Source organism: Mixophyes fleayi, chromosome 6 (genome assembly GCF_038048845.1).
Source record: "Mixophyes fleayi isolate aMixFle1 chromosome 6, aMixFle1.hap1, whole genome shotgun sequence".
NCBI lineage: Eukaryota > Metazoa > Chordata > Amphibia > Anura > Limnodynastidae > Mixophyes > Mixophyes fleayi.
The window spans coordinates 153,569,997-153,642,085 of record NC_134407.1 but is presented as its reverse complement, the minus strand read 5'-3'; the positions used below and the strand labels follow the sequence as shown (position 1 = coordinate 153,642,085).

Below are 72,089 nucleotides of genomic sequence, written 5' to 3'. Positions count from 1 at the left end.
ACTGCATATGTATAGGGAGGGGGGGGAACTGCCCTGCATATCTATAGGGAAGGGGGGAACTGCCCTGCATATCTATAGGGAGGGGGGGAACTGCCCTGCATATCTATAGGGAGGGGGGAACTGCCCTGCATATCTATAGGGAGGGGGGGGGAACTGCCCTGCATATCTATAGGGAGGGGAGGGACTGCCCTGCATATCTATAGGGGGGGGAACTGCCCTGCATATCTATAGGGGGGGAACTGCCCTGCATATCTATAGGGAGGGGGGAAGGAACTGCCCTGCATATCTATAGGGAGGGGGGGGGGACTGCCCTGCATATCTATAGGGAGGGGGGAACTGCCCTGCATATCTATAGGGAGGGGGGGGGGGGAACTGCCCTGCATATCTATAGGGAGGGGGGGAACTGCCCTGCATATCTATAGGGAGGGGGGGGAACTGCCCTGCATATCTATAGGGAGGGGGGGGAACTGCCCTGCATATCTATAGGGAGGGGGGGGGAACTGCCCTGCATATCTATAGGGGGGGGGGGAACTGCCCTGCATATCTATAAGAAGGGGGGGAACTGCCCTGTATATCTATAGGGAGGGGGAGAACTGCCCTGCATATCTATAGGGAGGTGGAGAACTGCCCTGCATATCTATAGGGAGGGGGAACTGCCCTGCATATCTATAGGAAGGGGGGGGGACTACCCTGCATATCTATAGGGAGGGGGGAACTACCCTGCATATCTATAGGGGGGGGGAACTACACTGCATATCTATAGGGAGGGGGGGACTACCCTGCATATCTATAGGGAGGGAGAGGGGGGACTGTCATGCATATGTATAGGGAGGGAGAGGGGGACTGTCATACAAATCTATAGGGTGGGAGGGGGGAGGCTGCCATGAAAATCTATAGGGAGGGAGAGAGGTTGATATGTATGAAGGAGGGCAGAGGAGGGGGGCTGATATATGTGTCTGGGGGAGTTTTGATGTGACAGGGGGGGGGGGATAGCTACAGAGTGGAGGTAAGGAAAATAGCTGCAAGGGGGATGGATGCAGGGTGGGAGGTAAAGAAAATGGCTGCAGCAGGGGTTAAGGAAAATGGCTGTGGGGGGGTTGTGGTTAAGGAAAATGGCTGCAGGGGGTATTTAAAAAATAGAGCAGCTTTGGGGGGCAGAATCTCATGATTGTGTGGTGGTCACATGGGTGGTCTCAGCAATCACTAGAATACTAAATATTAGTGAGATGGGGCTGGTAGAGGTTTGTATTTGATTGACAACAAATATTCAGATATTGCTTATATATGCCTGTCCAATGGGGTACTTTTAGCTGGCCATAATGGAGTGTTTTGTTTTAACTAAAGGGCCTAATCATTCAGGGTTTGCATTATAATACATTTTTGCATTTTCAAAACAGGACGCCAACTTTCCAGAAGCCAGCGAGAGGATAACAAAGTTGCAAGAGAGAAGAGCAAGAACAGGTAAGAGACAATGGCACAATCTGTCTAAATTTGAATACTGGAGAATACACCTGAACATTCATATTTAATCAGGCCCTGGGTATATCTCAAAGATCAAATTAATATTTCTGGTGCAAGTCACGAAGGTTGGAAAATATGGTTGGAAAAAACATAAGTGTTTGCTTAATGTGACATTCACAAAGGTCTTCTGCATGTTCTATTGCTTTGATTGTATATATTTCAAGCTCATCTTAAAAAGTGAGCTTGGCTTCCTGCCTGCCAAAATTCTTAATTTTTTGTTTTCTGAGATTATGACATTTAAATTATTACTTTTTAATTGACACTTTATAAACAGACATATGTCAATGTCCAATTCTTCTTATGACAAGGTCACAAAGATTCTATAATAAAAATGAAACTTCATCCGTAAAAATCTGACAAATGCACTATGAATTTTTCTTTCATTTGTAAATTTGATTGCAATCAGTTCATTTCTTACTTTTTTTTTTTTTATCAATAAAACACTACTTTTTTGCATGTTGCCCTGTTAGACAAAATGTGGATTTATCCCTTAACCCAAATGTATGTTCTTCAGTTATGGGGAAGATGTTGCTGGGAACATGTCAGTTATGAAGAGAAAATGTTACTGGGAGTTGAAAGAGTCTAGGGGGTATATATATTAAGCGGCAGTTCCGATGAACCACTAATTCTCAGCGCTTTGTAGTCAATTTCTAAAAAAGGCAATTGCCGTTTTAAAAAAATGAATGGAAAGCGCCAAGAATCGTCAGTTCATCGGAACCGTCTAGTAAATATACCCCTAGGTGCACTAACAGGGAGTTCTATGCATAACACCTGTGTCAGACTGTGGCATGAAGGGCCCACTGGGGGAATACACTGGTAGTCTCCATGAAGTGGCGGCATGATGCTGAAGAGGTTTGGTCAGCCACCAGAGGGAGTGTGGCCAGCCATAAGAACAGGCATCTTCAGCCCCCATCTGTGGGAATCTATTATTGTGCAAACCAGGGGTATAACTAAACATTTGTGGGCCATGAATAAATAATTGTACAAAAAGATCCTCCAAGAGCAACTTCTCCCAACCATCTAAGAATAGTTTTGTGATGAACAATGCCTTTTCCAGCATGATGGAGCACCTTGCCATAAGGCAAAAGTGATAACAAAGTGGCTCGGGGACCAAAACATTGAAATTTTGGGACCATGGCCAGTAAAATCCCTAGACCTTAATCCCATTGAGAACTTATGGTCAATCCTCAAGAGGCGGGTGGACAAACAAAAATAAGGGTCACACTGCAAATATTGACTCTTTGCATAAACTTAATGTAATTGTCAATAAAAACCTTTGACAGTTATGAAATGCTTGTAATTTTATTTCAGTAAAACATAGCAATATCTGACAAAAAGGTCTAAAAGCACTGAAGCAACAAACTTTGTGAAAACCAATATTTGTGTCATTCTCAAAACTTTTGGCCATGACTGTATAGCTGATTGTTATTCACAGATATAAGAAATACAGGTTATGTAGAAATACACTGACACATTTACAAATATGTTTGGTACTGATACTTACATGATTTGTCTAAGTGGGAGATTAAAAAAAGAGAGAATATTTTGCATTGAAGTGTTTCCATAGACTGTTCTGGAGATACATAGGGCCTGAGACATTAAGGAGAGCAAAGAGCAAAAAAGGGAGTAACTTTGCACCTGGGCAAAACCATGTTGCATTTGAGGGGGAGGTGAATTTAACATGTGGGGGACAGGCTTATAGTTGGGGTAGGGCATATCCTAGATCAACTTTATATTTCAGTATAAAATAAAGCTTTCAAGTATTTGTGTGCTACATGAAAAAACAGCCAGCATTTAACTGAAGTGCAAAATAATAAAGTAGTTTGACCCCTAGCATTGTAACATAGTTTTTCAGGAGAAAATGTACTCCCTTTTTGCCTTACTTTCCTTAATGAATCAGGCCCTTCCTTTGGAGTACATGAAATTGGAGTTTCACATTTGACCTTTGTGAGCTATTTACCCTTATCTGTATGAATACATCTAATGTGTTCTCTTGCTCTCTTACTTACTCATTACCCCTACTTTCTTTTGTTGCCCTGCCCCTGTTGGATCCAAGGGTGGACCTAGACTTCATTTTTAGGGGGGGGGGGCGATTAAGCATAGGCATGAGAGTCTGATTAGGGGAAGACCAGTAAAGAGGGTATTGCAATAGTCAATGCATGAATTAAAGTTTTTGCAGTGCCTTGTGTGAGATATGTGCAGATTCTGGAAATGTTCACACCTAGGCGTTGGGGTTCTGATTTTGAAAGAAAGAGTTTGAGTTGGCAAGAGGACATCCAAGATGAAATGGCAGAAAGACAGTCAATAAGGCGGGACCACATAGATGGTGAGAGATACAGAAAGGATAGATACATTTGTGTATCATTCACATAGAGATGATACTGAAATCCAAAGGAGCTAATTCGTTTTCCAAGAGAAGTGGTAGAGATCGGGAACAGCAGAGGACCTAGGACTGAGCCTTATGGTACGCCAACTGATAAGGGAAGCAGAGCAGAGGTGGATATAGAGAAATTAACACTGAAAGAGCGATTATTTCGGTAGGATGAGAACCAGGATTGGAAAGTGTCTTGAAGACCTAGGGATTGCAGCGTTGATATAAGGAGAGTGGTCAACAGTGTCAAATGCAGCAAGGAGATCCTTGAGAATTTGAAAAGAGTAATGGCTTTTAGTTTTAGCAGTGATGAAATCATTGACAACCTTAGGCAATGCAGTCTCTGTAGAGTGTTGCGAACGAAAGTCTGACTGAAGAGGATCCAATAAGTTGTTAGCATAAAGAAAGCGTGTGAGGCGAGTGTAGGCAATTCTCTCTAGAAGCTTGGAGAGGCATGGGAGCTGGGAGATTGAACGGTAATTTGAGAGGGAGTTTGGGTCAGATTTTTTTTTTTCAGAATAGGAGTAATAACTGCTTGAATAATGAAGGAAAGTTACCAGTAGAGAGAGAGAGATTATATATTTTAATTAGAGAAGTAATGAGCACAGGAGACAGGGTACTACCGATTTGTGAGGGAATAGGATCAAGAGGACAGGAGGTAGAGTAGGAAGATATGAAGAGAGTAGATACTGCATCTTCATTTGTGTGATAAAATGAAAAGAGGGTGTCAAAGGGTGCTGGGAAGGAATTGAGCTGATTGCTAGCCGAGGACCATTTCTAGTCTAATCTTATCAATCTTGTCTTTAAAGTAGGAAGCAAAACCCTGGGCACTGATAGTAGTTGGAGGGTTTGGGGTGGGAGGGTTGAGAAGAGATTTAAAGCTTGAGTAGAGATGAGAGACTGGAAGTATGTTTGTTTAGCATTGTCTAGAGCATTTAGATAGGAGTGATATATATAGCAGTATATGTGAGGAAATCATTAGAGCTATGGGATTTACGCCAATGACGCTCTGCTTCACGAGAACATTTTTTAAGATTTCATTGAGCCACTTGATCAAGGGCTGTTGCTATGGTTTGTCCTCAGTAAATAGAAGTTGAAGTAGTTATTCAGCATGGGAGTTCTACCACTTTATATTTAATAATATTGTTGGAACATAAGCACACACACAGAATAGCACTGTGTTGATATCAATATTCCATATGGTAAAAATTACCACTTAAAGCAGAAATGCCACATAGAAGATTTTTTTTTTTCTTCCTTAAATAGCATGTTAAGTATCTTTTAAGCATGAATCTGATTTGCTTAGCTATCACCTACATATCAATATCTCCATTTGCAAAATATCTCTGTTTGGCAAACAAAAATGGCTGCCAAGCACAGTTAATCTGCTACACAGACACAGGCTCACAGCTCTCATGATGTCATGTTATGGCAGAGGGGCAAGAAGAAAAAGTTACAATGTAGACTGTTTTAAGTTATTGATTTATTGAATAAATACCTTCTACTATACCAGCGCTTCCATTATATATATTTCTTTGATGTAATAAGGGGCAATTACAGTAGATTGCCCATTGGGAGCAGCAGGTATAGATAGACGAACTGCTGAGATAAGGCATTGGTGGGATCTGATTCCTAGAGGTTTGAGAATTTTCAAGTCTGCCTCTTTTAGAGATGATGCAGAATTCACTCAAGAGTGGAATAGTGTTCTAGATGGCTGTTCGGTTTCATTAATGAGAATCTTGATTAAGTATAGAGCCACCAAAATAGATTCCATTCAGAAAGAAATAGAGAGGTTTCAGTCTGTTCTAAAATATATGAGAATACATTGGAATATGAGGAAAGAGATCATAGAATCAATAAGAAGGTAGAGGAGTTTGAGAGGACACTGATCAAAACCAAAAAAAGTAAAATGTCCCGAGATCGTGATGACTATAAGAATGATAGGGTGAGAACATACAATAAACATATAGTTAATACACCACATACTAGAATGAGACTGAGGGATTTGTGGTCTAAGAATAAAAATGAGAATAACTTTAATAGGAATCCCAATGAATCTGATTATGAACGACACAAAAGTTAGTGGGTGGAGAGATAGGAGAAAATATCCCCTGAATAAGAAGCGCTATCTCTCTGTGAGTGACTATGATTCCCCCTATAATACCCCATTCATACTGCACCAAAATCCGGGTTTTTCCCAGGGCGAGCTCAAACGACCCGGGTCTTGGTGCAGTATGAATGGTACAAGTGAAAAATCCCGGGTCTAAAAAAGACTCAGGATTTATCGAGGGGTAATTCCCGGGTCAGACCCGAGTTGCCTGCACTATGAATGGTGCAACCCGGGTTTTTGCATAGGGGAGGGAGGGATGGAGAGAGAGGAGAGAGGAGAGAGGAGAGAAAGAGAGAGAGAGAGATTTTCCATATTCCAGCTTTCAGCCAATGAAAACTGCTCTGGTGATGACTCCCACAAATTGCCAGGGCACAGACTTGAGCAGTACGAATGAGGTCAACCCGGGAAATTCCCGGGTCCGAGGTGCAGTATGAATGGCGCGCTCCGAGACCCTGCAAAAACTCGCCTTCAAATACCCGGGATATTGCAGGGGCGGCAGTATGAAAGTGGTATAAGAGAACTAGAAAGGATAGATAGAAATAAGGCCCTGCAGGTGGCAGAGAGATCTAAAGGAGATCAAGCACCTTATTAAGTTGGGGGAGCTAGACTGAAAATGAGGAGACCTGACAATGGAAGCTCATTAGTGTTGAATACCTCAAAGGATGCATCTTTTGATTTTTTTAGGAAGAGGCCAATCAGTCAAGACTTGCTAAAAGTATTCAGGGCCTAAATCGCCAGACAATAAAAATAAATTGGGATGGCAAGACAGAGGATGCAGAGGCGGGGTTGCCAAATTGATCCAAAAATGTAAAACTCCTGTAAGTGTTCTCCACGAGAACACTTACACAAAATGAGATGAGACTACTAGAGAGAGGCCTGAAATTTGCCCCGGTTACAAAGCCAAATCTTTTTGCCCTATTTGCCCTATTTGTGGACTTAAATAGATACATTAGGAATTTAAGTCGGTAGCATTATTTTACCCATAAGGCTCTCAAAAAATTACCAACTTATGAACTACCGATACTTCTAGATAAGGAGGATGATTTAACCTTCCAACATCTGGAATCACTGAGAGAGGAGTCGGGAGATTCTCATTTAGCATCAGATATGGAGATCTATGACATTAATGCCTCGGCCCCCCAGAGGCTGTTAAAGAATAAATCCAATTTCTATCTGCTACAATACAAGGGTCCATTTATAAAAAGTTTCTATAAAAAAAACGATGGAAGGTTTTTGAATTTTATGCGACAAAGCGAATAGGGAACCGCTCAAAGATAATTTAATTAAGAATGAGAAAGTTGCGCTAAAGAGCTTAATTTCGGACAAAACCCTCATTATTAAATCTGTGGACAAAGGTGGGGGCCTTATCATTGAAAATGTGGAAGATTACAAACGAGAAGCCCCTAGACAATTGAATGACACAGTTTTCTATTGTATGTTGAAGTCAGATCCTACCTCGTTATATCAGCAAAAATTGTTACATCTTCTGGATGATGCCCTTATAAAGAGTGTGATCACCAAATAAATTTATGACTTTCTGTACATAAAATACCCTATAAAATCAACTTTTTATCAGTTACCGAGGATACATAAGACGTTAGTGGCACCACCAGGGAGACCGATTATCTCTAGGGTTGGTTCCCTTACCAGCAATTTACCATTTTATGTTGATACCATTTCCAAAAATATGTTTTTGAATTGAAATCGCATATCAAAGATACTACCCTTTTTTTGCAACTTGTAGCTGGCATTCAAAGGAAGGAATCATATCGGTTCTTAACATGCGATATCGAGGCCCTATATTCAAACATCCCTCATGACCGAGGACTAGAGACGGTTAGACATTTTCTTGAAACTGACAATGCCCTCGATATGGTTCTGATTGATTTTATTTTACATTCAATCATAATCATTTTGGAATACAATTAATTTATATTTGATTCTCAATTCTACCTACAGGTCAAAGGGAAGGCCAAGGGAACCAGGTTTGCCCCCCGTGCTTTGTGAACCTGTACATGGGCCTCTTCGAGGACATGTACATATGGGGTTCACCACTCGGGGGAAACCTGGTTCTATATGGCCGATACATAGACGATCTGTTCTTCATCTGGGATGGGGATAGTGCTTTTGCCGACCAAGTATTGTATCGTAAAAATAAAGGTAAACGTTACAATAAATCTTGCATTCATGTGTCATTAACTCTTTGAAACCGAAAGAACCTCTTTCAAACTGGAACACAGGTAAACACAAAACAACAGAAAACAAAGAAAGAAACTCAGGCTATATCCATTTGTTGGCAACTGTTTCTTATGCAAAATAATTCCCTAGTAACTGTTATCTCTAGTCTTTTGCATTGTTCTAACTCTATAGCCTTATTGTAACCAGGGTCAATTAGCTAAAACCATTTGTCTCTACACAATGGATATCTCTCCCCTACTAATAGCACATACATGTGAAACCTTATTTTGTTCTTTTTTTTTTTTAGCATTACAGGGACACAACAAATTTATTTAATACTAATAATAATACAAGATAAACTTCTTTTCCCTGGCTGCACTTTAGTATTTATCCACATAAGGTGAGAAATGCCACTTTACATATTGAGCTTGCCAATGAATGGAATAGAAGCCTCTCTCCAGACTGAAAAACTGGTCTCACTATATTCAATTACATCCTTTCTTTCTTCTTGCCCTAACTGTACTAACTGTACTTACATTGCAGGGTTTTGACACAGACACATAAACAGAAACAAACACAAAAGAAACATACTGTACATTTAAGTTACTCATCTTCCTCTGAAGAGTAATGTGGAGGAGTGCCCCGTGGTGCAGCTACCCCTGAAGAGGGGAAGACAGAAGGCAGAGAAAGATACTCACCATCCCGACGTTCCAGCGGTGAGTATCTTATATAGGAACTACTGGCACCGCCGCAAATCAATCAGGGCTCGCGGCGATGGCTGATGATGTTGGCACCCGCTGCTTTATGAGCTTCCGGGCACCGCCATGTCGGAGACACCGGCGGCAGGGAGCCCTTGTAAGGGCTGTGAGCTACCCTGCCGCCCAAAGAAAGAGAAAAAGACGCCGGCGCAGAGAACGTTGGCAGGGAGCTTGTAAGGGCTAAGAGCGCCCCCGCCAATAAGACCCCAGGAGCGCCGAACTGGACAAGAGGCGACGGCGACTGGAGGGTCTGGAAGACCCGAAGACGGCGCGGCAAGCAGAGATTCCTGCGCGGAGCAGGTAAGTATATTTTCCTCATTTAGTTCGGGCACAAGGCCCGGGGCACCTTCCAGGCACTAGGCTTGTGGCACAGGTAGGAGCGACCATTGTAGGTATTCAGTGGGCACAAGGCCCTGAGAGAGGGCCAGGAGGGTGCAAGGCCCTGAAGGCGCAAGGCCCTGAGACAGGGCCCGAAAGGCGCAAGGCCCTGAGAGAGCCAGGAGGGCGGAAGGCACTGAGAGAGCCAGGAGGGCGCAAGGCCCTGAGAGCGCCAGGAGGGCACCAGGCCCTTTAGCGCAGAGAGGCACAGGCCTCTGGTCGAGGGGAGTGATAGGCTTCCGCTAGTGTAGCAGGATGGCTGCCCTGTAGCGTAGTAGGACTTTGGGTCCTTGCTGTTAGAGGGACATAAGGTCCCTGATGGTGAGCGGGCAGTAGGCCCTTATAGTTGGTAGTGGGCATTCGGCCCAAGTCTAGCAGGAAGCTAGGTCCTGAGGTAGTGTAGGGGACACTCGGTCCCTTGGCAGTTAAGAAGTAAAGTCTGGAGCGGTTTACAGAACCCTTCCATTTGTCCGGAAGAGCACCTAAGTCCTGAGCCCCAGGACAAGGCGGGCTTAACAGCCAGAGCCCGGGCCACGGGCAAAGGCCTGTGGGGTATAGCGTCTCAGGACGTGGGAGTGGTGTGAGGAGAAGCAAGGTACGGTGCAGTCCATAGCGTCCCTCGGGATTGAGTAAGTATCTGGGGTGTTGGGAAGGGATTGTCTTTGTGCTGTCTCTCTTTTTTTACAGGTGCTGGTCATAAGACAAGGTGCGCGAAGGGATAGAGGTAGTCACCATGGTAGACTCGCGCACGTGAGTATAGCCGCGGCAAGGGCTATTCTCTTGGTGCTCTCACCTTGTGGAGCCGTCCCTCCCGTTCTTTCCCTTTTCCCTTACAGCAAAACGAGTGCCCTGCACACGAAGTCAGGGGCCTTCTTCCCCTGTGGCGTTTGGGCGCTCAGATATCCCCACCCCTCCCCCAGTGGAACCCTCACAGTAACACACTTAATACAGATTATCAGTTCATTTGCTATTTTTTTATAGTTTTTATTTTATTGGTTTATACTTTCCCCGCTTGCGCTCGCTTCTCTTCGCTCAGCAACGCTAATTTTCGCTGCGCACGCACTATCTTGCCATATGCTCCGTGACTGTTACCACAGTTTTAAACAGTACGTTTCAGTTTTCACAAACATTTTTTATCTCTAACCGTACTTACTACCTCTTGATCAACATTACCATGGGAAAGGGTTTCACACATTCAACAGCCATCTTGACCCACTGATCACAGTATACCATTGCATACCTAACTTTACTGTATGCCATTACATACCTAACTTTACAGCATGCCACTGCATACTTATCTTGCACTTCTTGACCCTCAAACGTCCTAAGACAACCTGTACCTCAGTTATCTCTCAAGTATTTCACGCTACAATTTAAACGACCCTGCCAGGGCAACTTTGACCTGAGTCTCTGTCACGTAAGCCATCTCATGCATTTGATTTGGCGCCCAAACACCTCCTCAACACCTTTTAGCACCAAAACTCCCGCTAAATATTAATCAGCTGTGGATGTATTCTCCAACTTGCTGTGTCCACCACTTAACGGTGCGTAAGTGTACACAGCAAGCTCCCTACCACAGTGTCTAGGAGAACAAAAATATCAACCTTGCAATATCCTGCCTTTCCAGCACACCTGGCGAGTACTCTACCACTGGGAGCACTAATTATACATTAATTCCAGCCTTTCCAGTGTATTTCCTCTCCACCATCCACAATTTCACAATCACGTGCGTATGCCACACATGCGGTCCGATCGCACAGCCTGCAGGTACTAATTATCTGCAAACTTATGCAATTACAATTGGGATTATGATGAAAACCCTGTTTTCGTATCAACGTATACCACATATACTTACCTTGGTTATTTTTATACCGTTTCTTTCAAATGTAACCTGAATTCCCTCAGGTTATCTTTATACCGTTTCTTTCTACAGTAACCTGGATTCTCAAACGGCACTTTATCTTCATAATCACACAATTCACATACACATTTGTTTTCTGCGCATAAAAATACTTTCCCAAATGGCAGAATTAACTTCTCAGAGGTTTTAACAATTCATTTCCCTATAAAATAGGACAGGACTATCTATCAATACAACTGTTTAACACAGGGAAACATATGCGTTTAAATCGTGAAATGACATGAAAAAGAAACAATTTTTTCTTTATTGTCCCTAAGTTCTCACTAACACCTCATAGATTACACAGCGGATATTCGGTTTGTCAACACTGGATGATATAAAGGCATAGAACTATTTGCGTTCTCACCCATGTATGACGCGTCTCCCACCCTTTGTTGGAAAAGGGAAATCCGTAGGTTTTGCGAATCCTTGAGCAGTGTAGTACCTTTTCGAGCCCCCTAATTGTTATGTTCATTTCATCACTACCAATAAACATTGTCCAATGCGATTATTGTGGTTCCAACACACAAAGAGATTTAATTGCAAGATATAGCAGGATTTACAGCAAGCCATTATGATGCATAAAAATGTATACCAATAACACAGGAAAGTATAAAAATCTAATACATTACATTTTTGCTAGTGCTTCACCTGGGCCCTGGTCCATGTAGTTTGCAGTCAGGAAGGTAGAGAACAATGGCCCAGAGAAGCTTGCTTATATGCAGTTTGAATTAGCATAAACAGTGATGATGTCACAATTATGCACAGATAACACTAAGAGAGGTCTTCATTGGTCCAGAGTTAACAATGTTTCAGTTGTCTGCTGGTCATAGTTTAATTCATTTGATCTTCAACAAAGGGTAGGTACAACTTCCCCCAACTGTTGTCTACATGTCTTCCAGCCGAATAACCAGTTCAAACTGACCCACAAACAAAGTACTTTTGAGTATTAATCTCATATTGTTCATAACTTGGGACCGCTAGATGTGATCCCTACTCTGTCAAAACCAGGTTAATGTTGATGAAATAAGCTTTAATATGAGACCAAACTCTTTACCCTATTAGGGGACCTGAACCATTGATCCCTTTATTATAGTTTTATCTATGTATAAATAATCGCTAATACATTTTACTAATAAATAAATGTGGATTGGAACCTTAATAAAAGTGTACTATGTAAATGTGTATGTTGTTAATCCGTGTGATTGCATCATTACACGTGGCGTACCAATCACAATCGCACGGTAAAACAATATTAGTCAATCTAGTTTACTTCAGTCAATTATTTGACTTTCACAAGGTGAACAAAGTGGAATCAATAATCATAAGAAAAGCAAAGGAAAAAAGGCTATATCTATATGTATGTAACCTGTAGTATGTACACTGTGTCATAATTAAGGGCAATATGAAGTCTAAATGCTATTGCTCTCACCTGTGCCAAAGAAATAAAGTCTTTGGACATTTACTATATCGATATCCGTCATTATGTGTGATGCCACTTGTGTACAGTAAATATATTCTCAGAGGAAAACATATATCAAATTAAATTTGATACACAAATTCATTTTATTGTCTAAAAATCCAAATGTTTAAAATATCTGAGTTAGAAATACGGTATAATTAATGTCCAAAGTCTTTTTTTTTTCTTTGGCACAAGCAGACGTACATATGGGGAAGAAAAATAAACACAAAATTGTGCAACTCTGTGTGGTATAATATAATAATGAATCAATAACAATTCAGAAAACAAGAACTAAACTGATTTTGAAAGTGCCTCTCAATTCACAGAATGTTAACAATTTATTTTGCAGTTAATATCAGTTTAAAATAAATTAATCCGTGACCACAAAAAAGAATTATGTTGTACCCGTGTGTTGTAGTTGTTTCAAAGAATGAGTCTGAAAACATATTTTTAAATAGAATCAAATCTATTAAATCCCGTGTACATGGATTAATCTGGTCTAAGACAGATCGTAAGAGTAGCAAAAATACATTTGTACGTATGTTTTATAAGCAATAATCTTGGCACCCTAATGCAGAGGGGCGTTTAGCTTGATATTTACGCCAATTGGATAACTATTAATTACATGCACCTCTACTTAAAAAATGTGCCTCTTTAACCACAATGTGCTAAAATATGAGGCCTTGTCTCTGAGGTTTGGAAACACTAATTATCTTGTCAATATTTTTAAATAAGCACTAGTACAAGACAGTACGGCCTTGGAGAAAGGGTACATTCCATGAAGCAAAGTTATAAGCATTTTCATTTCTTGAAAAACTTACTTTCAATAAAGCTGTAGCATATAGTTACAATCATGGCTGTTAGACTCCATTTTGTAATCCAGTCTGAATATTCAAGCAATGCTATATCAAGAGTTAACATTAACTCAAAATAGTTAAAAAGTATTGAACATCATAGTGCATCCATTGGCTTATGGTTTTTTTTCTCTATAAAATGTTTTCCAAAGTTACTGAAATTAATACCCTGAGATGTGTTCTCCAAATGTTAGTCCGTTAGATCGACTTGCAGGATGCATTACTCCACATACCGATAATAGATTTGAAAGGAGATTCATTTAAGCTGTCAAATCCCTAAAATCCCTAGTGTGTAATATGAACATTACCTAAGCCCAGGGTCATCCAGTCAGAGCAAAGTTCAAGAGTTGACAAGTAAAACTACATTTCCCGTTCAATTTATTTGAGTTTATTTAATAAAACCACGCAAAACAAAATTGTTGAAATAATTTTAATTACCACTAAAATCATTCATGTAAAATTGTTCCATTTCATCACTGTTTTTTTTTTTTACTTTTTATTTTGAACTACATCAAATACATGATAGAACAAAAACTAAACAATTTAACAGACATAACAGCCATATTGTATCACATAACAGATAATCCCAGGTGAACAGGTAAAACATTAAGACTGTATGGCATAAAATAATTCGTAAACACATTAAACAATATAATATATCACTGTGAAAGAAACATAAAAAGAAAGTAAACTATGATAGATAATTTAATTATATTCAAGGGAGGATAGATGGAGGAATAAATGGGAAAGAAAAATGGTGGGGGGAAGGAAAGGGTAGGCTTTAACAAAGTTTTTTTAATTGAGAATAGCAATATTTTTAACAAACTGAATTGTTGTAAATCTACGACTTTCATTGAAAATATTGTAGGTCGGTGCACTATAGCAAATACGCATTCATTTTTGTAACAATTTTCTTGTGATTTTGCAGCAAAAAGTCTCATTAACTAAATTAAATCATTAAAAATTTGCTCTAATTAGGCTATGCCCCCTTTTGAGCTATTTGAATATAATGACTACCTTCATTACCGCTTGTGTTGCAAGTTGTCACAGAGCCAGCACACTGGTTAGCATTGCTAACTAATGTGCATGATTCAATATTCTATGTAATCTGGTGGCATATATGTAAATAATAATACATAAAGGTAAACTAATATTTTATTCAATAAGCTACCATGACACTACTTTCTACATCTTCAGAAAGCCTTGTTTTTCTGGATGGAAAAACTGGACATTTTGAAATTCCCTGTTACACAACCTCTAGAGAAGCCGACACATTGAGCTTGAGACACATCCAAAAAAATGATGTATTAACAGTACAATCAGCAGTGCATTCACTCACAAAACACCAATTACAAATTACACAGTGCGTCACAATATAAGTAATATTTAAAAACGTTGAAAATAAATTCATGCGGGAGAGATCAGTGTCACTGTCTTATATCTTTCCTGTAAAAGCTGACTTCATGTGGTAGAGACGTCCAGCCTCTTTCTGGTAACACAAACTGTGTTACACAGTCAGTCAGAGGGACTGACCACCCATGAGACGACACATGAATAAGTGACAGTTATACCGTGTATTGTTAGCGCGCCATCTACTGGCCACAACAACGACTTAGGAAGCCTTGAACGCACGCGTGTGCGCGCACGTTTGTTGACGTTTCGCTGAGCGCGCCTATGCCAGTGGCACTTCTCTTTCAGTACCTTGTGGTTGGAGCGCCGTACAGGTGGGTGGTAGTCGGGACTGTGGACACGTGATCAAGGGGAGCCTATCGAATGATCGCGCAGGTGAATGCCTGTGTAGGGAGACTCCGGGATGACCTGTACCGCCTGATGCTGCATTATTATAGCGCATTCCCAGAGACGCCTTCCCAGACCTACAGGTAAATATCATTATTCCTTCTTCAGCTGATTATCTTGCACAGGTATTCTGGGTACCATAGACCCTGCGTGTATCTATGTGTATCATCTTCACAAATCTATCTGTTATTAATTATTTGCTTAATCTATCTGTCATATATATCACCCTCTAGGAAATCTAATGAAAAATATCCTTTGAAAATCCCTTAAAATCCTCCAGATGTAGATATTAGACAGATCAGTTCTCTAATTCTACAATTTGTGTAGGATTTCCATTCCTTTGTAGATTCCATTGCATATGTGCTTCTGCCAAGGTGTACAGTCAGATAATGATCTATTAATAACTGCTGGAAAGTCTGGATAGATTAGTAGGCAGATACACTGATGGGTGTGAAGGGCACTGTTCTCTATAATTATTTTGAGTCTGTGTGTGCAAAACATTGTTTAGCATTATGCAGGTTCTCTTAACTATAACATAAATATGTACACTATGTTTGATGCAAATGCATAACAGTAACTATGATGCATGTACTAAAATATTAATAATAAACTATAACAAAGAGCAAAATTATAAGACAATGTCCCTTAAGTCCTGCAAGCCCATAGTAGCACCTGGCTATACAGCCAGTCTAGTATCATGAAGGAAAGTTGAGATCTGAGCCCAATGGTGTCGTCTTCCACCATGTTTTACACTGTACAGAGTACAAAAATATCATATATACACATATCAAGTGACCTGTCAGTGTAACCACTGTGTCGTTACAAAATCTAACAGCAAAGCACTACACCACATACATTATTCTGGATCCCAGTATCACATCAACTCTCATTCATTTTCCTATACTACATATGACATTACAGCAGCATTGGCTATGTAATAGGCTCCATCATAGTAAAGTAATATATATTTTAAAATGGTGATAATACAAACATGTACATTGTAACACCAATTATATATCGTTACTGTCAGGGATGAGCAATGAGGTAACAAAAAGTATGGAATGGATCACATGTTGTTGCTACACAATTGTATGTTGGTGATCTTTACCTTTCCAAATCTAATAATGGTTTATAATATTTGACATAATTTACATTACATCAGTAGATCTGTTTGTGTATGGGAGAAGATTCAATTTCATTGTCCACTTCACGCAGCAGAATGATTGGACCCAGCCTTGATCAGAGCCGAGGGGCGTAACTGCTGTCATAGCACACCATGTGACTGCTACTGAGCCCAGCTTCATAGTCAGCCAAGTAAGGAAAGCATAAACCTCTTAGGGCTCCCACTTAGTGACACTGATCTTTGGAATTTTGAATTTACATAATGTAAATATTAATGGATGAATGTAGGCTATATTAAAAAAAATGTTTTAATTTCTTTGACAGTGTTACATACCTTAGACCAGGGGTCAGTAACCTTTTTCTATCAGTGCGCCGGCAAGAAATCTTTTCGAGCCCATGTGTGCCAGTTGTGTGTGTGTGTGTGTGTATGTGTGTCGAAGAGTGCTGTTATACAATGGTATGCCATACGTCACTTCATTTACTGTTTTGAGTGACTATCAAATTCTATTCACTTACATTATCCATACCGCCACACTTATAAGTCTCCACTTCGACCACTGTGTGCATATATATTTATGTAATATTTATTTATTTCTTATTTTATAATGCTAATATCATTTTAATATTAATAGTAATGGGACCAACAAATAAACATTCATGTTATGCCACACAATAGTGCCCCCAGTTCATATTATGTCACACAGTTGTGCCCCAGATTGTTATCCCTCATAGTTGTGCCCCCAATCATATTATCCCTCATAGTGGTACCCCCAATCATATCCCTCATAGTTGTGCCCCCAGTCATATTGTGCCTCATACTTATCTTAGATGCCGATCTTCCGTTCCACAGGAGCTGCTTCACTCAGCTGCTGCCAAACTTAAACAGCTGAATTTGGCTGAAACAGAGCTGCTGCGCATGTGCAGCAGCTCCGTTTTAGACATCTTCAGCAGTTTTAGTTTGACAGCAGCAGAGCTCGGCGTGCCAGAAGGGGCACGCATCCCGGGGGTTGCTGACCCCGGTCTTAGACTATATGCGGTTTGAAAAGTGGAACAAATTAGAAAAAGCTTTCCCTTTGCCCAAACAATGTCAAATTCACCCATTTACAACAAGGCTACACCCCTTTTACAGTACACCCCTTCAAGCTACTGAAAATTTTGATTGACCTGGTAACATATGGTACATACGCCTCGCACCCCCGGATCCAAGAACAGTCGTCAATGCCGATGTCTGTTGGCAAAGAGCCATTCCTGTAACAGAGGCCTGTTTATATACTGTTTCATTTAGAAAAAAAACAGTGATGATGTCACAAAATATACACAGGTAACACTAAGAAAGTTCTTCATTGTTCCAGGGTTTACGATGTTCCAGTAGACAGCTGGTTATAGGTCAGTTCATTTGATCCTCTTTCCAAAGGTGGGGGCAACTCGCTCCAACTGTTGCCTATGTGTCTTCCTGACGTAAAACTAGTTTAAACTGACCCATAACCATAATAAAGTGCATTTGCTTATTAAATCTCATACTATTCATAACCTGTGATCGCTACTCGGTGTACATCGAGTTTCTGCTGGTAAAATATGAATGTATATGAGACCAAACTCCATACATTTCTGAGGACCTGAACCTTAATTACCTTTATTGTAATGTTATCTATGTTTGAATAGTCTCTAATTACTTTATTAATAAATGAATGTGGATTGGAACTTTAGTAAATGTGTACTATTTACAAATGTAAGTGTGTGCATTTACCTATGCGATTGTGTTATTAACCCTGGTATGACGTTGCTTACTAATCGCAATCGCACGATAAACCAAAATCATTTTAGCTGATTTCATCCACTTCGTTGACTTTGACAGGCCGCCCTTTGATAGTGCACAAAACTATCACCTAATTATACTTTCTATCTCAGGACCGTAATGCAATTCTTCATTTATTTCTTTATTATGCATTTGATGACAGCTACTGCCTTTGGTAATTGTATTGCTGTCAAAAGTCCTTTTATGTGCTGTGAGTGTGTTACTGGTGTGCCTGCCACTCTCATAAAGTTCCTAAGAGGGCCCCGAAGTCATGCACTACCCCAAGAGCGTACCTAGAGTCAGTATATATATTAGTTGATTTTTCCCTCTGTCAATCCACACGCTCTTCTCAATGCCACGAGTTCGGCCACTTGGGCTGAGTGAGGTTAACTAAGAGATTCAGCTTCTGTAGCGCCCTTGTCATCTACAACAGCATAACCGGTACATAGTTCACTGTGTCTGTCTGTCTATGACCTCTTCCATCCGTTTAAAACGTAAAATCTACATTTTCTAAGGGGGTGTCACGTATATCAGGTCTTGCAGTAAAAGTCTGGTTCAGATATTCCATACAATCATGCATATCTGTATACCTGCCAAATTCACCATCAGCTAGAGTCTCTTCTCCTTCCACCCTTTGTGCATCTTGAGGCACATATGATAGGTATGTAGCTGGATTTAAAGTATTGCACATTTTAATAGTGATATTGGCAGGTGCCATCAGTGCTAATTCCCATTTTGTGAATCTTGTCGAGGAGACATGCCTAGTTTGAGCAGAATTTAACAGGGCAGATACTGCATGTGGTGTATAGACAGTTGAATCGTGTCTGTGCACTGTAGTATGCTACCGGTCTGCTAGCATCACTATGTCTCTGTGTCAGGACACCTGCTGCACAACCATCAGCTTCTGTACAATATAACTCAAAAGGTTTTTCATAATTGGGTATTCCCAGAGCAAGTGCTTTAGTCAGACTCTTTAAGGTTAAAGAATGCTTGCTCTGACTCCTCTGTATGTGTATCAAGCTCAGGCTTTGAAGATGAGACTAACTCCTGCAGTGGCAAGCCCAGAATAGAGAAACCTGGGATCCATGATCTACAATACCCACACATCCCTAAGAAGGTACGGATCTGTTTTTGGTTCTGCGCAGTGTCCTGTCTTGTATGGCCTGAATCCTGTCCATTGTCAGGTGTCTTAGCCCCTGGGTGAGACAGTGCCCCAAGTATTTGAATTTGGTCTGACATGGCTGTAATTTATCCATTGCAACCTGTCTGCGAGAGATGAAGCAACAACAGTTTAATATCAGACACTGATGACAAACAAATCAGAACACAGCAACAAATTGTCAACATATTGAATTAGGACAGACCCATTGCTTGATTGGAAGGATTGCAAACAAGTCATGCAGGGCCTGGGAGAAAGTACTGGGGCTGTCGGTGAACCCCTGGGGAAATCTTGTCCATGTATATTGTACCCCCTTATAGGAGGAAGCATAGAGGTACTGACAGTCAGGATGGAGAAGAACAGAGAAGAAGGCAGAACGGAAATCAATTACCATGAAATGACTGGCAGATGGAGGATTCTGCATAAAGATGACAGCTGGATTGGGCACTACGGGGAATTGGTTCTCAACTACTTTATTTCCCCTTAAATCTTGGACTAATCTGTAGCCCCGAACCCCCCCCCCCCCCCCATTCTTCTTTACTGGGTAAATTGGACTGTTAGCTGTACTGGATGTACGAATTAAAAGTCCTTGTTACAACAGCCTTTGAATTACAGGATAACACTTTAATTCCACCTCCCGGTTTTAATGGGTACTGTGGTATTTTTGGAGCTTGCCTGACAGTTTTTATATGAGCCATTACGGGAGCTACATTTGCCATCAATCCAGTGTCTTGTCCATCTTTGGTCCATAAGGAACTTGCTATATGTGATAACATTTCCTGAGATGGACAATGATCTAGAACAGTAGAGTGCATCATTAAGCTTTGTGGGGCATCTAGTATATCCTGTACCTCATGTGCAAACCTTCCTGTAATATCCAGAAATACACTATCTGGAGTACAGTAAATAACACATCCCATTTTGCATAATAGACCTCGGCCCAGTAAGTTAGTAGGAGCTGCTGCAGCCAAGACAAATGAATGCTTGGTATGCAGGGGTCCAATAGCAACTTCCGCAGATTTAGTGAAAGGATAATGCTGCACTTTTCCCGTTACTCCCATAGCTGGAACAGTTTTGTTAGTGACCTGTAAACTTAAGGGAGAAGTTATCACTGGCCTGGCTGCCCCTGTATCTACAAGAAAGGTTTGTTTTACACCAGATACATCAACTGTCATTTTGGGTTCTTTTTTTAGATTTTCAGTTTATCTAACTGGTTGTAGGATACAGGTATGACCTAACCCCTATTGATGGTTATTGTTCTCCCGCAAAGCATTTGCTGCTATAATGTGTGCAGGCACCTGATGGGGAAACCTCAGAGACAGGTGTATCTCTCCTTTGTTTGTATCTATGGAACTCTCTTCTAGGTGGCCTAAATCTTCTATTGTCCCCGTTTTCCCCTCTATCTCTCTCCCTACAGTTCCTTGCCACATGTCCCTCTTTTAAGCATCTGAAGCACCTCGCTGTCTCATGCCATTTTCGTTCACCATAATATGTGTTGAGTCATGTATGTAGTCCTTCTAGTGCCGAGATACTTACAATCATTAATCTCTCACTCTGCATTTCCTTCCTTTTTACATATATGTTTGTCGTGTTCAACAGCAGACTCCCTAAGGGCATCCACCGTAATTCCCCTCCAATTCGGTAAAGAGGTTTGTACCCTGGTTTTTAGATTTTCCCTGAGGCCATCCATTAATACTGTAACAGCTACATCCCTGTGATGCACATTATCTTTTATGTCTGATAACCCAGTGTATTTGGTCATTGTTGTCAGGGCTCTGGAAAAATAATCTGATGCAGGTTCACCATCCTTTTGTTTAATTGGGAAAATTTTGCTCCAGTTCATTACTACTGGAAAGTATACATCCAATTGGAAGGTTATATGTTTTATATTGGTTTAATTATCTTCATCGGTTAAAGACTTGTCTTCCTCCAACATACAATCCTTAATAAACTTTTGTATGTCAGTATTAGAAGGAAGACAGCCCTTCAACACCACTCACCAATCTTTATTAGTTGCTTCATGAGCATTACCCAAATCTTTAACAAATTCCTGACATTTTCCCAAATCTTTCTTTGGGTCTTTAAAATCAGACGTAATTGAATGCAGCTCAGATCTAGTCCATGGACAATGCATTGCTACATGTTTTATGGGAACTGCACCATCTTTGTCCACTTTCCCGTTAGGAACTGCTAACGTACAGACTGGATGTAACGCTACCAAATCTTTGCATTCTGGACTAATTGCTGGAATCACTGTTTTAGTACAATGGATGTTTCCCCGCCTAATGACTTCTTCACCAATCTCATCAGTTTCAGCCACTGCCCCTGCTGGTGGGACCGCTCCCTTACTTTGTCTACGTTACACTTCATATACATTCATATTTTACCAGCAGAAACAATGTATATTAATTGCATGGACAATGGCTGAAACAGTGGGTTCATCATCATCTTCAGAATCATTACCTTGCATATCACTCAATATGGGATATAAGTTACTTATGTTACTTTTATTATTTTTGGTATTGGTTGTACTTTTCCTCCCATTCGCATATGGCGGCGGAGGCTTGCTTCTCTTTGCTTCGCAAAGGGTTTCACACTTCAGTTATTTTGACCCATTTATCATAGTACGAAGTTGCGTACACACCATGTTTTACACTCATAATATACTTTGCCGACCCTATAGGTTCTTGCTTAACCTGTACCTCGTTACATTGGCCATCTCACACTTTTGTTTAGCGCTATTTGGAAACGGAATCCTTTATGCTTCGCAGCACAAAACTCACGATAGAGATATAAACTGCGTCCACCCACTTTTTCCCCACTGCGTACCGCCAAAACAACACACACGATTGCCAGCATATACAGGAAGGTCCCTAACAGTAACTTTCAACTGGGAAACGGAAATATCAATGTTTAGTGCACGTGTGGAAGCGGACTCCTCAACGCTTCACAGCACTAAAGAATATGCCGCCTTTCCAGTGAAGTTCCTGCTCAGTACTTTACAACTGGAAGCTCTAAATATTGAACAATACCAGCATTTCCAGTGAATTTCGTCCCACCATTTACAATTTCACAATCACAGTCCATATGCAACACGTTCGGTCCGATCGCACAGCTTACAGGCACTAATTATCTGCACACTCCACGATTATAACTGGGATTATGACGAAAACTTCTGTTTTCAACGTATTCCTACCTAGTTGTCAAATTTTTATACCGTTTCTTCAACAGTAACTTTTGTCCTTAACCTGTACTTTCACAGTCGCACAATTCACATACACCTTTGTGTTCTGTACAGAAAAATACTTTCCCAAATGTTGGTAATAACATCTCAGAGGTTTTAAAAATTCCTTTCACTATAAAATACAGCAGCTATATCTGTCAGTACAACCGTTTAAACATGTGGAAAATGTATAGGGAAATATAAACGTATACTATGCAAACAAACCATGTATTAATCACAAAATTACATGAAAAGCAAACAATTTTTCTTTCTTGTCCCTAGGTTCTCACCAGCATCCCTTAGATCATACAAAGCGGATATTCGGTTTAGCAACACTGGATGACAAAAAGGCATAAAACTATTTGCGTTCTTACCTGTATATGACACATCTCCACCCTTTGTTTGTAAACCGAAATCCGTAGGTTTTACGAATCCTTGACTAATGCGGCATCGTTCATGAGCCCTCAAATTGTTATTTCCGTATTTATTAATTTTGTCCGATGCGATCAGTGTGGTTCCAAAGCACAAAAGCATAATAGCAACAAGGAACAAAATACAATAAGAATATTACAAAGTACAACCGATACATACGCAGCGCACTCCTGGATCCAGGAACAGTTGTCAATTCTGATGTCTGTTGGCAAAGAGACCATTCCTGTAACAGAGGCCTGTTTATATACTGTTTCGTTTAGAAAAAACAATGATGATGTCACAAAATATACACCGATAACACTAAAGAAGTTCTTCATTGGGCCAGGGTTCACGATGTTCCAGTAGATGGCTGGTTATGTCAGTTCATTTGATCCTCTTTCCAAAGCTGGGGGCAACTCGCTCCAACTGTTGTCTATGTGACTTCCCGCCGAAAAAACTGTTTAAACTGACCTATAACCAAAGTGCATTTGAGTATTAATCTCATACTATTCATAACTTGCAATTGATACTCTGTGAACACCGGGTTTCTGCTGGTAAAATATGAATGTATATGAGACCAAACTCCATACATTTCTGAGGACCTGAACCATAACTACCTTTTATTGTAATATTATCTATGTATGAATAGTCTCATTCATTTATTAATAAATGGATGTGGATTGGAACTTAAGTAAATGTGTACTATTTACAAATGTAAGTGTGCGTTGTTTACCTATGCAATTGCGTTAACTCTGGTATGACATAGCGTACTAATCGTAATTACACAGTAAACCAAGATTAAACATTTTAGCCGACTTCATCTAATTACTTGACTTCGACAGTATCTTGTTAGTACAATTTTTTTCAATAAAAAGTAATGTTAGTGAAAATTAAATATCCTCCAGGCAATACTAATAGTATATGTAATAGTGATACACCAATGATTTTGAAATGGTGTAGAGATACCAAAAAAAGTCCACAATACCTCATTTTCTGTACACACCATGTTTTTTTTGGGTTTTTTTATAAAAAAAAAAAAAAGAAAGGCTTGCTATATCGCCTTTATATCTATTACTGCCATGGCTGATTCATGTCCTTTTTGATTGTCTTTCTTATTCAGGTGGTTGTAGAGTCAGTACCTTGTGACTATTGTCTATTTTACATATATGCCATCTCTTATGCATATCTTATAATGTAGCCAACCATAATAAAAATATTTTGGGGGGAAAATTGTTTTCACACTTTTTCATAGTAATGTGTCAGTGAAAACTGACAATAGTTGTCAATCCTTGAGCAGATGCTTTAACAAGAAACATAAAAAGTGGACTTGCGTTTGCTGTACCACTAGTAATCTATAAAAACCGTGTACGATTTCAGGGTCTGGCATCTGTACACAATGTCCATCACATTTCTTTTTGTTTTGGGAAATGTTTGTCAGATAGGCTCCCATTTCCAGTAGGCACATGGTTTATGTCAAAGATTATTAACAGGAGATTTTGTCATTGGGGGCTGAGTCAGTCTCATTCTCACCTTTTAGTGATTTTAGAAATTTTCTCCACAATCGAAAAAGTCATTAAGCTGGAATATGGTGAGGGAGGAACTGTACTACAGACTGTGGAACTGGGAACTCTCAACTGCTGTTAATACAGTATACCTATATATTTACAGATAGCTTTAGTTGGTAAATAATTAACGGCTTCATGGTTTTCTTTTCTATTATAACCTGTTTGACTTAAAACATGAAGCTGTTTTAATTGAAGTTAATTTAAGTTGCATTGTGTATAACATCTAGTAATATTTATAAATAAATATGCAGAAAAGTCAGAATATTAGAGATTAAACTTTGTCTTGTGGGGTTATTTTCTTTTTTTATTTCTGCGATTAATTTAAGGCAGTAATGGGCAACAAGAGGCCCTAGGAACCTTCACATGTGACCCCTAGCTGCTTCGTGCTTTATTGTGAAATTTGTTTATTATAGTTTGTAACACTTGGTTAAAATGTCTGCTGATTTGCTATTACTGAGATTAAGGGTAATGTGCAACCCTTTTGAAGGTTAGAGGGCTGCACCATGCTGCCCCCAAAGTGTCACCATAAAGAAAAGAACCAATCTGCACAAGGACTATCTCCAACTCTGGTCTTTTTGCTCTAATGCCCCCAAAGTGTATTGGGTTGCTAATCACTGATTTAAGATGTCGGTCTATTTCATAGGGTCTAGCAGTGGGGACAGCTATTTTGTGGGCTTATCTAATATTCATGATAATTTGTGCCTCAGCGATGTCTTCAATTTGTAGTGAATTCATAGGTTGCTTCCTTTATTAATATTGGTAATCCGCTCACAAAATGGCTGCATTCACTGTGTATAGCTCACGTATACTCCTTTATTTTGTACAGTAATTCGGACTAAACTGAATTAGTGGCTGTGTGGGAAAACATATTGTTTTGATCATCATCGCCATTTATTTATATAGCGCCACTGATTCTGCAGCGCTGTACAGAGAACTCGCTCACATCAGTCTCTGCCCCATTTCAGCTTACAGTCTAAATTCCCTAACACACACAGAGACAGACAGAGAGAGATTAGGGTCAATTTTGATAGCAGCCAATTAACCTACTACTATGTTTTTGGAGTGTGGGAGGAAACCGGAGCACCCGGAGGAAACCCACACAAACACGGGGAGAACATACAAACTCCACACAGATAAGGCCATGGTCGGGAATTGAACTCATGACCGCAGCGCTGTGAGGCAGAAGTGCTAACCACTTAGCCACCGTGTTTTGATCTTCGTGTAGATTATATTTTTAAGGTTCTTGCTTTTCCCCACCTTGTTACTACCTATTCATCAATGAGAAATTAAAGTTTGTGACAAGTTGCCCATTTTTCTGTGAGTGGTTTTCAGGATAGTAGTGTGTATGTATCTGAACACTTGTATGCCCTTTCAAAACAGTTGAACAGTAGACTAGTAACTTGCTTTTACACTTTTTTTTTTATAGACATGCTGGCACTGTACAAGTATACAATAGGGGTTGTGTTAGCATGTACTGTCTACACCATGTGATCTTAGCGCAGATTTAAGGAATATTCCTTAAAGTAGAAATGAATAAATTTGTTGATTCCTAGCTGACTGCCTGTGTGCTGTTAAGCCATGTCTTTAGATCATCAGATAGAACTTTTAATTTTCATTGCCCTGGATGTGACACAAAGCTGTTTGAATCCAATGCAGACAGCACAGTGAAACCTGTAGCAATGAAAATAAACTGCACTGCTTTACAAAATGAATACATGACTGAAAGGCTTAGTAAACCAAAAAGATAATACATAAGTTTCAGGAGGAAGTGGACAAATCAATACATTCAGTAAGATTCCACTCAAATCTAACCTGGGGCAACTAGATAAAATGTTTACGTTTTGTTACTCAGCTAAATCTGTAAAATATTTTAAACAATTATACGTTATGTGCAATTCTTTTACATTATATAAGCTATTACAATAATGTTTTCATTGACAGCTGCCTCCTGTTCAATGGCACAAGAGAATGAGACATCGGTAGGAAGTTCTTCTGTGTCCTCTTTGCTGGAAGTAGACTCAACTCTCCAGGAGGGCTACGTCTGCACACTGAGTGCCGAGCTTGTCCTCAAGGCACGAGAGGAATTGCAAGAAAAGCCAGAATGGAGGTTACGTGATGTCCAGGCACTACGAGACATGATATGGAAAGAATACCCAAACCTAAAGACACGAGTTGATGACTCCTTCCTGCTCCGCTTTTTGAGGGCTCGCAAGTTTGACTATGACCGGGCTTTGCAGCTCCTGGTGAATTATTACAGTTGCCGGAAAGGCTGGCCAGAGGTATTTACAGATTTGAGACCTTCTGCGATTAAGCCAGTGCTGGACTCTGGGTTCTTGACTGTCCTGCCTCATACAGACACAGAGGGAAGGCGCATTGTCTGTATTCGCCCAGGTAGGAACCATGTCTCTAGCTTTGTGTCTAGCATTTCCAGATGTTATAATTGCAGAGGTTTTCCTACATATAAGTTTTAACAGAAGGTGAATTTCACAAATTAATGAAAAAGGAAGCTGCTTAGCTTCAGAACTCAACCTGTTGCCAGGAGATAAAATGTTTTATAAAGGAACCCTGCTTTATCTTTTTGTCCTTTGTCAAACAAGCTTGAAGTTGAGGGAAGATTACTAAATGTATAGTAAATATCTACTAATAACATTCACAATATACAATACTGTGCAAAAGTTTTAGGTATGTGTGGAAAAAAAATGCTGCAAAGAATGCTTTCAAAAATAGAAGTGTTTATTTTTATCAAAATGCAAAGTGAATGAAGAGAAATCTAAATCAAATCAATATTTGGTGTGACCACTCTTTGCCTTCAAAACAGCATCAATTCTTCTTGGTACACTTGCACAAAGTCAGGGATTTTGTAGGATTATAGTCAGGTGTATGATTAATCATTCCAAACAGGTGATGATAATCATCATGTTTATATGTAGGTTGAAACACAGTCATTAACTGAAACAGAAACAGTTGTGAAGGAGGCTTAAAACTGGGTGAGGAACAGCCAAAGTCTGTTACAAAGGTGATGTTGTGGAAGAATGTTTTATGTCACAGGTCATACACCATGGCAAGACTGAGCACAGCAACAAGTTATACTGCATCAGCAAGGTCTCTCCCAGGCAAAGATTTGAAAGCAGACTGGGGTTTCAAGATGTGCTGTTTAAGCTCTTTGGAAGAAGCGCAGAGAAACAGGCAATGTTCAGGACCCTAGGCGCAGTGGTCGGCCAAGGATGAAAGACACATCATACTTGCTTTCCTTCCATATCTAAAGATGTCCAGCAGTGCCATCGGCTCAGAACTGGAAAAAAACAGTGGGACCCAGGTACATCCATCTACTGTTCTGAGATTTCTGTCCAGGAGTGGTCTACAAGTGGTCGAAAGCCATACCTTCGACGTGGAAACAAGGCCTGGAGACTCAACTATGCATGAAAAGCTAGGAACTGGGGTGCAAAAAAATGGCAGCAGATGCTCTGGACTGATGAGTCAAAATGTGAAATATTTCGCTGTAACAGAAGGCAGTTTGTTTCCAAAGGCCTGGAGACCGATGCAATAATTAGTGTCTGCAGGCAACAGTGACGCATGGTAGAGGTTCCTTGCAAGTTTGGGGCTGCATTTTAGCAAATGGGAGTTGGGGATTTGGTTAGGCTTAATGGTGTCCTCAATGCTGAGAAATACAGGCAGGTACTTATCAATCCATCATGCAATATCATCAGGGAAGCGTCTGATTAGTTCCAACTTTATTCTGCAGCAGGACAATGACCCCAAACATACAGCCAATTTTATTAACTATCTTCAGTGTGAAGAAGAACAAGGAGTCCTGGAAGTGATGATATGGCCCCCACAGAGCCCTGATCTCAACATCCTCGAGTCTGTCTGGGATTACATGAAGAGACAGAAGGATTTGAGCAAGCCTACATCCACAGAAAATCTGTGGATAGTTCTACAAGCTGTTTGGAACAACCTGCCTGCCGAGTGCCTTCAGAAACTGTGTGCAAGTGTACCTAGAAGGATTGATGCTGTTTTGAAGGCAAAGGGTGGTCACAGCAAATATTGATTTGATTTAGATTTCTTTTCTGTTCATTCACCTTGCATTTTGTTAATTGATAAAAATAAACTATAAACACTTCTGTCTTAGAAAGCATTCTTACTTTGTGGCATTTTTCCACACCTACCTAAAGGTTTTGCACAGTATTGTATATGTCAATGTTTCAGCAACTTACCACTTAAGAGCTTCATGGCTTCTTATGAGACAGAAGGGAGTGTAAAGTTATCTATAGCGAATACATTGGAATGGAGATCATTGATCCCTGTGCTCTGCCATCTGTTGTCCAAGTTGACAGCAGTGATATACAAATAGGTGCTTGGGTTATTTTCTCACAGTAACACCAGAGTCCTGATTCTCACTGCTCCTTGTGCTGGTGGCCTAAGCAGCATGACCTAGAGATCAATGGATGACAGTGATGCAGCACGTCTCCTGTTATGTTCTGGCATTGCATTCCAATTCACTTGCAGTAAGATTGAACTTTCAAGTGGATATGCCGTAAGGTAAAGTAATGATAGTGGAGCAAGAACTTCCTCCCCGATATTGTCACCCATTTTAATAATGAGTCCATCAAACCTATTTAAGGCACATTTGGGTGTGGCTCACAAGCCAGCCTTTGCTAGATATACCTGGGAGGTGAGTGCATCTGATTTTAACTGCATTTTAATAGTGTTTAAAGCATATAGGTCAGTGTAGGACCTGCATATAATGAGGTGCCCTTGACGTGGGATGCAGGCTTAAGTCTTTTGATCAAAATATGAACTAATACCTCATGTTTTCATTTTGCTAGACACACACAGATATGCAGTTTAAAGGATAAGCACTGACAACTTTCTTTCTGTTTTGTACCCATTTTAATAATAGAGTGCCCATGATGTAAAATTCTTCAATTAAGCATACGCAGGAGGCAACCTTTCTGTAGGCTGAGTATTCATGAGAATGTAACCTTTGCGCTAGGAACTAGACATCAATTCACATTCAAAGTACTAGTGACATCACTGTGGTAACCGGCCTCACTGATGTCATTGGTTGCTGATAAATCAATAAACTGCTTTCTCATGATTATTGTTTCAGCCCACAAAATAGGTGTCTCCAATGTGTAGGGGACAGACATATTATGTTTTAGAATGTCAACATTCCATTCGTTCATTCACCTCATCATGGTAATATCCAAATCATATGTGCTGTGCAATCATTTATAGGGCACATTCTTAACCATTTATATTCCTATTGTTTTTCTTACATATAGGGCGATGGAATCCACAGAATTACCCAATTACTGAAAATCTACGTGTCATATATCTATCGCTGGAGAAAATTATTGAGTCTGAAGAAACGCAGGTGAATGGTATTGTGATCCTGGCAGATTACGAGGGGGTTGGCTTGTCGCAAGCGTCTCGTTTTGGCCCATTTGTTGCCAAAAAAATGGTTGGAATTCTTCAGGTAATAGAAAAAAAAAATCACAACTTGGAGCTCAAAAAATGTCTTGAAAATGTTTTGTATTTCTCATCTGCATTATGTTTGTTATGACAGTTTTGTGTGTTGGTGACATGGTGAGGCAATTAGTCTTCTGATTGTGCAGAATACAAGCTGGTATACCACATTGACATGCTATTATGTCACTTCCTGTGTGTGGTATTCAAGCGGACAATAAAAGGGAGTTTACACAAATTGTAAAATTCACATCCTGCAATTAAGATGATTCGTTAGCACATTTTCTGCTGTGTCATGTAGAAAAATAGGCATATATTAAAATTGTTTGTAAACTAATTTTGAAAAGATAGTATTCAGAGGTCTTAAATTACCTTCCCTATTTACTACAGTAGAACATGGTAGGTATACATAACTGCTGTTTCTTACTTTGAAACAATACTGTTGTACTGTGTAAAATAGTGTACTCTTAGTGCTGCAGCGATGCTTATACATTTTAAATGGTGCCTTTTCAACCATAAAGCAGTAAAAATTTTATAGAAATGTTCATACCAAAGACGTATTTGCAGACCCACTGTAATTCATAACTGAGGACAACTTGTGACCTTATGACATACACAGGGTGGAGGGTGGTGGGATGGGGTTTAGTTGACTTGCTTGCTTGGAAGACTAGTCAGACATTCTCCCTCTCATTCCGCACCAGATAGAAATATCTGTTTTATATGCTCTCTACTCTAATGCAATGTTTTGTTTTGTTTTTGTGTCTGTAAAATAGGATGGTTTTCCCATTAGAATAAAAGCTATCAATGTTATAAATGAACCGAGGATATTTAAAGGCATTTTCGCTATAATAAGGCCATTTTTGAAAGAAAAATTAGTAAAGAGGGTAAGTGTATTATATTTGTTTTTGTGGTTTTTTTTTCCTTTTGTTCAATTGTAATTATGTAATCTAAATATAAACACTAGACTCTCACACTCCCAAAAGTTAAGGACCAATACCTGATTTCAATCTTATGTAGTTGTTCATACATCATGAGTATTACTTGATATTATGCAGTTTATGCATTTATTTCTATTTATTGCTATTTCTGTTAGTCTATAAACATTGCAGGTGACATTTTCAACACATTAAAGCACATTATAAAAATGTATCCCCTCAAATTGCTAAAACGTAAAGGAACTTATGTGCATAACTCCATACAGTAATGTAAATGTCAGATTTTTAACACTTCGTTCCATAATATCTGAGGTTACACATGCCTGTGTACTTTAGTTATTCTGAGGACATTAATGGAAGGATGGAATTTGTTTGCTTCTACTGATTGTTGCAGCAGCAAATTCAAAAACATCTTTCTTCTGCTTGTTAATCCTGGAGAGTAAGTACACCTACTTAAAGGGGTTTTAAACCTCCCTTAAAATAACCTGCCCCTCGCCCTGGGATTTCTCTTACCTGAAGACAGGAGCCTGATCACGCCACTGCGTGCTGGAGGACTCAATTGGTTCAAACGCTTCAATAGTTCTCTTTTGAATTCTAGATATTCGCAGTGGGCTGCAGAAAAAAGAGAAGGGGCACTATATGGCATTAGATGGGGGATTCCTGAAGGGGGAGATTTAGTTTAGGGCTTTTGACTTAAACAACCTTTTTAACGCCGAACATAATAATTTTCTGCTACATTAACTTTTTTACATGTCCGTATGAACCTGGTCATCTTCTGGTTAGCTGTATTATTGAGAAAGTGAACAGCCTATGTTCTGTGACATCATCAGGTTACCAGCTTTCTCAGTACATTGGCTGTCAGAGATCACATGAGCACAGGAACACAGAAACCTCTGTCCTCACCAACAAATCATTTAAATAGGTTGACCCCTTTTTATAGCTGATTTTCCCAATAATTGTATGTGTAGTAACTGTACATTGCAATTGGGCTTTAACTCAGACTGTACTGTTAATGTTAGATTTTTCTAAACTACATGACCGGTCCACTTTAATACAAGTGGACCAGCCCTGTTTAGTAGATGTATTTATTACACTCATTGATGGAGCCTTATATTGGTAGGTACATCATTTTTCATGAGTATTAGTTGCCAAAGAAGATGGCATTTCTGGAGAGTAAGTTTAACGTAACCTTTAGCGCCTACATATTATTATGCAGCACTTTAATGAGAATATGTAATCATTCACTTCAGAGCCTTCTCAGTGGATCTAACAATCTATGTTCCCTACCACATGGACTTTCACGTATTTAGGTTAATTGGCTTCTGACTAAATTAACCTTACCAGTATAGTTTTGGCGTTTGACAGGAAACTATAGCACCCAGAGGAAACCCACACAAACACGGGGTGAACATACAGCCTCCACACAGATACTGCCCTGGTAGGAATCTAACCCATAGCCCTAGCACTGTGAGGCAACAGTGTTAACCACAGCTGTACCACCTTGCTGCACACAGATTCTTTTTTTTACAATAATACTATAGTTGTGAATAACTGTAACACAAGCTTTGTGAGCTCCAAAGAGCTATCTATGTGATGATCCAGTCCCTTAGCCCTATGATATGATTTATAGCCAATTTATCTACACATGTGAATGATTAGATTGGTTGCTGACCAGACAACCAGGTTGCAATGGCCCCTTTCAGTGTGGTTGAATAATCGCCATACAAGCCGGTATCTGCTTGCCAGATCTTCCAGATTTCTTTGTGTAGGTTGAAGCCACACATACACTGTTAGGTCAAAATGTTTAACAAAATCTACATATGGCAATTTAATTGTTTGTATTCAATTGGCCCAATATTGTCAAATACAGCCTCCAAAACAAGCACAGTGCTTGATAATCTGATCAGTTTAGATTAGATTGCTATTAGGTATTTTCACAATTACTATTGGTATATGACCATTGAACTGTTTGAGCTTACATTTTTCAATGGCGTTCAAATTCCTTCATGATCCAACCGCTCAGTGCATTCACCAATTGGCTGAGTCTCTTCAAATTTGGCTATTCACGTGTGTTGAAATTGGACAGCGATTCTGTTAGTAGAATTGGCCTCTATTAGTAACACTTACCGCATTCACTAATATAGACTTTACAGATATTAACAGCAGTTACTACATATAATGAAAATTTGGTATGCATGGATCATTTAGACAAAGACATGATCTCTACACATATACTACAAACAGGGCTTTAATTTGTATCCTCTTTACATTTAGTTTTTTCTCCACGGATCAGACCTACACTCTCTCCATAGCAATATACCCAAGGCCATCTTGCCAGAGGAATATGGAGGCACCTCCGGGAAACTGGATACATCAACATGGAACCAGATCCTCTTGGCATCTGAAAATGACTTTGCACAAGACTTTGACCAGGCCGTCCTCACCCGAGATGGGTCGCTGCAGGGGTTTGTAATTAATGATACTGACTCTGACTACTTGCAATGTGAGGAGCCTGTGCGTGGGGTTAAATCCCAGCTCTACTGTTACTGAATACTATTTTTGTGTTGGTACAGACTTATGGGAGAGTCTCTAAATAAATGTACACAATGTTCTATTTTAATTGCATTAATGTTTATTCTCAAAATGTGTATTATCCACAGAATTGCCAAATTTCTGAATAAACAAAAACCTCAAATTTCACAGCTTTACCGTAAAACAGGAATGTAAAAATCCCAAATATTCAAAGCACTTCAATTTTTTTTTAATATTTTTAATTATTGATTTACAATATATGAAATTGCAAAACTGAACCAGTCAAAGTACTTTACAGTATTCATTTTAGACTTTTGAACTTATGTTGAACTAATATTACTTGATATGATTTGTCCATTGTTGTTGATGTTAATGCTCAGGTCGGCTTGTATTATTAAATACCCCATATGAAATGATTGTCTGATATGCGCGGTATTGTTCAATGCTTTTCATGTGACTTCCCTCAAAAGTACGTCTTGGCAAGTAATGTGCCCCCTATGTGTATGCCAATTCTTATTGTGAACATAGATTCTGCCATAGTTCTAGATAGATTTTAGGTGAGACAAGACCAGCTGAGAGTAGTACACTAACAACAGCATTTGTGTCACAGGCCTAGGCTGCTGCATAAATTTGTACAACCACACACTTTTGAGAAATCTGTGGAAAACTGTTCTTGCACAAGTTCCTTGGCAGCTTGGTTCGTCTAACAAAAGCTGGAACATTTCAAAATTCAAAGCCGTCCACAGTTTCTAATCGTTGCAACAGTTCTGCATTTATATATATTTTTTTACGCGCTCGGAGCAGCTCTCCCACAGCACCCCTAGGTGTAGATTTACTAAAACATAAAAGGAAAAGTGGATGAGTTGCCCCTATATAATGCCAATAAATGAAAATAGAGATTCAATTAAACATTGGAACCTAAAGAAAACCTTATCTTTGGCCCAAAACAATAATATAAGATTGACTTAGATGGACAAGCGAGTTATTCCTGATGAAGCCAATGCAGCGCTAGATGGTCACGATGGGCCTTGCCTCCTGAATGAGTAGATCAAATTAAACCTCTGCTGCAGCAAGGAGTTAATAAAATATTGTTCCATCAGACTTAAGAACATTTTAAATTCCTCTACTTGTATAGAATAACCATCTGTGCTGTTTTCATACTGTGTCTAAGTTTGATAGTAAAATAGCCAAAGTATCAGTCTGTAACACAGACTGACGGATGTACAAAAAAGTGTGTGAAACATGGATATTAATCTAAAAAGGTAAGCGAGATTTTCTTATGTGAAGCATGGAGGTTAAATTCAGTGTATAGTCTCGCCCCACTTTTGCACTTCAGCTTTATTTATTTAAATTCTATACTTTATCACAAACTACAAAAAAAATCAAACACAAACTATAACACTGTCAGTTAAGAAATTGTTATACAAATAGCAAATTGGAATATGCCACTTCAAACTCTGGGTGATGACCTTGAAACATGTACAAAGCATATTACCTAGGAGACTTCAAGAAAAGACCTATAAGGCTTTATGCTTTCCCCAGCCCTTTTTTTGACCATTTAACTGGTACATGTGTAGAACTTCATGTTATAAACTATAATCAAATAAATATTTAAAGCACTTTGGTATGGTATGCAACATTTTCTTACCTCCTCAGACTCCATGGCAGCCCGAACAATAACAACTTGGTTAATCCTTAATTAACTTCTTGAGACAAGAGACATGAACGAAAGTTGACACAACCAAAAGGTATATAGTATGACTCCTCCTTTCTTCATTGTCTTTCTCTTGCCTCTTCAAAGCTGAGTAAGGCAGCAATAAGTGTAGCAAAGGTTTTTGTTTTTTTATGTATTTCTTATGTATGTGGGCTTTACTCTAGCTCCTGAGGTAGATTCAGAGGTTCCTGGTTTCGCTCCGTCTGGGCATGCCACAGGGACTGGGGTGGCTCCCTGGGTGGGCCGTTCTTTGCTACCATCGGGTATTGAATGCAGAAAATGCTGATACTCTGTCTAAAGAGAGGAAATTCAGAATACGTGTGCAGCCACTACATGAACGGGTAATGTGACCTGAGGTAGAGAATGTCACTTCCAGGTCATCGCATTCTTCATTTTGATTTATTGATTCGTTGGGGAAAGACACATCTCATGGTGAAGGAGAAACTAAAGAAGATGTTTATGCCAGTCCCAGCCCCCTTACAGGATGATGTTTTTGGAGATGAATAGAGTGTTTATAATATACCAGGTGATTAGAGAACTTCTGGATAAGGAGTGGGATCAGTTGGAGAAGCAGCAATCCAGTTTTAAATGACTCGATAGCATGTATTGCTTACAAGAATGTAAAACTGCTAACTGGGACTCGCTGCCTAAAGTTGATGCTGCTGTAGCCTGTCTTTTGGCAACAACTGCTAGTTCATTACAAGATGGAGGCCCATTAAGCAACAAACACTCATAGCGAAACAGGTAATCTCTCTAGAACCTGTTGATCAGAGAGGTCCCAGCTTCTATTCCAAACTCTCTGGTAGAAAGCAGTCAGGAGGTTTCCAGATCTGAGAAGACACAATCAATTTGTGCATGCAAGACCTTTCCGCATGGAGTTTGTAAACTCTATTCTTGATACAATAGAAAAAGATTTCCTTGCATCAATAGATTTACAGGATGTCTATCTTCAAATTTCAATTATACCGTTACACTATTTTTTCATTCTCTTATTCTACAGCCTAGTAACAATTTCCAGTTTACTTGTCTGTCACTTGGCCTCTCGACATCTCCCAGAACCTTTTGCTTAGTAGATCTTATATTTGTTCTCAGGAAACCGGGAATTGCATTGTGGCCTTATCTGGATGATAGTCTGGTGATAGAAAAATCGGAACACTGTGCTCGAACCAAAATGCTCAAAGTAATCCCTTTTCTACAAGTTCATGGTTGTATCACTGTGACGAACCGTAGTCCCACTGGACTGATGACTTTTTATTCATCACCAGTTTCTCACAGTTTATTGTAACTTTTAATCCTTGGCCCAGTCTAAGTATATACACCAGAGCATCTGATTATTGTTATTTCTTGTTATTAGGTACATTTTTCCCTTGCTATAACCTGCAATATTGTATATATTAGAAATATAGAGACTGTTGCCTTATGGTATGAAAATAGCAGGACAGCAGAAAGCCATATTGCATGACATCATTGGAAGTTGTTAGCTAAGGTAATTACCATTTGTCTCAAATGTCCTTTGTTATGAGGTGTGGCATAGATCTGGGTTGTTAGTAATCAGAACAATGTCTGAGTTACTGTTAATATAGCTAGCTGGCAGCCCAAGTTAGTTATCTAGGTCAAAAGGTAATCTAGGAGGTATTTAGGTTAGCATTTGCAGATTATGAGCAGTGTGTCTCCATAGTACTAATCCGTCTGAAATAACATTGAAAAATGTATTAATATGTATCAATATAATGTTGTATCAAAAGGTATCACAGACTCGTGTAACGCTGCTGTTAAAATGTGTGAAATGTCTTAATGTTTCACGCAAGCATGGAGTGTCATTCCCTGCTGTAATATTGTAACCCTTTATTAAGTGTATCCAGTCAAATAGGTAATTCAGTCAAGGCATTCCATTGTATAATCAAGGTAACAGACAGTATATCTAACAGTTAAATAATTTACATGTCCACTGATAGAACAATCCTGAAAGGTGGCAGATTGGGACATCTTGACCCTACTTTCTGTGTATACATCCAGGAATATAAGGAGAGCACTATATCAATGGATTCATATGATCTTTGAGGATCCTGGTGTATGTAACACCAGCACAAAGAACTTTAGGCCAGGCATTGTGGTGCTGCCCTGAGGAAAAACGGTACCTGGACAGGGTCTGTGTGAGCCAGTATCCCAGGCTGGGCGACATAGAAACTGTCTAGCTAAAGGGTAGCGATACTATGGGAGAATAAGACTGAAGGATACTGAAATTGTTACTTTAGAATGCTGACTACAAGAGAGTGCTGGAGGGTACACTCTACCATTTAACCTGTACCTTGTGAACATTTTATAGTGTTGTGCTTTTGTAATAAAGCCTTATTTTGGATATATTCAGGTCTGCAGAATATATCCAATCATCAATACACCAATCACTATCATAAATACAGTCAAGAATCACCTTGTGCCTTTTCAAAGGCTTCAATTTCTGGGAATACAGGTACACAGCGAAGCACAAAGCATCAGTGTCAGAAGAAAGACTTGTGAAAACTGAACTGCTGACTTATCAAATTCAGTGTCGGCAACAATCTTCAATAATGAATTATCTCAAGCTATTGGGCACGTTTTCCTTAACCATAGGGACACTTTCATGGACGAGATGGTACATGAAGAATCTTCAGCTAGATCTACTTGATCAGTGGGAAAGTGGTCCAGAATCTCTGGATCAGACTATAAAACTTACACACCGCAGAAGGGAATTTCTTGACTAGTGGTAGGATCCAGCATTACAGGAAAGTGTAGTGCTCCTCTCAGGACCAGAATGGACTGTGTTAACGACAAGTACAAGCTCCAAAGGATGCTCATTGGCACCACAAAGTAGTTCAAAGGGCACGGCTTCAAAAGGTAAAGAAACTGCATGCAAACATTCTGGAAGCTAAGACAGTGTGGCATGCAATACTTTATTTTCTGCCTTGGTTACAACCCAAACCCCTCAAGTTTTTTTTTTTTTGTTTTTTGTTTTCTCTCCGATAACTGGACAGTAGTGGCATTAATAAAATAGATAAGGAAAGACAAAGCGCTAAACCATAGTGAAAGAGCTATTGACAATCTGAGATCTTTCAGCTTTTCACACAGTGAGCAAGGACCATAAGATGGCAAATTATTTCAGTCTGTATCAGATCCACCTAGGAGAGTGGGCAATACACAAGGAGGTGTTTCAACAGTTGGACAAGTTTGTGATCCCTCGGATAAATCTAATGGCGACAAGTCAAAACGTCAAGGCAGAGCAATTCTACTACAGTCAAAAAGATTTTAGAGCAGAAGGGAATAGATGCTCTGAAAATAGATGAGATGCTCCATGAAATACCCTGGCCTTTATCATTTTGGCCAGATCTTCTGTATTGATTGTCTATTTTTTTCTCCTGAACCTGGAGACACTCTGCTGGATGGTGTGGAGATTGAGCAGTGGTTGCTCAAGAGCAAAGGAAGATCTGACAAGGTGATTGAGGTATTTTTGCAAGCAATAAAAAGACATTCTTCCTTAATATATTCCAGAGTTCATAAAATATTAATACTCTAGTGCGGCGGTTCCCAAACTGCGCCGCGGCTCCCAGGAGTGTTGCGGTGCTGTCACTGGGGTGCCGCGGGCCAGACAGAAAAAAGAAAGAAAACCGGAACTTGCCAATCCGCAGGGCGCCGGGACCCAGCAGAGAGGAGGCTGCTGGGTCCCGGCGGATTGGTAAGTTCCTGTTTTCTTTCTTTTTTCTATGGCTGGCTCCTGGGGCAGAGTGAGGGGGACAGATGGCAGAGTGAGGGGGACAGATGGCAGAGTGAGGGGGACAGATGGCAGAGTGAGGGGGACATCGTGAGAGAGGGCAGAGGAGGGGGACATCGTGAGAGAGGGCAGAGGAGGGGGACAGCGTGAGAGAGGGCAGAGGAGGGGGACAGCGTGAGAGAGGGCAGTGTGCCTGGATGCAGAGGGGGCAGTGTGCCTGGATGCAGAGGGGCATTTTTGCATACAACTAAATAAGTATTTCTGTCATGGCCTAAATACTTATTACAATTTTTTGACCCAACTACTTATAAAACAGGACTGCTCAGTAATTATTTTGGAGGGGTGGCTTAAAAAAGTTTGGAGACTCTAAGGGTGCCGCAAACTGAAAAAGTTTGGGAACCACTGCTCTAGTGCAAATCTAGATTGATCAATCCATTTGCAGATAACATACCTCAGGTGCTGGTTTTCCCTTAAGAAGGTTTACAAAAGGGCCTTGCCCTTAGTACATTAAATTTTATGGCTTAGAGGTTTAAGATACATATCTGATCAGTAGACAACTTGGGTTCGTACCACTGAGAGGGTTGATTTGATTTTTTTTGATTTTTATAATGTCATTTTTATTATTTTGTAATTCATACAATTTTATGCATTCAGATGCCCGCTTTAATAGGAATGTTTTTGTATTGATTTATTGGGAATATTAGGTTGGGTTCTTGTTTCAAGTGAGATGGTATTCATTGTGTGACACAGTGAGAACTTCCCCTTTGTCTCCAGTCACTCAGAATTAAGAATAATGATTCACTATTTTTATGTACCATATATATATATATATATATATATATATATATATATATATATATATATATATATATAATGTGTATGTTGTTTTGGCAGTGGTGGTTCTGCCACTGTTAACACAGGTGTTTGGGATAATGACCAGAACACAGTAATTGGAGGATCCTGTAAAAATGAAATTCCTGGGGGTAATTCTGCCGATTCACATGCTGTCAGTGGGATTGTAGACCCCTTTAAATATGAAATTGCTGTTGTATCGGAAGAGCCTCAAGGGTTGGCAGAGACACTTCTTGAGCTTCGATGCACGAAGCACGTATTGCATTTGAAAACAAAGCAGATCTGTCATATTTTTGGATGTCAGCAGCTACAAAGGCATCAAAATTGCACATGAGGAGTCAAAAAGTTGTTGCCTTTTTCAAGTATCTACCTTTGCGAACAAGGATTTTCCACTCTAACGAACATAAAAACAAAGCAGAGAAATCGATTGGACGCTGAAGATTGTATCCAAATTGCTCTGACATCAAAATACCCCAATATTGATGCTCTCGTATCAAAAATGAAGCAACATCATTTCTCCAAAACCTGAAGTTTTGAAGTTGAAGCTTTTAAAGAAATTTTGAATAGATTCAATAAAATTTTAAATTCCAATAATTAATAATATATGATTTCCTTCCTTTCAAATCAAGGGGGTAACATCGGCGTATCTAAATATATTTGGGGGTTAAAGGTAAAAAAATTCCCTGACCCCTAATATAGAGAGACATTTTTAATGGTCTACCTTTTGATAGTCATGACAAATGGCGAAACGTGTCAGTTGAGATTATATTTACTACATCACGATTGGGTCTACTAAACAGGATGTGATTTATATGATTTTTGCTTCATGACATCATTGCTGTATAATTAAAGGGACTCCTCATGATCGTTTGTGAACTGTGCTAAACAGACTGGATTTTCCATGGAGAAACCCTGACTAGGAACTTACTTTCTGAGCTGTGTGGATATCAACAGGGGAATATTTCTCCTAAACAGCTACCTCCACTGGATTGGTGAGATTGTTCCACACCTTTTGTTCCCTAATTGAGAAGAGTGCACATTTAACTATTGCTGATTGAGCTTTGCATTAACAGCATCTAATAACATTGGAATTGCAATATAAAGCATAGTTAATTCATCTCCACACACTGTTTTTACCAAATGAACCGGTCACTCACTTTGGGGAAACAAATGTAATTTCCTTGTCTACATGAACAACATATGATTTTGGATATAAGCATCTTTTTTTGAGTTTTTTTCTATCTGGTAGATATAATTATTTTTTATATTAACTCTTGTGTTATTGGAGACCCGTGATTCATTTATAATATTATGCTGAATATGTTTTTATGGTGGCTTTTAGCCTATTTCTTATTTGGTTCTGTATAACCTGTTGGTTCTTTATTTTAATAAGTTGTTTATATACAATCTCATATACTCCGCTTCTCTTTTGCTGGGTTTAATATATTATTAAATTTCAATTACATTGAGTCAGTCCTCTGGCGCCCCTTTCTTGGTGGTTTTTTTTTGTTTGTTTTTTCTTCTCATGGTGTTGTAATTTGAGGTTGTGGCACCCCTCAATTAGGGAGCATAATTGGTTTGCTGTTTCATGCCATAACAATATATAGTCTGTTTAAAAACCTACCTTTCCAGACATCTTCTAAATGATGCAGCTTTGGCTGGCGCACAGTTTGGAAAGGGAATTCTTCAAGCAGTTAATCCATAAATATTCTATATGCATCTCTTGATCAGTGTTTGCTCAATTGCTTGGAACCCACCCTGATTGTATACATCCCATTCATTAGGGCTACCATGGAGTCTTAAGGGGGAAATAAGCAAATTATACTCGCCAAATTTGTAATTTCCTCGAAGTACTCCATGGCAGTCCCAATTTTCCCTTCCATGTCACCTGTTCATGTGTGTTTCAGAGATTGTCTGGTAAGTTATTCAAAGACAATAAAGGAAGAGTTGCACTATATGCCTTCCGAGGTGTCAACTTTTTTTGCTGTACCTACTCGGCTGATTAAGAGTTAACCTATCCGTTGGTGCTGCCATGGACTACTTCAATGAGATGCAAATTATCTAAGTATAATGTGCTTATATAATTGGACTATTGAGCTTTTTTTTAATAAATACCCAATTTTTATTCTATTTATATTGTCTGTCTTGCCTCTCCACAGGGAAGGTAGCCATTTTCTAGAATTGTACTATGTTGCTGCATTTAAAAGTAAATCCTGAGAAATAAAAAAAAAAAACTACAGTATAAATATAGTATTAGAAACCTTATATTTATAAAGATTAGCTGGGTAGGACTGGCTTAGCCCATCCTTGTGTGCCTTTATATCAGACAGTTTATTTCCATTGCCCTGGCATACTTTACAATTGGTATGCATTATTTTATTGCGTTTTTATAGTTCTTATTTGTAAAAATCAGAATAAAAACCAGGCTAAGTGGATTTAGGACATTGCATGTACCAGCCATTCATCATCCGTCGTTATAAGGCACTAGCTAAGATAATCTTGTATGGAGCAGTGACGCTCAACTTTTCTTCAGCTCAGACCAAAAGCGTCAGTGTGACACTGTTCTGGAACCCTAAGGGAGGTGGTTTCCAATAAAATGTATTGCCAAACTGACAATTCGGGTCAAAGTCTAGTTTTTTTGCAACCATAAAATTAATCATATCTGCAGCACACTGAACAAGTCCTTTTATCGGATGCAGTCACATGAATTCTGTATCATTGGAAAGTCTTAGATTCCACCCACCGGTTATACTATCTTTGTAGCCACTGTCCTCCAACTGAACTACATATAATGGGAGCTGCAGCCCATCCAGTTCATTGAGGTAGACTTACATTGGCCATATCAAGAATGGGGTGGTCCAGTGGGAATAGTTTATTAAAAGGTCATTAATTAAAAATACATTATTTTGATATTAATACATATGAAAGGCTGTGTATTCCTGAGTTGAATATTACACCTGAATAGCTAAATATGGCCACCATGCTCTGTATCATCTCTGCAGCAGGTTGTACTTCTCTTACAGGACAAACAGAGTGACAACCATTCTTTACAAAAATGTATAGTGTGGATTGGGTGATTCACAATCCTGTGATTGCTTGGATTCTGACTGGCATCAGATCCAATGTGACAATGTTTAAAATATTTGGGAGGAGCTTCAGCTGTATGTGCGTGAGGAAGTAATGCTTTACTTTATAAACAGGATAACTTTAATTTACAACCTAAACTTTTACTAAGTATATTTTCATGCAGTTTCTATTGCCATTGCTTTAGGCTATAATATAGCGCAACGGTACCCTTTGCATTTGATAACCATTATATCCAGAGCACAAGTTTGTTGTATAATAGGGCAATGGAAATAAAGAACTCTGCCTGATGATATAAAGGAACACAAGGAAGATATAAAAGAAATATCAATGTGTTTATTAAAAGTTGCAAGAGAGTAATGTACATGCCATTAAATTAGTCTTGTGACATTGGAAAATTTCCTTTCAGATATTAATTGCAATTAGGTAAAGAGGTTCAAACTAGCTTTGAGCAGTTTTCTTTTTGAAGTATTTTCACACAAGTTTGTTTAATAGAAATGTTTTGTTCTCCCATGAAACTAGTTATTTCATAACTTTTTGTTCAGACATAGTCCTATAAATGTGTAAATACAGTACATTCATAAAAAGCTGGCATATTTTACTCGGTGTAAAGGAATATTTTAACAGTTAAGTTTTTGTAATAAACTTTTGTTAAAGATTTTGTTAAAGAACCTTAACAGACAAATCCACACTTACCCTAAAGTAAGTGCCCCACCCAAACGAGAAATGCTGGGGAGTAGAGGTGTTTTAATATATGTACTAATTACCTAAGTCTCAAACACATTGGAGGCAGTCATCTTATTAATGATTTGCCGCCCCCCTAATACCATCACCACAAATAACAAGACCACATTACTGTGGGCGTATTACAGCTCAGTACTTTTACAATGCTCAATGCGCCTAGTATCAAAGTGCTGACAAGTAGTTTTATTATTTACTCATGTAAAGGTTTTACACAACATGGGAGAGCTTTCTGAAGCGTACATACATTATCAATATTATTTCTATAATGGTCTTCCATTAGCCGCAATGTATCATTGATTTATATAGATCATTGCAGGGAACTTTTACATCTGAACAATATGATTTTAGTCTTACATTTTAATGTGCTGTAAACCCACAGTATCTAATCCAATAATTGCTTTTATTACCCTAACTTGCACTAGACAGATCAAAGCTAACACTGATACTGTGCATCCATACAGATAATCATCAGTGTAGTAATACAGAACCACTTGCCTGTATTGTACTGCAGTATGTTTGTTTTTTTTGTCTTTATTTTACATTTCTCTCTGAAACTGCCCCAAGCTGTTAAGATACATTGTATATTCTATTACATAAAAGGACAGTTAGTTGTTAAATGTAATTTGCATTCAGCAAGGAAAGGATTTCTACACTTGTGCTGTATAGTTTGTTTTTATGAAGTAAATGATTGATACATAGTTGTTGCTAGCTTTCAAGTAGCCTGTATGCAAATCAGTCTATATTTTCTGTTTATAAAGTAAAACATATACTTATACATTTTTGTCTGAAACTGTGTGCTGAATTAAATGTTTATTTTTCTATTCTGGTATATCCATTAACATTTTATAAATAGAGGTGAATATTGATTTAAAATGTCAATTTGTATGCATGGTTTAATAAATCTCTTAAAAGTATAACCCTTCAGACTCTTGTACTGCCTGCAAAATGTTGGTTGGAATGTAGCTTTTGTCACATATTTAACTGGACCTCTTCTCAGGGATATCAATAAGTTAAATACAAAAATAACGTTAATAATTAATAATGTTAGAATACTTTGAGCCAGATTCATTAAGGCACGGAAAACAAATGTATTGTGCGTGGTTTTTTTGGTTTTTTTAAAGAACGCACATAAAATCATATTCAGCAAAGACCCGATGTAAAGATACATCTTGTTGAATACGGGTCTAGGGGGAAGCACGTGGCTAAGTGGTTAGCACTTCTGTCTTACAGCACTGGGGTCAAGAGTTCAATTCCCGAAAGTGGCCTTATCTGTGAGGAGTTTGTATGTTCTCCCCATGTTTTTGTGTGTTTCCTCCTGGTGCTCCGGTTTCCTCCCACACTCCAAAAACATACTGGTAGGTTAATTGGCTGCTAACAAATTGACCTTAGTCAGTCTGTCTGTCTCTGTCTGTGTTTTAGGGAATTTAGACTGTGAGCCCCAATGGGGCAGGGACTGATGTGAGTGAGTTCTCTGCACAGCGCTGCGGAATTAGTGGCACTATATAAATAACTGGCGATGATAGGTCCACTCTGCTCTAACAGACAATACTCTGCAGGATATGTCCAATACATATGAGGAATATTAAGGCACAAAAGAATGCACAGGAAAAACAAAATTCAATTAATGTCACCTGTTAGTGATAGTCATTAATGACAAAACATAACCCCCCCATACAATTACATTTATTAGGATGTTAGGAATGTCTACTGTACATAATACATTTTTACAGTTGCTCCTGATTGCAAACACTTTCTATCTAGCTTATGCGTCTCCACTATTACTTGGCATTGACACCTGACCTATAGCAGGTGCAAGTGATATGACAGGAAAACACTTACGTTTGAGATGGTGAAAGCTTGAGTCAGACACCCTAACTGTACATTGACTATGTGCTTACACCCATTCCCCTCCCGCCCCTGAAATCATAGACTGTAGTAAGGGTCCTTTGCGCTCAAAGATGAATTGGATATTGCTGCGTTCACTGGCGTATGGTTTGTTTCCGGGCATGCGCAGAGCAATTTTATGCAAAATACGGCACATATCAGCATTTACATGCCTTAATTCTTCAGGCCCTTTTTGCGCTCTTATGGTGAACTCACTAATGCTGATGGTTTTAATGTTGCTAGCACTACTCATGTGATGGGTACTTGGTGGTTACATTATCTATGTGCATGCAATTGCCAAATTCCTAGGGCTCAAACACACGGACAAAAAATACTAGTGTGACACTAGCTGTGGACCGATAATGGTCCTGTATGAATACCAAGTAACGAAAACAGTCACTAAGGGGGATATATGTAACGTTTAAGAGAGGAGTATTTAGAAAGAGGCACAGCTAAAAAGGAAATAGGTACTACAAAAGCCTCAAACACTATAAAACAGACAAATTCATAATAAAAAAAGCACTGGTTTATTATGAGATTTACATTACTATATCCTATTAAAATCTAATGAATGAATATTGTTTAAGATGCTAAAATATATATATGATAATTTTTGACACACACTGGCTGAGAATCGTTATTTATTATATCTGTATTTTTTGAATTATTTTGGTTTTATTTATGTTGGTGAAATGACAGCAAGTAACCCTAACCCTCTCTCAATCTTCTCCCTTAAACATATGCACACATACATTGACAAACGAGAATAAAAAGTCTGACACAACGTTTAATTAAATGTTTATATATTAAACAGTATATATATTACATTGCAAATCTAAGTGCTGCGGTTGTGGTCATACTTGTACTGTATATCTGCCTGTACACGCTGGAGGCAACAAATCAGTAGGCTAACCCATCTACTCAGCCAGTCAGAAACTGGTGCCTCTCAGTAAGTACTAGTGACATCACTGAGGCTACTAATCTCATAATGGCTCAGTCACAAAAATGGCTGCCTCCAGGGTGTAGGTGACCAGCACTCTTTAAAACAGTGTTACTCAACTCCAGTCCTCAAGCTCCACTAACAAGCCAGGATATAAAGCTATCCATGTTTGAGCAGAGGTGATTTAGTGCTTTAGCTTGATTCAACCACCTGTGCTCAAGTATACTTACAACCTAGACTGTTAGGGAATACTGGAATTGGAGGCACTGCTTCAAACCCATAATTGAAATTTAAGATGCATTAACATACAATCATACTTGAGGGCTTAATCAGTGTGAAATCAGTAGCATGGGACCGGGTATATGCAAGCCATGTGAGTATCACCATCTCTCCAGAACGTAATTGCTGTAGAACACCACAATAGTGCAAGTATTTTGGAGCAGGGAGCTTGGTGGTATATACCTAGAGCCCTGTGCTAGAGAACTGGTACATCGTGCAGCAATTGGTCCTTTCCAATTAGATCAACCTGTCACCACAAGCAGAGAATGACCAAATAGTGCTCACACAGGCCTTGCTCACTGACCAAAGGACGGCAATGCACTGCATTGCATTACAACATGTGATTTATATTTAACAAATTCTGCATACAAAAGAAACTTAGCACAGATATAGAAAAATCATACATTTTTATCCAAAACAAATGTCATTATGAGATAAAAGTGCAACTTTAAAAACTGAATATATTACTGAAATAAAGTGAAAAGTAAATGAAACTGCTCTTTGATACAATGTGTTTCAGCTTAATTCAAGGAGATAAAAGGCAGCAGTATACATGATAAAACTTTTGATAACACAATGTAATTTTGACAGTAGTAAAAGAAAATGGCTTTTTTGCTTATGGAATTATCAAAGACTTTGGAATGAGGATTTTACAAAAAAAAGGAGAGATCAGAAGACATCTAACTGAAGTCTCTGTTAGGGAAGAAGATAGGAGCTACCAAGGTCCAGGTATAGAGCAGCAGACACACCCAGCTAGAACTGATCTTGAACCAGACTGCTGGCCACTTGCTTGTTATGGTCTTGAAGTCTGCATCCGGGCTGTAGTTACAAAGAAATTAAGTTATTGATAAAAACTGACCTTAGTGTGATACTATTTGTTGCTGTATAGTTTGGTGGAAAAAAAAAAAAAAAAAAATCTGATTGTTTTGCTGTTATAATATATGATATTATGACGTTTAAGCAGGCAGCTGACCCGGAATACAATGCTCTCTTCCTACAAACTGCAATTATTTGGCTATTCTAGTTACCCTTGCCAGAGTGTGTAGACAATTTGAAATAATTCACTCCCCTGCCGTCAAGGATCTCTTTTCATTCTTACAAGCTAACAGCACATTAGACTTAGTTTGACATCAATACAAAAAAAAGGATAAATAAAGTACAGTTAATGTTTGCTAAAACCTAGTGTTCTAATCACCTAAACAGTGATCAATTAGTTCTGGGCATGCACTGTAAAAGCAGGCTCCACCCATGTGGTGACATCATTCCATTTTCAGAAAGTGAATACACATTTCGATAACTATAATGTCTCAAGCAACTTGTTGGACTTTGAATTTCACTCGCCCGTTTCCACCATTATAGAGCACCTGTTCACTACACCCAGTGAAGGTCTGCACTAATTGTCAATGACAGTTCAGTCTATCAATTATTTCGGCACTAGTGATACCACTGAGGCACAAGTTTTTGCCTCAGTGAGATCACTGGTTCCTAGTGCATTCATAGGCTGTATTCTCATGAATAATTCTTAGGCAACAGGTGAACTGTACTTATCCCTATTCTTGCTTCAAAAAACCTGTTTACATAATACAATAGAAAGGTCTCACCTGTACCAGTTGGTGAGTGTCATCATTACATAGAGAGAAGCAAGGCAAAGCAGCAGGTGGAAGAAAGAATAGTTGTACTGGACACCATCCTTCTCATTATCCACCACACGCCGCACCTCGTCGTCATTGACCTCTGCACTGCTCCCTGTGGTGTCATCCAACATGACGGTGTCGTGGCCAGATAAGGTAAGCTTGTTTACTTGGCTATTGGCAGAGTTACGAATACTGCAAGGGGCAGAAAAGAAAAAAGTGCACTGTTAAGATTATGTATGCATATAAAGAACTCCTAATTAAGACAACTTGAGTAAGAGGTGAATTAAAAGGACTATATACTACAATAGAAGCTTAACAAAAAATAACTAGATGTGCTTAGATATTCTTCAAAACTAAACAATATTTACCCAGCAATTGACATGACAACATTAAGAAAAGCATATCCATCTTTAAAGCTGGATATAAAAACATCAATTGCACCCTGGTCCTACTGCTGGTTGATGCTCCAAGCTAGGAATTGTAGTTCAGCCCATGGTCACTACCTTAACATAGCATCAATCAGTGTAGCTTTTACACTTTTAAATAAAATAGGTGAATTTTCAACAGGTCATGACAGTCAGATGAAATCCCAATTCTCACCAGGAATACAAGAGACATGCTAGAAACAAGAAGAAACCACAGATGTTCTGAGCATCCCACCACTGCACAGACTTAGTCAGCTCAGGTGTGACAATATCTGTTATTGTTTCATTGGCAGGACTAATCGGTGAAGATGAGATTGTTTTCAGTATGCTCATTAAGCTTGGGCTACAAATGATGTCTGAAAAGAAAGAAAAAAACATTAGGAAAGATTATTCTACAAGTAACAGTAACAGGATAAAAAGCTCTTGTTCAGGATCCATTGTTTAAATCATGCTGCAAATCAGATTTAGGCAACCTGTGGTTCTGATTGTTGTGGAACTGGTAATGTGTATTATTGTACTTGTCAAAGTATTTGTGTGCTGGGATTTATGAAATAGGTACTGTCATGAACATAGGGAACTTTAGTTATTTATAAGGGATGAGTCATAACTGCAGTGTAAATATATATCAAATGAATCCATTGATAAGTTCAGCTACTAAAGTGTAAAATGTGAAGACAGAAAGTCTGATGTAAATGTATTTGATGGTTTTGTACATTCCAGTTTGAGAAGATAGGAGTGGCAGCATCAAAGAGCTCTTGCCGTGAGATATATCCTGACACAAGTTCGTTTTTGGACTCCTGAATAGACTTAGTGGGGCCGGTCACAGCTGGACATCCTTGCAGCCCAAGGCAGCATTTTGAAGGCCTATACAGGTATATAGAATATCAGCTTCAAAAAGGAATATGTCTTCATAATTCATATTTTGGGGAATCCAGATGCCACTCCATACTGAGGAGCAGAAATCACACCAGGGTTGTGAATGACCGGTATGGGTGGTATCCAGGAACAGCTAAAATCACATATCTTTGGAAAAGGTATGTCACATTGTCAAAATTTCATTATGTTTGGTATGAAAGTCATAGGGGATTTATTAATATTAAAATTGGATCTGTGTGACGCTCCACAGAAAAGTTAGGTCACATAGTAGAATTGGTTAGTAAATCAGGCAACATGCAGATGGTGATTGAAAAAAGTGTCACAGGCCACAACCCCCTGGGGTAGAAAGAGGTGTGGAAGGGTCTTTAAAAGGCTGAGACCAAGTATAGCAGATTGTCAGATTTTTTGGGGAAATCAATTCACATTGATAAGCTGTCCATCTTTCTAGCCAATTTCCCATGGCACAGATTATGCAACTCAAGTAAGTGCTATTCTGAATGTAACCCCTTTTATTTTAAACTGTTTGCTTGTTATGTCATTATTTTATTAGTTTATTCATTATTTTTTATATCTGTATGCCCTTTACTTTTGTATATTAAATCTATAATTTAATATGGTGCATCCTTGATACTCTTAACAAATCCATTAGCCTGTTAACAAGAAAATAGCTCAACCAAGTTAATCCTTTGAATGCCAGTGTGTGATTTGTTGATACATTTGATTAACAAGCTGTGTGTGCTTGCATTTACATTTGTGTAACAGTCTGGAGGTGTGACGAGTTAACCCTTTGCTTGCTGGTGTGGGTCTTGCTAGTCTGTGAGCAGCTAGAAGCCTTGTGTGCCAGTGTGGGACAGTATATTGGGGTCCTATTGCCCGTATTCAATAGGTGGTGGCAAACCTGAAGGTGTAAGCGCTGTTTGGGGCGATTTCAGTAGGTCTATAACCTGTGTGATGGGTAAAGAGAGACTGTGGGCTGGAATAGTGTGACCTCATACAGCAAATCACCCCAAAGTCATGGCAGCTGGGAGCGTGTTCGTGACAGGTACAATATGATATGGGTTGCTGGTCTCATAGGTGATAGGCTGTTAGTTTTACACATTTGACCTGCAGCTGTCTGTGTACTTTCAAATGTTAAATTGTAGAAGCCTTCACATAGAAATTGTGGAAACTTACAGATGATCTTTTATACATAGAGATGTATGTACTGTAGATAGTGTGTTTATAGTTGTAGCTATGGTAAGAACTCAGTGTGAATCATTGTGTGCTGTTCATTCCTGGAACACTTACCAGGCTCATTGGACATAGCGGACCATGTCAGGTATACTGTATATAGAGTAATCACAGAAGACTGAAGGAGCCCGGACTGTGGTTTATGTTCCTGCAAAATGCAAACAGATAATGTTAAGCTTTATTATTTTAAAGATGTTTCAAATTCTGTTATCGGTGGCTGCTAAAGGTTCATAAGTCAAGCAGATTTATTAAATAGGTTCTGACTCATCCTAAACGATCCACTTGCACTATGTATTTCACCTGTGAGGAGGTCTTGAAAACATATACTAAGCAGTCCGAGGACAGTGACTACAATTTATTTTTCTACAGTTTTCATATATATTGTAATTTATAGCAACACTTTTCTCCCATGAACCACTAAATACACATAATATGAAAAGTAATTTAGGTGCTAATTGATGGAAATATAATTTCTAAATAATGCTTCAGCAGTCTGCTGCTTTCAATAAAACAGGGTACTGATCCCTGTGTAGGTTTCAATTAATTACACCTACCTTGTGATATTGAAGATATTTGGAACATACAGTGGGTATTTCATTGAATTAATTCACACCCAAACTCATAATGAGAATAAGCTGCAAGATGTGCATAGTGCAAATTGATGGGGGGGGGGTTATACATTTTATAATTAGATTGTAAACTTTTCAGGATTGGGAGTGCTTTGTTGTACATGAATGTCTGAACTTGCTGATGCTTTTATTCAGTTTATTGCATATGTTGTAAGGCCTTTCAAAATATTCAGTGTTCTTGTTGGGGAGGGGGGTGGGGGTCTCATTCCCTAGCTACTAGAGGGCTCAAGGGAGCATGAAGCATGGGTGCTTTATGCAAATATCCTGCCCGCATATTGGGTTACACGCTCTCAGGTGGCTTCCTTCATACAATTCCTCTACCTAGTAAGTACTCAAAAATTCAAGAGAGCTGTAACATATGGATTAAGCCCTCCAGGATAACAGCATATAGCGAGTCACGGAATTTGCATACAGTAGGCAATGTTTTCCAAGGTCAAGTTGGCACAGCTTCTCTAACTTTCATGCAAAATGCCATTTAGAAGCTACCTACATGTCTGTGTCATTCCACAGACTGATATTGTTAAACGTCATCTAGATGGGATTATTGCACTTTTCTAGAGCAGGGGTCTGGGGACCTCATTAGTTGCCTAGTACATTGAGGCGGTCAGCAACCGCTTTGGTCAGTTACAGATACTGCAGGTTGTAGAAACTATATTCAAAACTACTGATTCAGTCTGTCTTAGAGAATTGTTACTTAGCGAGATCAGTTAGGGACTTGGCTATAGCACTAAAGTCCGGGACAAAACATCTATAGTACCCTGCAGTTCCTAAGAGGGCCAGTACTTGACTATGGATTGCCTCTGCCTTTGCTACACAATGCCCCAGGTACTGTACCTCTGACATCCCCATTTGGCACCTGTCTGCACGGCTGGTCAGACCTGCCCTCTGAATTTTCGCCAACACCTACTTACATATTTAAGATGGTCCTCCCAGATCTTACTAAAAATGGCAATGTCAACCAAGTAAGCCTGAGGAAAGCCTTCACACCTTCCAGCAGGTAATAAACCATATGCTGGCAGCTGGCTGGCACGTTTTTTAACCCAAACAGCATGGACTCAAACTCGAACAGGTCAAGTGGAGTGATGAGCGCCGACCATTCTTGAGCTTCTGGGGTCAGTGGTATCTGCCAATATCCCTTGCTCAAGCAAATGTGGAAATTTGCTCCAGCTAACTCGCCTAACAGAGCGTCAATGGGGGGCAAGGGATAGACATCAGACAAACACCATTCAATCAGCGGTAATCTACACAAAACCACGTTGTCTTGTCCTTCTTGGGAATAATACAAAGGACGACGACCATGAACTGCGCTAATGGCTGGAACACAACTAGCTCAAGCATTTTCTGTATCGCCCAGCCTCCTTGTCCTCTGGTGAGACCTGATAAGTGGATTGCCTAATTGGCCTATGCTCACCAAGGAAGTCCTTCCAGGCTTTCTACTAAACTGATTAGTAAAGGGCCGCAGACCTGCCTCTAGCTGTTCGCTCTTGCATGATCTCAACTGCTCATCCCAGGCCACTTCCTCTATGCCACCCTCACTTCTGGCATGAGCGAGGTGGTCAGGTAGTGGAGCACTTCTTGGTTCCTCAGTCGAAAACAGCAAACTGAAACTATTGACTCCAAATGCTTGTTGTATGCCTTCAACGTAGGTCCGCTGCCGTCTACCATCACTATCGAACAACACCATGTAGGTGATGTCACTTAGGCGTTTTGAGACCATGTAAGGTCCAGCCCAGACAGCATGGAGCTTGTTCTGCTGCATGGGCACCGGAACAACTACCTTCCGCCCAACCTCAAAAACTCTTCCACTAGGTTAGCTGGCATGAGCCCCATGAGAATCCCTGAGCTTGAACATATACTCCACCACAGAGACATCCTGAGTGCTAGCTCCCCTTCTCAACACTTCCCCTAAACAGATCCAGGTGTCCATGTATTCTGTGGCCATATATCAAGTCAAAAAGTGAGAAACAGACTCCTGCAGCACCTCTCGATAAGCAAACAGGAAGTGTGGCAGGTAGGGTGCCCAGTCTCCGCCCTCTCCGAAGTTACAAATGGCCAAAGTATCTGCATCGACATCCCGCTGAACCACTCACACAGTCCGTTCATCTGGGGATGGTAGGGGCTGGTACGAAGTTGCAGCACTCCGCACTTTGCCCATAGACACTGGACCAGTTCAGTCATGAAATGTGTACTTTGATGGGTTAGGATCTCATTAAGGAACCCTACTCTACTTAGTATTCCTAGCAGCGTGTCTGCTACCTTTTGTGATGGTGGACAGAGCCACAGATTCTGGATACCAGGTAGCGTAATCCAGTAAGGATGTACCTCTTCCCTAATCAACTACGCACAAATAGAGGACCTGTAATGTCCATAGCTACTCTCTGGAAAAGGTTTCTCAATTATTGGCAAGGACCTGAGGGGAGCACAAGCACTGGTGCACCCAATCTCTGACAGACATCACAAGACTTACATTAGGCTCGGACATCCTGCGACATTCCAGGACAGAAAAATTTCTGTCAGGTGCTTCAGTGTTCGGTCTCTTCCCTGGTGCCCAGCCATAGATATTTCATGGGCAACTGACATCAGTTGCATGTGAAAGCTCCATGTAGAGCACCAATTGAAATTGTTCCAGTCAGTCCTATCCCCTTCTACCTTCTTGGCTACCTGGTACAGCCACCCATTTGTCCAGGTCACACTCGCCCACCTCTATCCCTGGAAAACTGCTACCAATCTGCCACCTCATGCCTTCCAAGGAGGGATCAGAAAGCGGAGCTTCCCTACACTCCTTCCTGCAGGTGCTGCCACATGGTTTTTAGGTGGTGGTTTGGCCATACAAGTGACTCTCCACTGAATCACTTTTCTCTACGCCCTGCTTATCTGGACTGGCTTATGTGGGAACAGTCTCATTGAGCTTTCCTTTTTTTAGTCAGGCAGGCATGCAAGCAAGCCAGGCTGCAGGACTCTGATTAGGGCTACAATATTGGAGTGCTTGGGTTGTGGGGCAGTCCATGTTCAGGTGGGTGGTTTTCCTGCAGCCATAACACTTTCTCCAGACGTGGCTCCGGTGGTCTCAGAAAACTTTCAGGGACAGGGCAGAGTGGGGGCACTTCTTCCAGTGTGGCCAAATGCCACATACTAATCTGCCAACTGAGCCACTGCTGGGCTACGGATCAATACCCATTCCTACATGCAACAGAGCTCTTTTTATACAGTTTAAAGCACATAGCCTGGCAAGAGGTAATCCAGCTTCTTGCTCCTTTATCCAATCCCACCAAAAAGTACTTTCAAGGACCCTGCCTTGGGCTAGGCCCAAAAACAGTACCAGACCAGACTCCAGGGCAGCAGGCCCCAGCCTGCTGCTGCTAGAGCTCTTTGAGCTCCAGTACGGGACTTCGCTTGCTGGATTTCAGCCTCCTGATTTCAAATGAATCCGAAAGGCTTCTCAGAAAGACCCTCCGACAGGCACTGCATACTGGCGCCTCTCACCCAAGGCAATGAACAGTACGTAATAAAAGACCTAGGAAAAGTAGTAACTAAGAGTAATGGAAGTAAAAGCAGAGATCATCATAAATGTATAAAGCATTTTTAAAAAAAAACACTGATGAAGTATTCAACTTATAGCTTGTCTGCAATATTGCATTATCCAAGTTTAACTGTAATGTCAGATATGTGTTATGTACATGTCTAAAGTTATTGTCTGAGTAAAAGATATTATAAATTTGCTTTGCAATTGAGATATAACAAATGTATATACAGCAGAGTACAGTCTTGATACAGCGACTCTAGTGTGGTTATTCTGTGTGCTATGATATTTAAGTGGTAATGGATTGAACTGGTTGCACGTAGCACAAAGAAAAATGTGAAAAGGATGCGAAGAAGCAACAAGGAACAGTATAGAAGCGAATGTAGAATAACATATGTAATATGCTCCTTATTTCCATCAATTTTGAACACCTGTAGTCCATAAATATCACTCATGTGGTATGTACCTGCACTTTAGGGAGAATTGAGATGACTGATACGATCACACAGAGGATCAGGTTAATACTGATGAAGTATTTGTTCACTGTACAGCCATCAGGTATGGTGTAGTATACGTAGAAAAGGACAATGCTGATTATTGACACAATGTACAGCAGGCCGGTGGCAGACATTAATGCTAGAGGACACAAAACAAAAATGAATAAAATACAAGGTTGAATATTTCATTATATCAATTCAAATAGATAGCATCTGAAGGGAAATAAAAAGGCAAAATTAATGGGGTTGAAAAAGTTGCCTCATATATTAGTTCTGCTGGGAGGGTATGCCTGAAGTGGTTATTCTGCATGTTTAAGGCCACCAATTACACATAGGATAACATTCCAGCCACTGCTAAATTACAACTCAGAGTTTTGTGCAACCAGAAGCACAGGCAAAAGTTCCTGGTTTAAGGAGTTTTCAATTTAATTTTAAAAAATAAAATAAAAAGAAATTGCTGTAATTGTGGAAATAGCCGTGTATATTTTTACATATTTGTAGGATGAATTATCTGTAATAGTGTACTCCAAGTCCCTTTTTGATTTTTTTTCTCTCCTTTAAAATGTAATCTCTTGGGCAGAAAGAAACATTATTCAATTAGGCCATTAGCTATTCCTTACTTGTGAGTAGAAATGGTGTACGATATTAGTGTGCAAGATGGAAACCTCTAGATAATGGATTCTGCAGACTACTAAAGACTTTCTGAATGAGATGTCTCTTCTCCAGTATCTAACAAATGAAAATCTACACTTTGCACATGATTCTATTTAAATGTGAACACAATCTTAAACAAATAATAGCAATAAAACAATCCTTACCTGCATACCAACATTTTGAGTTCCCTTCCTCCATACGCTCAACCCATGACTCATTCCATGAATGAGCAAAGTCAACAAGCAGGGACAGTTGGATGATGATGAAGGAAATAGCTCCTCCTATTCCAAAGTAGAACCAAACTAAGGTGGGGAGAAAAGCATTGTATTTGTTATTATTACTTAGACATGAAAAAATAATAATTAATACTATTTCTAAACTACTTTTAAATGGATTAACAAGTGTGACTGTAGAATTTAGCTTGCAACAGCTTATTTTTGTCTCTACTAATCACTTTATTTACCCTCTTGTCAATCTTATTTGTTTGCGATTCCCCCCTCATAATAGATCATAACATACTACCAGCAAAACTGGCCTAGTGGTATGGCAGGTCAAATAAGATTTAGCCTGGAGGTCTGAAAATATGACAGAAAGCAGCTAAAAGGGAGGCAGTAACAAAGCCCTATGTTTTCTGGCAAGCCTCTTATCGCTCCGCACAGGCTAGGTCTATTATCTACATTCCTCCTATACAAGGCGCCACAATTAAGCACATTTTTTAGGTTAGAAAGGCATTTAACTTGCATGTACTGTGATTTCCATTTTGTTATGTATGTCATTAATCTAATGTTTTATCAACAGCTTCACTACATTAGAAGTGACTTTCTGTTACTTTCTATTTAAAACACAAGAGAATAAATAATATCTTGTATGTGATTGTTGTCAGGAAAAAAATAATTTCGGCATATCGGAAAACCAGGATCACAAGTATAAAGAGACTGATGGGATGCAAATGGGTCGAAAGCATTAATAGAAAATCATGGTCATGCCTTTAATATCTACATGTATCATAGTGTGAAGGAAGATTAAGTCTCTTGTATATTTACCTCTTGTGAAAGGTCCTTCTGGAATGTAGAAAGCTCCCACCATTATGCCAACAATAGCCAATACTTTAAAGAACCAGAATCTAGAAGGAAATCAAGTCATTTTAGCGTTCATTAAATCTCAGTTGTAGCTGTATGTAAGTAAATACACATACATAAAGGAATACTAAACTTAACATTTCATATTTTGTATAAAGAATACAAAAAAAAGAAAGTTTCTTATTACTTATGGCCAGTGAAAGGATCGAACTCTATTCTTTAGGTTCAGAATCTCACACATATTTTGGACAACCGCCCGTACTGAATCATAAAACCCATGTTGCACTACAAGAACCTGGAGTGACGCTAAAGGAACAGTGTTTCTGATTCAGCCTGCTGCCTAAGGCTGGATCATATGTAACATATATATTGCAGACAGCTTTTTATTTACCCATTGTGCACAGCAGCCCGGGGATCTTTGCTTGTCTTGACTCCTAACATAAGCAAGGAAAAGACCAGGAAAAATGTAGTCATGGCAAAGGCAACGCGATAGACTGCTTTGTATCCAACCAGCATATTACAGTCCACATAGCCATTTACATGAGGAATCCCTGTGCCAAATCCTCCTTCACAGAACCCTGGAATCTGCAGGGCACAAGGCAACAGGTAAGACATGAGACAACATAAGACCAGAATAGAACAGTTAACACAAACATATTTATATAAAAATAGAAGGAGAGATGCCTTAAATATAGTTAGACTTCAGAGTACTGTGTTCAGTTCTGGTAACAAACTTCAATAGGTTATTTTAAAAACAAATAATAGAGAATATCCAAACAACTACACACATCATGCAGGGCCTTACAGTGAATCAGTCAACTACACATTAAACAGCTATCTGAACTCCTAACTAAACATAGGGTGGAGTATCCAGCGCTATTAGTGTTACTCTCTCAGAATAGTATAAAATCAATAGAATATATTTTGTATAAAGATTAGCGCTAGTAAGTGTGATCACAATTGGTGACATCACATCTGGTGAAGAGGGATATCACTTACTATATTAAAGCAGTATCAATTATGGTGGACACAATAAAAGACTGCCATGACAATAGAGGTCTAGTTAATGGATTTCCAGAAGAGAACACTGATCTGGGAAAGAGCACATCATTATTGGAGTGAAGAATTCTCATGTTTATTTGTTTATGTATTTATCATATTCCATCAGTTTAACATAAGTGGCTTTTGTAAACAAATGTTTGGTAAACCATATCATATGTTTTCTGGGGGGAGGGGGGGCTATATTTAACAAACACTATTTGAGGAAACAACATCTGGAAGAAGGACATACACTTCAGAAAAAGTATTCTATTGATTTTTATACTATTCTGTGAGTAACAGGAACAGCGGTGGATACTCAACCGTTTGTGTGTACACATTGTGTTTTCAGAATTTGTGTGCGGTTCTTATTGAGTAAGAAGCAGCAATTAGTTAGTGCGCTGGATATTGCCTATCACTTGATATTATTTCATGACTAAACATGTTACATTTACTGTATGTTGCTGTAAAGTTTGTTTTACATGTCGGTATGAAATTAGCCATCTTTTGGGCAGCTATAAATGTTCATAACTATTAATTAAGACAGTGTATTGCAAGGAACACGCTCAATGTACTCCTAAGAAACATCATGTGATGTCATGAAGCTTCCAGCTTTTAATATTAAGAGGATACAATGCAAAGTTAACTTTTATAGCCAGCGCCAGTAGCTTACTTCATTTCTAGCCCAGTAATGACTATGAATGCTAACAGGCAGAAGTCCCCAGTAACTGTAACTTGCAGGGTCCTGCTTAAATGATTGAATGGCTTACAGACGAGGGACTATTGAAGTAGATGGATAAAAACCTACATATGTATAAAGGTAATACTCTTTAAAAGGGTTGTGCACTTTGGACAAGCCCTTACTTATCAACCCTCCCACGTCTAGCAAGTAAGGTGGGGATCCCCTTACCTTTGTCTCAGCGGATTTAGAGATTAAAGAGTACTCGGTCCATTCCTAGCACTTCACAAAGATTTATGCTGGCTTATCCATAGAGCTCTACTAATACCCTATGTATGGCTTGCAGTGTGCTAGGAAATTATAATAGGCAACATGGGGGTTTGCATAGGAGGAATATATCTGCTATATGTCAGATTCAGAATTGATTACGAAGTGTACAACCAAATTAAGGGGAAAAATAGGAACATGAACTGAGAATCCAGTTAGCAAATATTTCTAAGAACATTTAACCTCATAAAAGTTATGTGTTTGTTTTGTAATGCTAGTAAAAGCATGTACATGGGTATGGTGATGAGACTTATTGGTTTGAATGAACCCATACCCACTTGCGCAGGTGTTTAAGAACAGTGAATGTACGGCAGTGTCTTTTGGATGTTGCCTGCTCAATGTTCTCACATTCTTTGCAAGTGAACGCAAGGAGGTCAATGGCTTGTCACTCCTTCCATCCACTTGTTACTACCACATGTCAAAACACAACCTTGTCTGACATGCAGGGTTGGGGGCGCGGGGGGATTTGGTTTTTATCGGTAACCAGCATAAAGGTTAGTTTACAGGTGAAAAAAATTACATAATATATTCAGAATCTTGAACTTCCATAATTGGCAGTTGTTACATTCTAATCATATTGCTATACTCAAGGTAATACTGGAAAAAGAGGACAGTGAACAATATACTACTATAACAATATATAAAACTATATATAAATATTTGATGTCATACAAATAAGTGAATCCAGCATTAGATATACATACCAGAAACTCTAGGCTTACTTTATCAAAGCACTCCTAAAACTGTTCTCGTGTAGCTGCAAAATACAACTTACTTTATTCAACTGAGAAGACATTCCCGGGAAAAGCATTATACAGGACAGCACAGACCCAAGCAGCATGAGGAATGCATAGATCAGACGGGTCACCATGGAATTACTGGAGCTTGGACAGCAACGGCATAAGATACATGATGCACTACTGCACAGACATGGAATCTGAGAGAAAAAATAGTTATATATTACGAGTGTGTTTTGATAGGTCACAAGTGGGTGGAGCACATTACATTTCTGCATAATATAGGCAGATAATCAAACTGCCAGAGCGGTTTCAGTGATCTTAGCTGCCAGTGACTTGATAGGATGCAAGGACAACAATATTAGTTTCCATAGGATATGTAGTTAATAATCTTTTGCTTATTTCTATCAGCACCTCAGAGGTGTGAGCAAAAAATGAGCCATTATTTATTACTATAATATGCACTAAAACATAACTCACCTCGTGGCTAACTGAATGGCTCCATACCAATGCAAAACATTAAATGATACACTCAGTACATGACAGAGTATTTAATCACTGCTCCTGATGAACTCCTGCACTACACTCACTGGGTTATCAATTAATAAATACAAATAATTGCGGGCAATTAACATTTTCATCATCATCACCACTTATTTATATAGCGCCACTGATTCCGCTGTACAGAGAACTCACATCAATCCCATTGGAGCTTACAGTCTAAATTCCCTAATACACACACACAGACAGACAGACAGACTAGGGTCAATTTGTTAGCAGCCAATTAACCTACCAGTATGTTTTTGGAGTGTGGGAGGAAACCCACGCAAACACGGGAAGAACATACAAACTCCTCACAGATAAGGCCATGGTCGGGAATTGAATTCATGACCCCAGTGCTGTAAGGCAGAAGTGCTAACCACTTAGCCACCGTGCTGCCCAATTTTCTATAAAAACAGGTAAAATTTGTAACGGTTATAAAGAGAATGGACAGCATCTGCACGTGGTCAGTATTGTTCCTGTGATGGCAAAATAATAACCACAGATATTAAATAGACGTGATCCCTCTGCTCTGGAAGATAATTATGGAGGCAAATATAACTCATCTCTTACTAATGTAGATGAGAACATTTGTGGGGATCAGAAAGAATGTAATATTATTAAAACAATCACACAATTGTATTATAATCTCATAAAAAGGGACATATTTCTGCACAACATATCAAATAAAATAAACAAGTCAAACAAATTAAAATGAGCAGACAGGGTGTAGAATTCCAGATGTCTGTAATTTCTCATGAGATAAGCACCTAGTTTCACATTGAGCAGCTCTGTGTGATACATGTGCTGAATAAATACTGGATAATAAGTTCAGATAAATAAAACAATATTATCAGCATATTTCCTCTTTTCCGAGAAGTGACGGGAAACACATATGCCAGCATAGTAACAATTCTACCCTACACAACAGACTACTGTTACAACTTCAATAATCTTAAATTCCAAGGCTATGGGCAGATAGGATGAAGAATACAAGGATTTGTGATCACAATGAATAGCCGAGACCTCCAGCAATCCAAAATAACAAGATGGTGTTTAGCTGACTGTGATGATGACAAGTGTACACAGTTACTTTCCTGGGAAAGAGCATTCAACTGTTTCACCGCCACAATGATTTTGTTTTAATTGACGCCCCCTTCTCATAATAGAGAGCAGGGTTGACAAAGATCCACCCAACCCTCCAGTCAGGAAACAGGACTCAATACGACAAAGTATCCCCTCCACAATGGAAAAGGGCTAACAGATCAACCCCCTTTATCTACCTGACAGGAAACAGGGCAGAGAGAAATCCCCACCACCACAGAACTGACAGATAAACCACCACCCCCAGGACAGGGAACAGGGATGACTCTAGATTGTACGCTCCCTCCCACTTACCCTTTCTGACAGAGAACAGGGCTGACAGATCACCAACCTCACTTACCTCCCTGACAGGGAACCGGAACTGGACTGACAAATCACCCCCCACCACCACTTACTTCCCTGACAGGGAACAAGGCTGACAGATCACCTCCACCACGACTTACTAACGTGACAGGGCACCAGGCTGACAGATCACCCCCACCACCACTTACTAACCTGACAGGGAACCAGAACCGGGCTGACAGATCACCCCCCACCACCACTTACTAACGTGACAGGGCACCAGAACAGGGCTGACAGATCACCCCCCACTACCACTTACTAACCTGACAGGGAACCAGAACAGGGCTGACAGATCACCCCCACCACCACTTACTTCCCTGACAGGGAACAAGGCTGACAGATCACCCCCACCACCACTTACTAACGTGACAGGGCACCAGAACAGGGCTGACAGATCAGCCCCCACCACCACTTACTACCCTGACAGGGAGCAGGGCTGACAGATCAGCCCCCATCACCACTTACTACCCTGACAGGGAACCGGGCTGACAGACCTACCCTAGCAAGAACATGACAAATATTCTCTGACAAGCAATGACTGTCAGATAATTGATGATGGACATTCACACACCACATCATTCTTACCCAGCTGGCGACCGAACACAGTCCCAACACGCCACCCATGGTACAATCCGCTCCCCGGACAACAGACGGACCCTTGTTTACTGGCACACAAGAAACAACGTCTACAGCTCTGTCCTTCCTGTCTACTCCCTGCGTGCTGACGTCACTGTCTCTGCAACTATGCCCACTATCTCCAGGAAGAAACACCGGCGCATGCGTACTGCGTAGTTAATAGTTTCGCTTGTATTCTTGAAGTGTATGCAGACAAGTCAGTTCATTGAGCTATGTACTGTGTACTCCCATTGGTTCCCTTTCCGTTTGCGTTTCTTGCTCTGTCGTTTTTGTAAGGAAATGTGCTAAGTAGCACAACTACTGTTTTTCACAGCTAAGTTTAATTTAATTACTCTGGGCTGAATAATTGATGACAAACACGTTAACCTCAATTACCTAATTGGAAACTTTTATGACAAATGGTTACAGTACAGTTATAACACTGAAAAACTATAGCTTTATTTAAACAAAATATATTTTTTACTTTGTTCATCATTTTAGGTAGCTCAGTAAACCTGACATTACAAACTATTCATATTATAATTTTTATAGTACACTTTGGAAGATAAAAGGTCTGCATAATCTTTGTCCAGTGCACCAGTTTTCATAAATGTGATTGTGTCAGGATGGACAGCTGGGTTTACTTTGCCACCATTTCTTTTCTTATCCCAAATGTGCCCTCTTTCCGCAGTAGGAGGGGATTACAATTACTGCCACCATTGGACTCCTTATCGGCATCTAGTACCGGGTTTCTTCTTGGTAACTAACGCTGCGAGTGTACCCCATTACTGGTGTACCTGGGCTGGTACTCCTGACCTCTTACTATAATAAGTGTTGCTGTGTATGGATTCCCCCTGGCCTATCACACTGACCAGAGCTGCAGGGTATCAGGCAGAGTGGTGGTTCTGGAAAAGCTGGGTCCAAACCTCAGAAACAGCCGGGAACGGATTAGGTTTAGGGTCTGATCTGTAGGTCGCAGGATTTTCAGCATGGAAGATACTTTCAAGCAGGTCTTTGAAGCAAGTGATGTTTATTTGCAGTCACACTGATTGGAGGTACCAGTGCTAAGATAAGGTGAAATCAGAAGAACAACTTTTAATACAAAACAGTGCTGTTTTTATTAAGGGTGTGCACCGGCCACTTTTAGTGTTTTGGGTTTTGGGTTCTGATTAGCTTGATGTTTTGGGTTCTGATTTGTTTTGCCAAAACACCTGACGAAAGGTTTTGGTTCTGATTTAGGGTTTTGGGTTCTGATTTATTTTTAAAAAATCATAAAAAGGGTTAAAATCAAGTTTTTTGTTTATTTTTCACTCCTATGCTATTATTAACCTCAATAGCATTCAATAACAATCATTTCCACTAATTTTCAGTCTATTCGGAACACCTCACACCTCACAATATTGATTTTAGGTACAATATTTGATTTTTTGGTACAGCAGCAACAGTGAACGTATTTTAAAATAGCACCTATTTTTTGGTACAGCAGCAACAGTGAACGTAGTTTGGAATTGCAGTACTTATTTTTTGGTACAGCAGCAACAGTGAACGTAGTTTGGAATTGCAGTACCTATTTTTGGGTACAGCAGCAACAGTGAATGTAGTTTAATATCTGATACGCATCTATGTGGACTGCGTAGTGGAGTGGCCCCGGTACCCAATTTGGTACCGGGGCCACAATATATCACCCTCAACTGGTCTGAATTCCACTGCACATATGGCTGCTCCTACATCCTCTGCAGCATATAGAGGGTGTAGTTCGAGAGCGTCACTACCTCTTGTTTTTGACGACCATGGCACAGAGCATTCATCATTGAGATCCCATCAAGTATGTCAAAGACAGACAGCGTCGAAGTGTTATTTGTTGACTTTGTGAACAAAAAAACTACCCTGTTGCAAATCTTCGTGCAATAAAGAGTGACTTTTTCATTTAAAGGCTCAAGCTTTCAAGTGTAGTGTTTATAACATCATTACACCAACAGGTAAAAATCCTTTTAATTGGGATAATGGAGCCACAAAGGAAATTGCACATATGTAATGCCCGCACAATGTTACTGGCGTTGTCTGACACCACAAATCCCCAGGAGAGTCTAAGTGGGTTAAGCCACTGAGAGATTATTTCCCTCAGTTTCTGGACTGATGCACCACTGGACTCAGCAAGGACAGAGCACTGGACTGATGCACCACTGGACTCAGCAGGACAGAGCACTGGCCAAAGCACCACTGGACTCAGCAGGACAGAGCACAGGACAAAAACACCACTGGACTCAGCAGGACAGAGCACTGGCAAAAGCACCACTGGACTCAGCAGGACAGAGCACTGGACTGATGCACCACTGGACTCAGCAAGGACAGAGCACTGGACTGATGCACCACTGGACTCAGCAAGGACACAGCACTGGACTGATGCACCACTGGACTCAGCAATGACTTTTTTGATTTTTTTTTTAATATTTTTTTTAAAGGATTTTTGTAGAATTTTTCTTTTTTTTTTCTTTTTATGGAAGAATTTTTAATACTTTTAAAATGAATATGCACTTAGCAGAACAAAGCACAGGACAAAAGCACCGCTGGACTCAGCAAGGACAGAGCACTGGACTGATGCACCACTGGACTCAGCAGGACAGAGCACTGGCCAAAGCACCACTGGACTCAGCAGGACAGAGCACATGACAAAAGCACCACTGGACTCAGCAGGACAGCACTGGCAAAAGCACCACTGGACTCAGCAGGACAGAGCACAGCACAGCACGAGAAATAGCAGGACAGAGGACCACCTAACACACCCTCCCTCTTCCCTGATCAATGCCCGAGTGAAGATGGCGGCGGCAAGCGGGGAATTTAAAGGTTCCGAGTATCGCGAGATCCGACAGCGGGATTATGACTCAGAGCCTCGTTTTAAGTTTCGGAATCGGCGGGAATACCCGGACAGTGCTCGGATCTGACTCGGATCCGCACTGTTCGGGGGGGCTCGGATTCCAGGAATCCGAGTCCGCTCATCCTTAGTTTTTATACACATTTGAGCGTCACTGGATAAGCCAGCCCCCTTGGGGTCAGAGTTATTTTTAGAATCAGGATGCAATTTGTTTATGCAAACATGGATTTATATGCAATTCAAAGCTAACAATATTTACACTTATCTGTGATATCCTATAACTTGCTGGGAATTCCTGCATCACATTTCAGAGGCAGGAAATCTACTAGTAAGTTAAAGGGTCTAATTAACATGAATCCTTTCTTCAGTTGCAGAATACACATTACCAAAGAAAGGTACAAACCCCAAACAAGCCATTTCCCCACATCACAATACACAAAAGACTATTTGTTTTTTGCTCATTGGGAGTCCCAAATATGAGCAATTGTTACTTGACCACTCATTTAACGCAACTTCTTTACTAAGCTTTAGGTTGTATAGAGACCTCTTTAGTAAAAATAATAATAGCGTCTAATCTTTTGTGACTCACTAGCTCAGACAGACCAGTGCAGGCAGTAGATTACCCATTAGCTTTTTCCTATTGATTTGGGATGCAAATACACAATATTTAAATCTACCTCTTCCCCATAAATACACAAAAATATTCTGCGCTACACCTAAATAATGGATAATTTAGATTGAGGAAAGCATAAATTTCCTGATATTCCGCTGCTGACCTATCTTAGCCTGTAGTGCGCTTCCCCTCCTTGTATCTATCTATCCATTCAGTCCATCAGGTTAGCTGCACACAGGTATACAATCATATCGCCATATCCATGGGGATATCAGAATTCCGCAACACTAGGTTAAAAAATAAGGAAACCATATTAATAGAATCCAAAAAGAAGAAACTCCTACGAGACAAATTTGGGATTAAAGGCCCATCTCTCAAAAAACCTCCACGGTCCTTTAAACAAACAACAACCAATCCACAAGATAGACCAAGTTCTAGACAGGTACAATTATCATCCATTAAAACATCCAAACGAAATAGCCTCCAAACATCAAGTAAAATTCCAATTTATAAAAGACTTAACCTACTTATCAACAATACATGACAAGGATACATTCCAAACATCTTGTCCCATACCACATACCAACAAATGTTAGACTAGAAACACCCTCATCCCCATCAGAAGAAGATTCTCTATCTTCAACTTCATTCTCAATATATGAGATTGATCATGATCCACAATATGACCAATTAGTGAGAGAATCATTTGGACAGGGCTGGCTTGATCTTAATTTAACAGATATCATACACAGAGATATATCTATTCCTGACACCATCAACCAAATACCAGACAATACAGAACTGATTCATAATAGCCCCACCACAACTCCTTTTTTAGGAATTGCTCTTCAGAACACAATAATAGATCCGCCCCCAGCCCCAATACATCAACCAATTTCTCTAACTCCACAGATAAAAAGAAAACTTCACCAAAATGACGCAGAGGTCGAAGAGGGGGCAAAAAAAGTAAAAGTAACATAAAGGTACCCTCCAAGGAGGAGCTGCACCAAGGCATTTTTAACCTCAGTAATTTTCCACTACGAACACCACATGCATCACTATTACACAAAGGATTAAAATTTGCCCCCTCAAACAAACCAAATAAATTTGAAATGTATCTTGACTTACATAAGTTCACCAGAAAATTGACCCTTAAGAAATATTTTCTTAAACATCCACCACAAATCAGGAATGAAGCTACAATGTCTACATATAAGCACAGTACATTTAAATCAAAATCACAGTTCAATCCCACATTCTTAAAAGGCCCCCTCATCCAAACCTTTGAACATATGGTTATGGACGATATCCAATAAATGACAAATAATGACAGATCAAACCGTATCAACCTCACCCCAGCTGAAAATATCGCCTTGAAGGAATTACAACAAAACACAGACATAGTCATTAAGCCCGTCAACAAGGGCGGCGGGATAGTCGTGCTAAACAAACAAGACTACATCACAGTAGCTACAGATATTCTAAACGACTCTACTACATACATTAAACTGAATACAGATCCTACCATCACTTTTCAGCAATCACTTACTAAATTATTAAAATCCGGTTTAGAACAGGGAATTCTCACGAATAAAGAATTTGACTTCATTTCCATTCCATATCCCACCATCCCAGTTTTCTACTAACTGCCAAAGTGTCACGGGCACTAGGAGTCTTTACCCAGGGATCACCAGGTGATAGGCTTACCAGAGCAGTATAGGTGGTAATATGGTACTCTGGTAGCAGGGTGATCACGGAACAGGAAATAGCAGCTGATGAGATGCTCAGGAAAGTCTATGACTAGCAGCACTGGCAATATGGAAGTGGTAATACACGAGGAACTGTATGGACAAAGGACACGTGAAAGTAGTCAGTGGTCTGCGGTAGCAAGTTGTACCACTGCTATAGTGAGGAGGAATGTCCAACAGAAACGAGGGAGTGATGAGAGTCAGCGGTCTGCGGATAGCAAGTTGTACCGCTGTCTGAGTGAAGGAATGGAATCCAAGTGGAGGTATCCGGGGAGTCAGTGGTCTGCGTTAGCAAGTTGTACCACTGCTATGTGAGAGGATACTGGAACAGGTGAAACTGTAAACAGGAGTCAGTGGTCTGCCACTAGCAAGTTGTACTACTGAATATATATGTGAGGAGGTGCACGGGGAGAGACTGCAACACAATATATACACGGGCACCTTGACTTTGATCCACAGTAATATGCACAATATAAATGTATAAATGACTGAACAACACTGCCAATATAGAAAGTCTCTTGAAGTAATCCGGCATGAGATAACACAGTCAATGATGGCAGTAGAGTCAGCAGATAGTACACTCCAGAGGAGAACCAACACAGTCAATGATGGCAATAGACTCAGCGGATAGTACACTCCAGAGGAGAACCAACACAGTCCAGCAAGGTATGCAATACACAGCACAGTCAATGGGAAGTATGCATACCGTGGTTCAGGAGAAGGCAGTCAGACAGGAGTGCAGAGATACCTGAAGGGCAGGAGGCCAGCAGGATACAAGTCCCTGGATGGGTGAAGCAGGGGTCTAGCAGGTGCAGCGCACAGGTAGGTAGACCAGCAGGGAACACAGGAAGGCGTGGAGAGCGGATCAGCAGTAGATGGATGAGTAGCGCTGAGAAGTAACAGCAGCGGGTCTCTGCGGGAACACGGAGGTAACCAATAGCAACCAGCAGGTGCAGTAACGATGGGACACCGGAGCAGAGTTGAACTGGAACAGATGATCACGGAGAGTAGCGGGTAGCAATAGTGGCAGCAGACTCAAGGAAACACGGTAGAGTAGACAAGGACTGAAGACTGAAGCGCACAGAGGCAGCGGATAGGAATCAGCTAAACAGTCACGATGAAACACAGACGGGTTGCAGGTTGAAGACTGTAGTGCACGGAGGCAGCGGATAGGAATCAGCTAGCAGTCACGATGATGAAACACAGACGAGTTGCAGGTTGAAGCCTGTAGTGCACGGAGGCAGCGGATAGGAATCAGCTGGCAGTCACAATCATGAACAGGTGAGTGGATGTGGTTGAAGCCTGTAATGCACGGAGGCAGCGGATAGGCATCAGCTAACAGTCCCAATGATACATGGTAGAGTTGAAGTGATTAGAAGACTGTAGTGCACGGAGGCAGCGGATAGGAATCAGCTCACAGTCACGATGATATAGTAGATGGTAGAAGTGGTATGGGAACCACAGTAGCAGAAGTGGTTTGGAAACCACAGAGGTAGAAGTGGTTTGGAAACCACAGGAATCAGCAGGGCTGAATGAACAAGGAAACACAGGAACACCTTCAGAGACTCATGGGGAATGAGACTCCAAGATCAGGCAACGTGGTAGTGACCACAGGTGCTTAATATAGGGAGGTTGCCTGATCTGCCAATTAAGTTAAAGGGGTATACACTGAAGTATAGAAAAGGGCTGCGCATGCGCAGACCCTCAGGATGGTGGACGGCCACGGTTCCTAAATGTCCGGGAAGAAGCACTCACAGTCCGGTGAGTGACAGTACCCCCCCTTTTAAAGGTGGGCACAGAACGCCTGGAACCGGGCTTGTCCGGATTTTTGGAATAAAACTTCTTCAGAAGGGCAGGAGCATTAAGATCTTCAGCTTTGATCCATGAACGCTCTTCAGGACCAAAGCCCTTCCAATGAACGAGGAAACGGAGGACTCCTCGCGAAATTTTTGCATCCAATACCTCAGTAATCTCGAAATCCTCCTCCTGATGAACTTGAACTGGCTGCGGTGCTGAGGGAGGAGTCGAGAAACGATTGATAATAAGAGGTTTGAGTAAGGACACATGGAAGGCATTGGAAATCCGAAGATTCTTAGGAAGAAGAAGTTTAACACATACTGGATTGATAACTTGAATGATCCTATATGGACCAATAAAACGAGGGGCGAATTTCATAGATGGAACCTTCAAACGAATATTTTTGGTAGATAACCAGACACGATCTCCAATTTTTAGTGGTGGAATAGCCCGCCTCTTCTTATCTGCGAAAGACTTATATTTGTTAGATGTCTTCTTTAAACAGGTTTTGACCTGAGACCAGATATTTTTGAAGGTCTGACAAGCAGTCTCCACAGCAGGAACTTGGGTGGGCGGGAGGGCAGGAAATTCCGGAAAAGACGGATGGTGACCGTAGACCACAAAGAATGGAGTTTTGGATGATGACTCATGGTACATGTTGTTATGGGCGAATTCAGCCCAAGGGAGCAATTCTACCCAGTTGTCTTGGTTGGCTGAAGAGAACATCCTAATAAAAGTCTCAAGATCTTGATTGACTCGTTCCGTTTGTCCGTTAGATTGCGGATGGTAAGACGATGAGAGTGCTAATCGTATGCCCAAGGTTTTACAAAGGGCCCGCCAGAATCTGGAAACGAATTGTACTCCTCTATCTGACACAATCTCAGACGGACATCCATGGATGCGGAAGATTTCTTTAATGAAATGTTCAGCCAGAGTAGACGAGGAAGGTAAACCGGACAGAGGGACGAAATGAGCCATCTTCGAAAATCTGTCTACCACTACCCAAATAGTATTGTGATTCTTACTTGGTGGCAAATCAGTAACGAAATCCATACTAATATGGGTCCAAGGCTTGGACGGAATGGGTAGTGGTCGCAGCAACCCTGCTGGAGTTCTGCGGGAGGATTTGAACTGAGAACATAAATCACAGGAAGCAATAAACTCTTTGACGTCTCTCCTCATTGAAGGCCACCAGTAACTACGAGAGAGAATCTCAAAGGTCTTATGTTCACCGGCGTGTCCAGAAAAACGAGAGGCATGGAACCACGAAAGGATTTTCCTCCTCAGAGTAGGAGGCACGAGGGTCTTCCCAAATGGTAGCATTTTGGTGGATGACGCAGCCAGAGAAATACATTTGGGGTCTAGAATAGCATGGTTGGGAACCTCTTCTACATCAGAGGACGTCACAAAAGCTCGAGATAGAGCGTCAGCTTTCTTGTTCTTAGCAGCTGGTTTGAAGGTTATAATTAATTCAAAACGGGAAAAGAAAAGAGACCATCTTGCTTGACGAGGGTTCAAGCATTGAGCAGATTGCAAATATGACAAGTTCTTATGATCCGTGAAGATCGTCACAGGATGGCGAGCTCCTTCCAACAAGTATCTCCATTCCTCTAATGCAGCTTTGATGGCCAGCAACTCCTTGTCCCCGATAGTATAGTTTTCTCTGCGGGCAGAAGACCCCGAGAGTAGAAGGCACAAGGATGTAATTTTTGTTGCTCCGAGCGTTGGGAGAGAATAGCTCCTAAGCCCACATTAGAGGCATCTACTTCTAGGAAGAAGGGGAGTGTCACATCAGGTTGTCGCAGAATGGGAGCAGACGAGAAGGACTCTTTGAGGATTTGAAAGGCTTGGAGAGCCTCAGATGACCATTGCTTAGTATTAGCCCCTTTCCGAGTTAAGGCCACAATGGGAGATGCAATGGATGAGAAGTCTTGAATGAAGCGTCTATAGTAATTGGCAAAACCTAAAAAACGCTGGATGGCACGAAGAGTAGTTGGCTGAGGCCAATGTAGTACAGCATTTACTTTGTCTGGATCCATCTTCAGGCCAACTCCGGAAACTATATACCCCAAGAATGGAATCTGGGGTAACTCGAATGAACATTTTTCCAATTTACAGAACAATGAGTTTTTCCGTAGTCTGGAGAGGACCTCTGCCACATGTTGGTGATGAGAAGGCAGGTCCTGTGAGAAGATCAATATGTCGTCCAGGTAGACAACGACACATACATATAATAAGTCCCGAAAGATCTCATTGATGAAACCCTGGAAAACCGCGGGGGCATTACACAGCCCGAAGGGCATTACTAAATATTCGTAATGCCCATCTCTGGTGTTAAACGCGGTCTTCCA

General features: G+C 40.1%; 2 protein-coding genes across 2 annotated transcripts; one reads left to right on the top strand and one right to left on the bottom strand.

The window, feature by feature from the left end:
* The first annotated feature begins 15,186 nt into the window (after positions 1-15,186).
* On the top strand, positions 15,187-33,953 carry TTPAL (alpha tocopherol transfer protein like). The gene is made up of 5 exons (XM_075176820.1): positions 15,187-15,412; positions 26,546-26,995; positions 29,890-30,083; positions 30,847-30,957; positions 33,283-33,953. The coding sequence occupies exons 2-5, from the start codon at positions 26,560-26,562 to the stop codon at positions 33,556-33,558; spliced, it is 1,017 nt and encodes a 338-aa protein (XP_075032921.1). The 5' UTR covers positions 15,187-15,412; positions 26,546-26,559; the 3' UTR covers positions 33,559-33,953.
* A 12,396-nt stretch (positions 33,954-46,349) lies between these two features.
* Positions 46,350-62,823, bottom strand: SERINC3 (serine incorporator 3). Its single transcript, XM_075176819.1, has 10 exons — positions 62,679-62,823; positions 60,146-60,307; positions 57,718-57,911; positions 57,291-57,370; positions 56,412-56,549; positions 55,563-55,732; positions 51,005-51,095; positions 49,017-49,197; positions 48,384-48,608; positions 46,350-47,601 (listed from the first exon to the last, which is right to left on the bottom strand). The coding sequence occupies exons 1-10, from the start codon at positions 62,715-62,717 to the stop codon at positions 47,463-47,465; spliced, it is 1,419 nt and encodes a 472-aa protein (XP_075032920.1). The 5' UTR covers positions 62,718-62,823; the 3' UTR covers positions 46,350-47,462.
* Positions 62,824-72,089: the final 9,266 nt, after the last annotated feature.

Excerpts from the sequence above, each read along its gene's own strand:
- TTPAL (XM_075176820.1), top strand. The coding sequence starts at position 26,560 with ATGGCACAAGAGAATGAGACATCGGTAGGAAGTTCTTCTGTGTCCTCT. Across the intron at positions 26,996-29,889 it reads CATTGTCTGTATTCGCCCAG|GGCGATGGAATCCACAGAAT; the intron begins GTAGGAACCATG and ends TCTTACATATAG. Across the intron at positions 30,084-30,846 it reads AAATGGTTGGAATTCTTCAG|GATGGTTTTCCCATTAGAAT; the intron begins GTAATAGAAAAA and ends TCTGTAAAATAG.
- SERINC3 (XM_075176819.1), bottom strand. The coding sequence starts at position 62,717 with ATGGGTGGCGTGTTGGGACTGTGTTCGGTCGCCAGCTGG. Across the intron at positions 57,371-57,717 it reads CGGGCTGCTGTGCACAATGG|ATTCTGGTTCTTTAAAGTAT; the intron begins GTAAATAAAAAG and ends ATTTCCTTCTAG. Across the intron at positions 51,096-55,562 it reads CAATTCTCCCTAAAGTGCAG|GAACATAAACCACAGTCCGG; the intron begins GTACATACCACA and ends TGCATTTTGCAG.